This window comes from Phocoena sinus, chromosome 6, assembly GCF_008692025.1.
Source record: "Phocoena sinus isolate mPhoSin1 chromosome 6, mPhoSin1.pri, whole genome shotgun sequence".
NCBI classification, from domain to species: Eukaryota; Metazoa; Chordata; class Mammalia; order Artiodactyla; family Phocoenidae; genus Phocoena; species Phocoena sinus.
This window is the reverse complement of record NC_045768.1, coordinates 98,830,255-98,902,343: the sequence shown is the minus strand read 5'-3', so window position 1 is coordinate 98,902,343 and position 72,089 is coordinate 98,830,255.

Here is a 72,089-nt window from a genome sequence, read left to right as displayed (position 1 = left end):
ATCATGCTGTATGATCCTTTTAATGTGCTGTTGGATTCTGTTTGCTAGTATTTTGTTGAGGATTTTTGCATCTATGTTCATCAGTGATATTGGCCTGTAGTTTTCTTTTTTTCTGACATCTTTGTCTGGTTTTGGTATCAAGGTGATGGTGGCCTCATAGAATGAGTTTGGGAGTGTTCCTCCCTCTGCTATATTTTGGAAGAGTTTGAGAACGATAGGTGTTAGCTCTTCTCTAAATGTTTAATAAAATTCTCCTGTGAAGCCATCTGGTCCTGGACTTTTGTTTGTTGGAAGATTTTTAAACACAGTTTCAATTTCAGTTCTTGTAATTGGTCTGTTCATGTTTTCTTTTTCTTCCTGGTTCAGTTTTGGAAGGCTGTACTTTTCTAAGAATTTGTCCATTTCTTCCAGGTTGTCCATTTTATTGGCATAGAGTTGCTTGTAGTAGTCTCTCATGATCTTTTGTATTTCTGCAGTGTCAGTCATTACATCTCCTTTTTCACTTCTAATTCTGTGGATTTGAGTCTTCTCCATTGTCATCCTGATGAGTCTGGCTAATGGTTTATCAATTTTGTTTATCTTCTCAAAGAAGCAGGTTTTAGTTTTATTGATCTTTGCTATTGTTTTCTTTGTTTCTCTTTCATTTCTTTCTGCTCTGATCTTTATGATTTCTTTCCTTCTACTAATCTTGGGTTTTTTTTTTTTGTTGTTGTTCTCCTTTCTCTAGTTCCTTTAGGTGTAAGATTAGATTGTTTGAGATTTTTCTTGTTTCTTGAGGTAGGCTTGTATTGCTATAAACTTCCCTCTTAGAACTGCATTTTTGGCATCCCATAGGTTTTGGATTGTCGTGTTTTCATTGCCCTTTGTCTCTAGGTATTTTTTTATTACCTCTTTGATTTCTTCAGTGATCTCTTGGTTTTTTAGTAACGTATTGTTTAGCCTCCATGTGTTTGTGTTTTTTACATTTTTCCCCCTGTAATTCATTTCTAATCTCCTAGCATTGTGGTCAGAAACGATGCTTGATATGATTTCAATTTTTTTAAATTTACTGAGGCTTGATTTGTGACCCAAGATGTGATCTATCCTGGAGAATGTTCTGTGTGCACTTAGGAAGAAAGTGTAATCTGCTGTTTTTGGATGGAATATCCTATAAATATCAATTAAATCTATCTGGTCTATTGTGTCATTTAAAGCTATGTTTCCTTATTAATTTTCTGTTTGGATGATCTGTCCATTGGTGTAAGTGAGGTGGTAAAGGTCCTCCACCTATTATTGTGTTGCTGTCGATTTTCTCTTTTATAGCGGTTAGCAGTTGCCTTATATATTGAGGTGCTCCTATGTTGAGTGCATATATATTTATAATTGTTATATTTTCTTCTGGGATTGATTCCTTCATCATTATGTAGTGCCTTTCCTTGTCTCTTGTAATATTCTATATTTTAAAGTCTATTTTATCTGTTATGAGTATTGCTACTCCAGCTTTCTTTTGATTTCCATTTGCATGGAATATCTTTTTCCCTTCCTCACTTTCAGTCTGTATGTGTCCCTAGGTCTGAAGTGGGTCTCTTGTAAACAGCATATATATGGGTCTTGTTTTTGTATCCATTCATCAAGCCTGTGTGTTTTTTTTTTTTTTTTTTTTTTTTTTGCAACATTTAATCCATTCACGTTTAAGGTAATTATCAACATGTATGTTCCTGTTTCCATTTTCTTAATTGTTTGGAGTTTGTTTTTGTAGGTCCTTTTCTTCTCTTGTGTTTCCGTCTTAGAGAAGGTCCTTTAGCATTTGCTGTAGAGCTGGTTTGGTGGTGCTGAATTCTCTTAGCTTTTGCTTGTCTGTAAAACTTTTGATTTCTCCATCAGATCTGAATGAGATCCTTGCTGGGTAGAGTAATCTTGGATTAGGTTCTTCCCTTTCATGACTTTAAATATGTCATGACACTCCCTTCTGGCTTGTAGAGTTTCTGCTGAGAAATCAGCTGTTGACCTTATGGGAGTTTCCTTGTATGTTATTTGCCGTTTTGCCCTTGCTGCTTTCAATAATTTTTCTTTGTCTTTAATTTTTGCCATTTGATTACTATGTGCCTCAGTGTGTTTCTCCTTGGGTTTATCCTGCATGGGACTCTCTGCGCTTCCTGGATTTGGGGGGCTCTTTCCTTTCCCATGTTAGGGAAGTTTTTGACTATAATCTCTTCAAATATTTTCTCAGGTCCTTTCTTTCTCTTCTCCTTCTGGGACCCCTATAATGAAAATGTTTTTTGCATTTAATGTTGTCCCAGAGGTCTCTTAGGCTGTCTTCATTGCTTTTCATTCTTTTTTCTTTTCTGCAGCAGTGAATTCCACCATTCTGTCTTCCAGGTCACTTCTCCGTTCCTCTGCCTGTTATTCTGCTATTGATTCCTTCTAGTGTATTTTTCATTTCAGTTATTGTATAGTTCATCTCTTTGTTTGTTCTTTAATTCTTCTATGTCTTTGTTAAACATTTCTTGCAACTTCTTCATCTTTGCCTCCATTCTTTTTCCGAGGTCCTTGATCATCTTCACTATCATTATTCTGAATTCTTTTTCTGGAAGTTTGCCTATCTCCACTTCATTTAGTAGTTTTTTCTGAGAAGGTTGCCTATCTCCACTTCATTTAGTTGTTTTTCTGGTGTTTTATCTTGTTCCTTCATCTGGTACATTTCCCTCTGCCTTTTCATCTTGTCTGTCTTTCTGTGAATGTGGTTTTTGTTCCACAGGCTGCAGGATTGTAGTTCTTCCTGCTTCTGCTGTCTGCCCTCTGGTGAATGAGGCTATCTAAGAGTCTTGTGCAAGTTTCCTGATGGAGGAACTGGTGGTGTGTAGAGCTGGCTGTTGCTCTGGTGGGCAGGGCTCAGTAAAACTTTAATCCACTTGTCTGCTGATGGGTGTGGCTGGGTTCCCTCCCTGTTGGTTGTTTGGCCTGAAGTGACCCAACACTGGAGCCTACCTGGGCTCTTTGGTGGGGCTAGTGGCGGACTCTGGGAGGGCTCACGCCAATGAATACTTCCCAGAATTTCTGCTGCCAGTGTCCTTGTCCTTACAGTGAGAGACAGCCACACCCTGCCTCTGCAGGAGACCCTCCAACCCTAACAGGTTGGTCTGGTTCAGTCTCCTATGGGGTCACTGCTCCTTCTCCTGGGTCCCGATGCACACACTACTTTGTGTGTGCCCTCCAAGAGTGGAGCCTCTGTTTCCCCCAGTCCTGTCAAAGTCCTGCAATCAAATCCCACTAGCATTCAAAATTTGATTCTCTAGGAATTCCTCCTCCAATTGCTAGACCCCCAGGTTGGGAAGCTTGACATGGGGCTCAGAACCTTCACTCCAGTGGGTGGACTTCTGTGGTATAATTGTTCTCTAGTTTGTGAGTCACCCACCCAGCAGTTATGGGATTTGATTTTATAGTGATTGCTCCCCTCCTACCATCTCACTGTAGCTTCTCCTTTGTCTTTGGATGTGGGATATCATTTTTGGTGAGTTCCAGTGTCTTCCTGTTGATGATTGTTTAGCAGTTAGTTGTGATTCTGGTGCTTTTGCAAGAGGGAGTGAGAACATGTCCTTCTACTCTGCCACCTTGAACCAATCTTCCCAAGAGCCAAACTCTTAACAGCAAAGGAAATCCTGTGTCTGGTGGAAAGAAACACAGGTCTGGGAGCCAGGAGATGTGAAACCCAGCCCTGGGCTGACCTCCAGGACTCCATGGCCTCCAGCATGCTCCTCTGTGTCTCTGAGTCTGTTTTTTTCTTTCACTGAGGATGGAAACTACTGTTCCATCCAAATCACAGAGAGTCACCTAGATAAAGTGGGCTGACCCAGACAAATAAGCTGCCCCTGGGGAGATCTGATTACTGATTTCTCAGAGACTAGGTAGAAGCACGTAGGGCTGTGCCATTCAAAAGGAATAGATATATGTACATGTGTAACTGAATCATTTTGCTGTATAATTGAAACTAACACAACATAGTTAATTAACTACGCTCCAATATAAAGTAAAATTAAAAAAAAAAAGAAATGTCATCTACAAATGCAAGCCACCCTTGTCTTTTTAAATTTTCAAATAGCTACACTTTTAAAAGTCAAAAGAAACAGGTGGAATTAATTTTAATAATACATATTATTCAATACAAAATATCGAAACTATCAGTTCAATGTGTAATCAATACAAAAATGATTGAGATATTTCATATCCTTTTATTTTTCATAGGAAATCTTGGAAATCTGGGCTACCTTTCACAGATCACATCTCAATTCAGATGTTTCAGGAGCTCTAGGGTCACATATGGCTACTGTGTTGGATGGCACAGGCCCGCAGGGTTGGTTTAAGGTTGTTTGGGTAGCTACTCAGCTGGCCAACATTTATAGATCCTTTCCCACTTCTGCTGAAATGAGCTTTCTGGGAGAAGGAAGCTTTGATTGAATTTTCAGTTCAATAGGCATTGTTGGTAGAGAGAAACTTGGAGGATAACTCCAGGAGAAAGGATGAGAGGGACAGGGTGAGAGGGGAGCTAGAATGTGGTCTACCTCCTCCGGACCCTTTCCTACACACAGGGGACCCCTCACTGCTTTTATAGTCTCAGAGCCCTTTGCACCCCCATTCAGGGTTCACACAATTTTGCATGATGTTTCCATGATGTTTTTGTTTTTGGTTTTCTCTTCCTAACCAAATGCATACAGACCTACTGTGGATGGGCCCATTTAGGCTCTGCTTTCTGGTTAAGTCCTGGACTGTACAGTCCTGTATGGTTGGGTCACTGTGAGCCCTCTGTCTCTCCACTTTGTGCCTCCTTCTCTCCCTCTGTAGAATGGAGCGAATCCTGTTTGTTCTTGACCCGCCTTGGCTCCAAGGAAGAGTGCAGAAATGAATGGGAATTAACATGTGTGAAAAAAAGCTTGAAGCATCGAGAGGAGCTTCAATACCAAGTGTTTAATTATTCATGTGGTTTCTCACATCTGCACACTACCTGGAAAAGGTCTCTGACACAGGGCTTCTGCGGGCCCTGTTGAACTGACCTGACAAATAATTTGCCATGCTCTCATTTCATATGCATCTCCTCTGTCAAGGGAGACATCCGAGGTGTAAACAGGGCAGAGCTGTGTCTGGGTGAGGATGTGCTGATTCTAGCCCCAGCATCTCAGGGCCCTGGAGGGCCTGTAACATGTAAGTGCTTTCCTCCCCTGGAACCAGAACGACCTGATGACCTTTAAGATTTCAGCTTCCTGGAAGAACTGTGCCTGTGCCCCTTAAAAGCCTTTGTGAGCTGAGCCTTTGCACGAAAACCTGGAGCCATCACCTTTTTAAAAAATAGCCTTTCGTAGAGTTGACATACTTTGTTCACAACAATTTCGTTTCTCACCCAGCAGCTTAATTGGATTTTTGTTTAGTAACTTGTACAGTATTTTCACTTGAGGACATCACCTGCTTCTGAGAAAGGGCCAACAAACCTCAGATGATGAAAACAGAGGTATGCAGGGGATAGGGATCTCATTATGAATAAAAGGACTTGTTTGGATCCTTGGGAATGAGGAAACATCCCTCCTTTACCCCACACAAATGCCTTTCTCTTCCCCATTAGTTTCTCTGTTGGGAGAAATGGTCCGTTTGGGTACAAATGAGGGAGAAGGGCCTTCCTGGCCCAGTTTTAGGAAGAAGGATCCCTGGCCCCTGATAGGAGGTCACTAGCTTCAGATGTCAACTCTTTGGTCTAGAGACTCGTAGATACTAAGTGAGCTGAGGGTTGGTGCTCTGTCTTGGGTGCCTGACACTGTGATTGAAATTTGCCAGGCATGACTGAGGAATTGTTGGGCCTCTGGGGAAGATCTGTGTGAGCGCATATGCAGGCACCCAGGCTGCACTTTCCCTTGACTTATGGCTAAAAAAGGACATTCCTGTACATTTATTCATCACTACAGTCCTGCGTGGTAAATACTGTCAGCCCCATTTTACAGATCAGAACACAGAAGTTAGAAAAATTTAGGGAAATGGCCCAAGTGACATGGTTACCTTGTGGTTTCACTAGCATAACAGATACTTCCTGAAAACCTAAAGGAGATATTTGAGAAATTCATAAGGCAGCTAATTTTACAGGGTGGAAAGTGGACATAGGAAATCATTTGATTTGGAATCAAATGATTCCACAGATCTGGAATCCAGGACTTCCCATGCAGAGCTCAGTGTGTTTTCCATTCTTACACACATCTGTGTTCTTACACATGCACACGCATGCACACACACAGATACAGAGTTTATCCCTGAAAAGAAGTCTATTTGTGATATCTTGGTGCTATTATCATTCAGGATAACCTTATGCAAAGCTGTGAGTAGGAGGACCTAATCTATGAAATGGATCAGAGCAGTTCTTAAGCATCTTAGGTTGTATTTGGGCATCTTCCCTCAGGTGTCCCAGGAACTGTCCCAAGACCGAAAGCTTGAGAGGCCAAGGGATTATCTCTAGATATATAATTCAGTAAATGGGAATGTAGCCCTGGCCCCATCCAGGCACCAGCCGAGGAAGGAAGAGATACTCTTACTGCCACGGGACAAAGTTCTCCAGCCCCCTCTGCACTGCCAACTCCCTGGAAACCTGACCTCACTGCACAGCAGTGACCCTGGGATCCTCCTGCCCTAATGGCCTCCATAACTAGCAGGGCCTGTGCTGGGCGAGGGACCCATGAGGAAAGCTTGTGCAAGTGAGGTTCTTCTGGGGACACAGAAGCCATGGATTATGACGCTGTACACCCCACTCTTTCCCGACACCTCATTAACCAACGATTCACTGTCTTCAGAGCAAAGTTGTCTCTTCTTTTCAACCGAGGCAGAAATGGCAGCAAGATTCAAACCGGAGCCCCTATTGCATTTTCCCACAGGTGCTCTTAAGTGAGGAAAGGTGCATTTCAGGACTCGTTTAACAGACACCCAGTACGTGTGCCACATAAGCCTAAATGGTGGCAATAGCTGCTGACAAGTGTAGACGAGTTTGCGAAACATCTAGTTAGATGCAATTTCGCAGGCCTGTCATGTATTTCCTCTACTTCTCCTTCCCTCATTCTTGTTACTTGCATGAAGAAGGAGAGACAGAGAGAGAGAGTGAGGCTGTGTTACTTCTGCCCATCACCCTGAGTGTCTGTCCTGTGCTGACCCCCCCACGTGTCCAGGTTGTTGTCAACAGGAGGCACGGCTTTCAGTCTATCCACTTGCCCTTGGGAGCATCTCATATGGTCCTCTCTTGACTTTGATTTCCAGACTCTGAAGCCAGGTTGCTGGGTTTCCTTCCCAGCAGGACCGCTTACCTCCTATGTGTCCTTGGGCAAACTACTTGACTTCTCTGTGCTTTGGCTTCCTCACCTGTAAACTGGAGAGAGAAATAGAACACATGTGGCAGGATGGTGTGCTGATTGAGCTATATCTGTAACATCTTCAGTGCAGTGCCTGGTACCCAGAATGGGCTATTGAAGTGATACATAGATAAATAACTCTCTGACCCATTGTGTCTTGCCATGCAGGACCCTGGCCACTGCTTCCTTCTCTGGACACTTGCTCTCACTTCCTAGGTAGATAGTCCTTCTGGTCTTGGGTCTTTGAAAAGCCACATGCGGGGCTCCCCGGGGCTCCAGTAGGGAGAGTGTAATGAACTCCTTGGCTGGCACTGTGTTTACTCAGTCTCGAATCCCCTTGCTTTCCTCTTACCTCTCATCCTCCTTGCCTTCCTCTACTGATCAGAGTTCACCTCCCTGCTTCCCTCTGTACTTTAGACTCTGGGGCTCTTTTCTTTGTGCCTATGTGATTTTCAGTAAATTGCTCCTCTGGACCTCATACATCCACGTGCACAATGATTTCTCTCCATTTTCTTGCATTCTGATCCCTGGATGTGTTCTCTGCCTGGAGGTGAAGGTCCCTGACACCTGAAAACCCACCAGATTGCTGGTCCGACATCTCTCTGGTCACATCATCTCAGCCTTTGCCCTGCCAGCGTAGCCCTGCCCCCACCCCACTGCTTGCTAGCCAAGCACAAAATCATCAAAGATGCCTACAGACAAGGCAGGACGAAAGACACAGTAGAGCTCGATACAGGATTATTCAAGAGGCATCACCATCCCTCTAAGGATCCTCTGAGAAGGCTGGTCACCAGAGGTTTGACTGTTTTCTATCTGCTCTTAGTAAAATTTCCCATTAATTAAGGAGAGTGGTATGGGCTGCAGCCCTGGCCACATTATTTGTCTTTTTATCTTGTAGTTACATGGCAGTATTTTCAGTGCAGGAGCCCTGGAATTATACACTGGACCCTAATATTTCAAGACCCAATGGGAACAAATATACAGTTATATAGTTCAGTGGTCCAGGGCCACAGCAGTGTATGGGGGGCACATCACTCTGGCTCTTGGAAAGTTCCTTTGAAAGGAAACTTTAGGCCCTGGACTTGAGTGGTCTCTGAGCCAGAGACCCCTTCCCCTGAAGCCAGAGTGAGGCTCCACCCACCTCCGGCCTGAGCATGGGGAATACATCCATACCCTACAGGACAAAAAAGGGACAGGGAGGGGAGGAGAGACCCACATTCTGTATGCCAGGGCCTAGAGTCCTCACAGCAATCCGTAGGTAGAGAGCAGGTGGTACAGAGATGTGGCCTCTGGCAGTGAAACACTTAGGTTCATGTGTATCACTTTGGGGAAGTTTCTCATCCCTTCTGGACTAGGGCTTCCTCATCACCTAGCAAATGAGGATGGAAATGACATCTGCTTCAAGGCTTGTTCAGAATATCAAAGGAGATAATCCAAATTAAAAAAGGTGTTTTTCTATTTTTTGACATATGAGGCAATTATGGCTCAGAAAGGTTATGGAACCTGACCAAGGTTACACAGCTACTAAGGGGTGTTAGGATTCTAGTCCCTAGCATATCTGGTCCCTTGTTTCCATAACCCTAAGCTCTGTGACAGAAAGGTAGCAGAGGCAGTTGTACTACCTGTCCATAAGAGTATCTGGCTGTGTCGGGCTTCCCTGGTGGCGCAGTGGTTGAGAGTCCGCCTGCCGATGCAGGGGACACCGGTTCGTGCCCTGGTCCGGGAAGATCCAACATGCCGTGGAGCAGCTGGGCCCGTGAGCCATGGCCGCTGAGCCTGCGCATCTGGAGCCTGTGCTCCGCAACGGGAGAGGCCACAACAGTGAGAGGCCCACGTACCGCAAAAAAAAGAGAGTATCTGGCTGTGGTTTGGAAAGGGAGACATTCTGTGCCTGACTCTACTTGCAACTTGCTTGGTATCAAAGGGTTGTACCTTTGCAAAAGTCATGGGTTTCTTCCTGTCCTTGTGGCTACTCTGAGCATCACATGCAAAGTGAGAGCAGGAAAACAGCATTTCAGACCGTCCTTTTCCTGAGGGGGTTGACAGAACCGTGTGTGTGTGTGTGTGTGTGTGTGTGTGTGTGTGTGTGTGTGTGTGTGTGAGAGTATGTGAGTGTTTCTGTGTGAGTGACTGCATGTATGTGAACATGTGCATGTGTGTAAGAGCGTGCACCTGTGTAAGTGTATGTGAATGTGTGTGTGAGTGTGTCTGTGTGTGTTGTTGAAGGCGGGTGTCTAATGGGTCCAGGAAGGAATCACAGAGCCAGAGGTTTCCATGGTAGCTGAGATACCCGCTGGTCCTTAAATAATTAACCAGCCAGAGCTTTTAAATACATTTCAAAACAAATACTCATTTCCCTTTAACGTGGTGCTGATTTCCCCTTTTACGCACTGCCCGAGGCTACGTCAGTGGATGGTAATTCTTGCTCTGATGTGGTGGCAGCAACTTGGGTTGTCATGGAAAGCAGCTCCTGTTGTCAGGGAGCCAGCCTCTGACTTCACCTTGTCCAGAGGAAGGAAAAAAAGGGTGTGTGTGAGGGAGGAAGTTCTTCTTCCTCTTCCCTTCTGAAGGTGGCACTGGGGGTCACAGGCCGCTGCGCCCCTGCACTTGGCTTTTGTGCTAGCTGTCCAACAAGCAGGTTTCTTGGAGTGATTTTCTCCTCCCAACAGCCCCTAGAAGTGAAGTCTCTTGTGGCTCACAGCCTTTTGGATCACTTCATTTTCTAGCGACAGATTCCCCTGACCAGGGCGAGTGGACACAGACTGCCCCTCCCTCTCCTGCCTTCTCTGTTTATGTCTGTCCTCACGTCTGGGCATAGGCACTGCCTTGAAGTAGCCTCTGCCTAAAACCCATGCTCCCCTTTGCCTCCTTATGGAGTTACAGCCCTGCACAACTGCATGCATGTGTGTGTATGGGTGTGGAGTGAGGAGGAGACTTGCAAAATACTTTGAGTTTTGCCTGGTTTGGGTCTGATGTTGGACCTTTATTGGCCTTGTTGTAATTTGGGTCAGTGAGTGATATTTGGGGAATCTCAAAACCAGCGTCGGTGGTGAGACCAGTGCTCTCACCACTGGGAGGTTGACCAGGCTGTGATGCCTCCTGTGGGACATCTGGGTCACCAATAACCATCCCCAATAGGATGTCCAGTCAAGGGAGACAGTGATGATGGTTCTGGGCTATATGTCAATGATAACAATAAAATGATGCAATCAGTATCTGTTGAATGCTATGTCAAAAGGTCTAGGTCTAGGCGCTTTACCTGCATTAGGTCTGGTAATATTTACATCAACCCTGTGACCAGAGGCTGTGATTAGTTCCATGGAACAGGAAGAAGCGGGCCCAGAGACATTATTTAATTTGCCTGTGGCCACAAGCATGCCCAGTGATGGAGTCAGGATCTGAACCTAGAATTGCATGGCCAGTGCTTGTAACCAATGTGCTCACCTGTGTGAGCAGACCCCCAGCTTAGAGAAAAGGGATCTGACCCAGTTACTTAAGTTGAGAGGATGTGGGTGAGGCCCCGAAGTCCCCGCAGGGATCACATGCCCTCAGCTTGGAGAGAACCCAGCGCCGAGAGCCATAGGGCACAGCAGGAGGAGAGTCAGGGGGGCCAGGCTCAGGGTGAGCCCACACACGGCAGGACGGACAGGGAGAGCACTGGTCCCTGCGGGAGCCTGGTAACAGAGGGTGCCGGGGGGAACAGAGTGGGCGAGAAAGACCTGTAAGTGGCTGCTCTTTCAGACCCCGGGTGTGAGGATTTGGTAGTTGCCGCTGCGAGTTATGCTGTCAGTCTGTCCAGCTGGCTGGGGATCCATGGATCCAGTGGCTCTGGGGCTATAGATGAGTAACACCACTGAGCTGATCTGAAGAGAGGGCCACAGAAGAGACGGGAGGGCTTCAGAATCCAGCTGGCAGCTCTCCCCACCGCCTGTCCACTCTCCACAGTTGCCAAAGCTCTCTCTGCTCTTCTTCCATCTCTCCTTGTTTCTCATTTCTTCCCTGCGCTTTTCATTGTTTATTCATTCATTTACTCAGTAGATGTTTGCTGAATACCTACTATGTTCTAGACAAGAGAAATACAGATGTGAAAGCTACAGCCTCTGCCTTCAAGGCACATACAGAGCAAGGCACCAAAGGGCAAGAACCACAAAGTGTGCTCAGTCTTGTGGCCTGGCAGAGGGGAGAGACTGAGGAGGGGAAGCTGGGCTGAACCTGGGAGGAAGCACAGGAATTGGCTTCTCCTTGGTGGAGGGGGGGACCTAAGACACCTCTCCTGAGCCTCCTTCACCCTCACTCCCTCTGTCCAGGGGCACAGCCAGACCTTCCACTAAGGACCAGTTCCCTTAAGTATCTCTCCAAACTCATTGTTTCTCTCCTGAAAGCATCTCTTTCTTCCCAGCCTGCCCATTGTCTGAGCACCTTGTAACTGACATATTTGTTCCTTTGGGAAAGTCCGGAGGTCAAGGAGATCAGTAGCCACTTCTCACAAGCTGACCCACCCTGGACTCTATTCATGGCTTTGAGGAGGATGTGCTTTGCCACAAGTGCTCCAAAACAGAGGCCCTGGCTTTATCCCTCTGGTGCACCATTTCAGCTGGGGAAACAGGCATGCAATGACCAGCAAATAGTCCCAAGTTACATAAGTACAGTCCAGGCTATCTGTGCACGCTAAGGAAATCAAAGAGCTTTTTATAAAAGAGTCATGAGAAGTATCTAAACATAAATGACCACAATGCATTTTCACAGCACACTGCAGTTTGTGAGGTTCTTTAATATGACTCCTCACTGGTTTCTCAAGGCAACCCTGTAAGGTGGTTGTACAAGTAACCTTATTTGACAGTCAAGAAACAATGCCCTCAGAGGGCGAGTGACTTGCTTAATCTGGACTCAGCAGTGAGGTTCGGTCCACAGTCTACATCTCTACGGTCTAAATCTTAAGGTCCTTTCCTCTATATTTGCATGGCTTGGTGAAAAGAGAAGGAAAGCCAAGCAAGGAAAGAAGTAAGTATGAGGACAGCACCAAATGGGAATGATCATGGCTGTGAGAGGTCCCCAGGCAAGTCTCCCTCCAACCGAAGCCTACTTAGGTAGTGGGGCCTCTGCTTGGGCCAAGGACTCCTTGAGACTTAACATATGGTTGCATAGGATTTTGGAATGGAATGTTAGAAAGGCAGAGGTAGCAGGGGTAAATGCACAAAGTCCCAGGCTAATGTCTTCCTGTAGTATCTGCAGAACCAAACGAATGGGGAAAACATAAACAGGAACACGTAAAGGAGTAGAATTTATTCTAATTTCCCATCAATTTCTCAAAATGTTTTACTATAGAAAATTTCAAAGGTATATAAAAGCAGAAGAACAGTAATTAAGCATTAATTTTCTTAACTTTTTGTTTTGAGATGCATACGCAACCATAAGAAATAATACAGAGAGATCCAGTTTATCCTTCGTCCAGTTTCTCCCAGTGGTAACATCTTGCAAAACTATACAATGATATGATGATTAAGAAATTAATGCTGATACAGCCAATCAAACGTACTCAGATTTCACCAGTTTCAGGTACACTCATTTGTGTGTATGTTTGTGTGCATTTGGTTCTATGTCATTTATAGTGTGTATAAATTCTACATGAGTCAATTTATGTGACCACCAGAGTCAATACACAGGCCGGTTCTATCACAAGGATCCCTCTTCATCTTTTCATAGCCACAGCTACCTCCCTATCACATCCTCCTCCCTAACCCCTGGCAACCATAATCTATTATCTGTCTCTATAATTATATCATCTCGATAATTTTATATATGTTAATATGCTATACAAATATATGTTATGTAAATGTATTAGTATGTTGTCTAAATTAACATATTGATATCAGATAAGGTAGACTTCAGAAGAAAATTACTATACAAAAGGTACATTACATAATGATAAAAGGATCAATCCACCAGGAAGACATAAAAACTCTAAATGTATATGCACCAGGCAATAGAGCTTCATAATACATGAAGGAAAAATTTGATAGATAAGAAAGGAGAAATAGAAAATCTGCAATTATAGTTGGAGGCTTTACCACCCCACTCTCAGCAATTGATAGAACAGTTAGACAGAATATGAGCAAGGATAAAAAGAAATTATCAACATAGTCAATCTACAGTATCTAATTAGCATACATAGAACACCATCTGACAGCAGTAGAATACAGGGTTTTCTTCAAGCACCCATGAAACATTCAACAGGAAAATTATATCCTTAAAAAAACTCAACTTTTCAAAGAATTAAAATCATGAAAGATGCTTAACATCATTGGCCGTTAGCAAATTTAAACTACATGAGAGGGCTTCCCTGGTGGCGCAGTGGTTGAGAGTCCGCCTGCCGATGCAGGGAACGTGGGTTTGTGCCCCGGTCCGGGAGGATCCCACATGCCGTGAAGCGGCTGGGCCCATGAGCCATGGCCGCTGAGCCTGCGCGTCCGGAGCCTGTGCTCCGCAACGGGAGAGGCCACAACAGCGAGAGGCCCATGTACCGCAAAAAAAAAAACAACACATGAGATATTACATACCTAACAGAATGACTAAAATAGAAAATAGTGACAACACCAAGTACTGGTGATGATGCAGAGGAACTGAATTAAAATCAATCATACATCCACTCTAGAAAACAGGTTAGCAGTTTCTTACAAAGTTAAACATGCACTTATCATACAACCCAGAAATTATACTCCTGGACATTTATCCCCCAAAATGCAAAACTTATATTCACACGAACACCTATACACAAATGTTCATAGGAGTTCTGTTCGTAAGAGCCCCAAACTGGAACCATTCCAAATATTTTTCAATGGGTGAATGGTTAGATATATTGTGTATATCCCACTAGTATGCCATGGAAAGCTAGTCAGCAATAAAAAGGAACTAACTATTAATATAAGGAACAACTTGGATGGATCTCAAGGAAATTATGCTGAGTGAATAAATCCAATCCCCAAAGCTTACAGACTGTATGATTTCGTTTATAGAAAGTCCCATCCATTGTTAAGAAACAACACTGAAAAATACTGCTCTAAGTGTGCCAAGGATCCTGTCCAGCTTTTTATATGGACTACAGTCTTGAAACAGATGGCATCTACTGTTTCAGCACGAGGCTTCATGGCTCACCCTTCTGCCACCTTCTACTGTTATCTGGGGGATATTTTCCCTTAAGGTAGGAAGGGTTCTGGATCAAGGCTGATATATCGGGTTGGCCAAAAATTTCATTTGGATTTTTTGTAAGCTCTTATGGAAAAAACCTAAACGAGCTTTTTGGCCAACCCAATATCTCAAGCAATTATAAAACAAATTAGAGAGTCACAAAATGTTAGAGGGGAAATTTCAGCAGTTTACAACCCTGGATGAACAACAGAATCATCTGGCAGCTCTAAAGTAGATTGATGTCTGGGACTCACCCCCAGGGAGGATTCTACTTTATTTGGCTTGAGAAGGCACCCAGGTATCAGTACTTTTTTAAAGCTCCCTAAGTGACTCTAAAGTGCAGCCAGGTTTGAGAACCACTGACAAGTCTGAGATCCTTTTACAGATGAGGAAACTTTGAGCCCCCAGAAGTAAAATAAATAACCCAAGGTAGGTCACATAGTTGGATTCTTTTACAGTTGTCTCCCAAATCCTGGGACCTTTCCCCCTATTTTTATGGTTCTTTCACATTCTTATCATCTTCATCCTCCTCACAAACTTTTAAGGTATGAAGCACAATTTAATCGTTCCCATTGTAGGGATAACAAAACTGAAGCACGTGGAGACAAAATAATGTTCTTAGTTTAGACTTTGCAGATTGCGTCAGAGGAAAACCACAAAGGTGGCCTCTTAAGTTCTAACCCAAGAAGAACTCTTAAAAGGAAAGTTGGGCATTTGTTCACCAAGCCCACTTATTGAGAGACACATTATGTACCCAAGCACAGGAAGGGCTACCGAGCTCTCTGAGATCTCCCTCCCAGCCGATTTCTCTAGTGTCTGTTCCACATAGCTCATTAAAGTATCCCTTAATTTTCATAAATCTTAATCTGTTACTTCCAGCACCTATTGAATATCGATTTGCACCCAGTTTGTCTCTGCCTCTTACTAGGAATGAGAACAAACAGCCCCTGACCTTCTTGCTTCTGAAGTTGCTTATTTACCATGGCGTTTTAGTGCAAATTGGTCCATTTATTTCGTTTTAATGTGTTCCTTTCAAAGCCTAGTTACCACCAGAGATGTTAGCATCATTCACCATGGCATTCTGGGGTGTCTAAGTTTCATCAAATACGGTCTGTAATAGAGTGAGAGTAAAAGTGGGGATATGAAGGAAAGGAGTGGTCATGAGAAGAGCTGGAAACAGAAGCTAAACCAGCTCGAGACCTTGGTCTCTAGGGGCTATTGGCGTTAAGAAGGTTCCCGGGTAGAGCCTGGCAGAGGGCAGGTGAGTAAGTAGGCAGGCTGTCTCTAAGAGATTCTCAGAGAGGCAGCAGGAGAAGCCCAAATGTCCAAACAGGAGTGAAAAACAACTCTTCTTCACGCTTGTAGACTCTGCCATCTGTCTTGGTGTCATCACTGCTTGGAAAGTAAATGCCTTCATTTTTGTTTCTCAGCTACATCATTTGATAACAAGGATCTGTGAATTTTAACAGATCCATTTCAGAAAATATTTTTGTTTTATTTTCTGTGTTGTCATTGCTTTGCTTTTTTTTTTTTTTTCTTTTTCTTTTTAAGTTGAAACTGGTTCTTGTCTTTAAGCCGAGTGAAATGATGTTTAGAATCAAGAGAAGAAAACTTTAGGAAGACATGCCTCCCAAAAAGCAGCTTACAGTTATGGAAAGACTCAGATCTGAGCAAGAAGCCCTGGATTTAGATCTGGCACTTACTAGCCTGAGGGCCAATTCTCTTCACCTGAGTTGCTGGTATACACATAACTAGCCTAAATGGCTGTTTGTGACTTGTAAAGACGCATGCTTTAAATATCAACCTCAGAGTAAGATTTTGAAAAAGCAGCTCCAAGTCTGGTTAAGGTAAGAAGTGTGGGAACAATTCTAAACCAGCCTGGGCACAAAAGGTCGCCTTTTCCTCTAGATTTTCAGGGCAGTAAATCTCCTCTAACTCTGGACCTGACAACTGATTCATCTTTGAACCTTCATAAATATTTCTTTGTTCCTTCATTGGTTCATTCGTTCATTCATTCATTTGTTCTGCAGCCTCCATGCACATTCCATTTGCAGGTTGCCAGGTACGTTTTAGTGACTTTAATAACTCCTGCAGCTGGCCACTCTGCTAAATACAACATAGGTCAGAGCTCCAGCCTTGAGATGACAGTAGCTCAGGGCCACATTGACTTTCGTGGACCCTAGGCATCAGGCCTTCAGGGACTTCTCCCTCCGTTAAATATAATAATTATTTAAAATATAAATATATAAGTATAATTTATAATTATTGATATATTTCTATATATTCAAATACATATTAAATATATATTATACATATAATTATATTTTACAACTGTGTTGATATAAAAGACAAACACCATCCAGGCTTAATTATATTCATTTTTTCTTTCTATTTGAAAACAAATTAAAACATTTTTGTGGGCCCTTAAACATATAGTGAACCCCAGGCACTGTACCTACAACAATCACTAAAAGAACAGACCTAAAGTTGATCTCTGCTCCCAGATCCAAACAGTGCTCTCCCTGTGGCAGGCTTCTAGAACTGCTGCTTTGTTTGGCTAGAAACTCTGAACCTAGGGGTCATTTCAGCAGGAAAACCAGAGACCGATGTATTCTGGGTGAGTGGAGGAATGTCTAACCTAGGAAAATCACTTTGGGAGCAGGAAGCCCAGTAGAACACTCACAGAGTAAATGAATGAATCGGTGACTGCTTTAAATAGGAGGGTACATTTCACCCTTGCTTCAAGAAAGGGTAATCTGGAAATTAGAATCAAAGGCTGTGTTTACTTGAAAAAATGCCAATTGATAGCAGCCTAATCAAACAAGGGAAGAAAATACCAGGACATTTGCATCCAAAGAAAGGATGAATGAGCACCTAAGGCCAAATGTCAGACGCACAGCAATTGTGTCAGGTTAAAAACAATAATGAGCCAGTGCCACCATTTAATGGATCACCTGCAAAATGTAAGGCATTTAAATGTATTATCTCTGACTCTCACCAAGGTAGGTATTTAGCTCCTTTTTGAGGAACTGGAGGAAGAGCGATTAACGTGAACACTCAAGACCAGGGCCCCTGCGCTTTGGCTGCTACGTGGCTTTGGCTTACTTTCCAACCTTGCTGGGATGCGGTTTCCCAAATGTTAAGTGCAGCTGGTGCTATATATGAAGCACTAGGCAAATGCATAGGGTCTTAATGTTATTTTTAATTATATTTTAGGAAGAAAGTGTGGAGACTAATTTCGTTCTATTACTCAAAGCTTCATGGAACTTCCAGGCAAGTCATGGCAAGCAAGAGAATGGAATTTGGAACTGGGATCCTACCTTATCCGCTTACCAGTGGAGTGTCCCAAGGAAACACCTCTAGGGTGGCCAACTCCTTCCAGTTTGCCCAGGACTTTCCAGATTTTAACACTGAACATCCTGAGTCCCTGGAAACCCCTCAGTCTTGGGAAAACTGGGACAGGTGATCATCCTGTACACACTTTCCTAACCAGCTCCTGGTTCCCATTGAAACCAGAAGGCGACTTCTTAGGAGTCAGGTGATTAATCCTCATAACATCCTTCTAGGTGTGTGTAATTTTCTTCTCATTACAGTTGAGGAAAGTGAGCCCAGAGAGGATCAGACAACTGCCCAAGGTGGTCTAGCCATGAAGTGATATCTGAAGCCATATGTCAGTCTCAGGTGCGTGATCTTCCCTTTACATCGGACTTCAGGAAACACCTCCTGGCCTGAGGAGCCTCTGTAGTAAAATAGCATCTGTTGTGCCAGACCCCAGTTTGGGCCTGGAGCTGTGAATTTCCCCTCTGAGGACCCCAGCTGCCACTGTGGTAGCGACAGGATAAGGTTAATTTGGTGCAGACAGGACATGGTTAATGGGGAAGGGTTTCCAGTTGCAGGATGAGACCATCATGGTCTTTCATTTTGGGGGAGGAGGGTGGGAAGCTTGCCTGGAAGTGGGTGGAAGCAGAAGATTCTTTGGGAGCCTGCCTGCCCTGCTTTATTATTAGGTTAATTGAAACCCTAAAAGCAAGCTCAGGTTTGCATTAAAGCCCTGCCTAGCAGATGGCGACAAGTTCCGAGCATCATAAAAAAAGGATTGAAAGTTATAAAACGTCTTGAGCTCATCTGTGCCAGAGTGCTGAAGGAAAGACATAGTGGGAGGCAGCGGCCTGCACCCCTCTTCACCCTGCAAATCAGCTTCTGGGGCTGCATAACCCCAGTCCTGTACCCCTAGGTCCCCTCCCAGCACCATACAACTTCTCCAACCGGAGTGAGTTATTGTCACCAGGGTTTCAAGCCCTAGAACTGTTCATAGCATCATTCTCTTTGCTCTCTCTTAAAGCATATTTTCACATCAACTTTCTGTGGGAAAATGAGGTCTCCCTGTAGCCTGTCTCTGTTTTATTCATTCCACCCTTCTCTTTTCAACTGGTTCTATCCTCGCCCCCAGAACTGTGCACACCTTGTCTCTCTCCTCTGGCTACATTTCCGGGAGGTCTCAGGCTCCAAATGTACCTCTTCCTTCTTCCCAGTCCATGGAACCGGCCACTTCTCATTGTTCACAGTGTAGTTGACCCACAGGAATGGGACCTGATGAACTGATTCACACTCACTGTTCATGGTGAATACCTCTCCTCAATACCCTTATCACATCCAGCAGATAATCTTGCCTTCCACTTAACTGGGAAAACAGAATCCTTTATACACCAAACTCTGAGGACAACAGTGATCTCAGGGGAAAGGACACCCAACTTGTCACCTTCTGGACTTTGCCCCATCAGTTATTTCCTTTCTCCTGCATTTTGATTTTTCCGTTTCTCCTCTGGTTCTTTCCCTGCCTCCACACACACCCGAGGAATCCTCCCTTCCATCCTGCATCCCCCCCGCCCAACCCCTTTCTATCTTCAGTACAGTCTCAAGCCTCTCTGTGGAGTCATAGTTTCCTGCTGCCTCTGCTTGTTCCTTGTCATCACCACTTCATTGCAATGCCATCCACTTTACCCACTCTCAGGTCTCAGGGGCTGTTTGGACGTCTCCTCTTTGCTTGCTGCTGCAACACCTTCTCTGTAAGTCTGAATGTCACCTTTTCCCTTATGCAATTCCAAGTGTACCAATGGAGTATTTCAGACTGGCAACCTCCTGGGACTTGGTGTGTCTCCCTATAGCCCAGAAGTGCTGTAATGGTTACGAAAGTGTGTGTTGACCTTATAAGACTTTGTGTTGTTTGGAGGCAAGGGGCCGTATCCTGGTCATCCAGTATTCAGTTTTGGCAGGATAATCATTCTGAAAGTGTGTTGTTACTTCACGGATAGAAGAAGAGAATGACATTTCCATGAGGATGCATCCATTAAGAGTCTGAACAAAACCTTTGTGCCAGGTCTTTGCCCTCATATTATGGTAAGGTCACCTCCAGTAAGCTGTCATCTAGAATGTCTGAATGGGTCAGCCCTTTAGACTCTCACTGGAGGCCCACATGTACATTGTTTTATCTAAGATGTGAAAGGAAGAAAAGACAGAAATAGACATTCACTGGTCTCATACTATGTCCAAGTCACCATACTAGTCAGACTACCTGCATTAACTCAAGTCATAGCTGAAGGGTAAAGTTTTAAAACACAGCATTTTAGAGAAGAAGAAATTAAGGCCAAGAAAGCTTAAACAATTTGCCCATTGGGGATAGAGATAAAAGAAGATTGACTATGTGTGAAGAATTGTTGAAACAGGGCGAATGTGGCTTTCTTATACTATTCTCTATTTTTTAATATCTTTGAAGATTTTCCATAATAAAATGAGAGATAAAAATGTTGCCCAATGTCACTCAGCTAGTGTATTAGTTATCTACTGCTGCATAACAAATTACCCCAAACCTCAGCAGCTTAAAACAGCACTTGTTTATTACCTCAGTTTCTGGGGCTCAGGATCTGGGCACAGATGAGCTGAGTGTCCTTGGTTCAGGGTTTTCCATGAGGTTACAGTGCTGCCCAGAGCTGTAGTCATCTCAGGGCTCAGCTGAAGTGGTAGGGATCCATCTTGAAGCTCATGCACATCAGGGTCTCTTACTGTGGGTGGGAATATCAGGTCTCTGACACATGGGCTTCTCCAATGTGCTACTCACAGCACGGCAGCTGCTTCCTCTAAAGTGAAGGGAAGTGAGTGCCCAAGATGGAAGTCACAGCCTTTCCCTCACCTAATCTTCGAAGTGGTATCCCATCATTTCTACTGTATTCTATTCATTAAAATAAATCAGTTAAGTCTAGTCCACTCTCCAGGGCAAGCGGGGCAGTGGGGGGGGGGGTTACACAACGGCACGAATACGAGGGGGTGGGGATCAGGGGGCCCAATTCGAGGCTGCTCACCACAACTAATAAGGAGCCTCGCTAGGCTCTAAACCTCTTTCTGTTTGACACCAAATCTTGTGTTTTCCTGCTGCTTCCAGCAACCTCATAGAATCACCACTGACAGGTAACACCTTAGCTCCAGTAGCTAACCAAACTGACCAACTGAAAGGAAGGTCTACAAGGTGAGTGTGACTCAGAATGACTAACATTTGGTGCTGGCTGGGGACAGGGCCCCAGAACTGCGTGGTTCCAGAGGGGTGCTGGGGAAATAAAGACTACTAGATGAGAAGTAGGAAGATCTCTTCTGAGAAGTGGTGCAGTGGGAGCCCCGAGAGACACAGCAGGGGGAAGAGAAGCAGCATATGAACAATTGGAGCTTTCAGCAGGACCATAGGTTGAGGGCAGAAAACTGCGTTATCTTTTTACCATCAGCCCTTACCAGAGGGTCTAGTATATGGAAGATGGTCCTCAAATATTTGTGGAGGGAATGCATACAATGAGGATGGGCTGGAGAGGTGGATGAGGCACTGAAAGGAGGTTGAGTCCATTAAGAGGAACCCAGAGTCAGATCTGTACGGAGGGTGTGGCTTGTGAAATGGGGGGGCGACCCATGGGAGGTGGTAGGAGACGTCCCCAGGAAGAGTCTCTGTGGGTGTGGATGTTGGTGAGGGAGAGCAACCTTCCCAGGATCCCTGATCACTCACTCAGGGTTTCTGGTGGTGAGCAGACCTTCCAGGTGTCTCCATGGCTAGCTCTCAGCAGAACAGGGATTGACCCTGGGAAACAGCCAGAGACCTGCTGACATGACCAGCAGAGGGCTTTCTACAGAGATTACAAAGTATGTTTTTCTGAGGTCCAGGATCTGTAGAGGTGCCTCAGAGCCTATCCAGGAAAGTGATGGGGAGGTTGAAAGACATGTCTCTGGGCCCCCTATTTCTCCTTCCACAGGGGTGTAGTGCATTGCGTGAGAACATGGGTGCCTGGGTTCAAATCTCACCTCCACTGCTAATCAGCTGTGTTACTTTGGTCAAGTGATTTAATTGTTCTGTGCCTCAGTTCCTGGTGTATATAAGAGGGATGATAATGATATGTATCGCTTAGGCTTTTGTGTGTGTGAAATAATTGATTCATGTAAAACATTTAGAATTATTCCTGGCACATAGTAAGCGCTCAACAAATGTTAACTGTAACAATAATGACATTATTATTTTATTATCATTATTTTCCAGGTGATCCACTGTCTCAGGGTGTGTTTTACCTGGGTCCTGGTGTGGCAGGTACCCCATGCCTTCTCAGAGAAGCTTCCAGAAACCCTCTCCACAAAGCAGTCCCAGAGGAGTGGGACCTTCTGCTTTCATCTCAGAGAGAGGAGAGGCAGGCACAATTCCAATCCCAGGAGGCATTAGGGAGAGGGAGGAGGATGGATTTCTTCTTGCTTTTGTTGTTTTAATCTCTGAATGCATTTCTCCAAGGGCTGGGGGAGGCTGTGGAGCAGCGCAGGGAATGCTGAGCACCCAGGAGCCTGTGCGGCTCTGATTAGATGGCTTAGGCCCAGCAGCGGCAGCTGTTAATCCTGACTATTAATTAGAAGATATGGGAGAGAATACCAGCCTGTGAGCTCAGTTAAGCCTGGGCAGCAGAGCTCTGCCTTCTCTGGCAGCGGCAGTGTAATCCCCTTTGAGACAGGAGCCAGCGTTCGCCCCAGGAGAAGCACCAGGAGGCCTGGCACCAGCTGACACCTGACATCCTCGTCCCAGGTGTCTTTGCTCCCCAAAGTAGCCATCCCTTCCACTGGGACAGCGCTTTACAGTTTCCCAAGCACATTCAAACACACTGCTGAGGTCTGAGTTTTATTCTATTTGGGGACTAATATGGGAGCCTGGGAGAGCCTGGGGGATTGTAACAATGAGTGTAGGGCCAGGGTTCCTCCCAGGCTTTGACATCCAATTCAGGATGACCTCCTTGTGTGCCATGACGATCTGTACCACCATCTGATCTCACGGGTCATGGTATTGGACCTGATACCATGGACCCTACTGGCAGGAGCTGAGTTGGCCATGCCTAGAGGAAAACTTTGCCTCTCCCAGTTCCTAGAGGTTCCTGTCCAGACTCCACAGCTTGGTTGTCAAGATTCTCCAACCTCATCTCCTGCTGACAGCAATCCCTCCCTGGGATCCATCACTTACCAGTTTGTAAGGATAACTCCAATTCCTATCTCATTCTTGCTTCACCACTGCCCTGAGAGCAAGTCAGACAGAGAGCAAATCTCTCATTTTGAAAATGGAAAAACTCACAGAGGTGAGATCTGTTTAGGGATTAAAGTGAACAGGGGGGCTCCAGGACCATGTCCGCTCATTTTTCATCCAAATATACTCCTCTCCGCCTCCATTCTTTTCTTTAAGTTGCTCTTTGGTCTGTACTGTCTTCCCTGCTCACCTCCACCTAGAGGTGTCCTCAGTTCATTCAGGACCCAGTGTAAGTCTTTCCCCAAGTCTTCCCCAGCCGTGGTGGTGTCCATCTACCTCCTCTTCCCTGAACTGCCTTGCACATCATTGATACCAGTGGGTGCATCCTGCACCAGGAGAGAATCACCATGAGACCAGCTCCTGGTAGAGGCAGTTGACAAAGGACAGAAAGGAACTCTGAGGCTCTAGCCCTGGTTCTAGTCTCTAACCAGCTATGTAACTTTCAAAAGTCCTCTCCTTTTCTCTGGTCTTTTATTTTTTCATCTATGAAATGAGGGTATGCAACTGTGGTGGGGATGAGTGTCAGGGATGTAAGGGAGAAAGATATGGGAAGAGCTATGCAGAACTGCTGATTTCTAGGATCTCACCATTTGCAGGGTGAGTCGGAACAGCTGGTAGGAGCTGAGATGCATGGAGCTGAGGAACTGTTTTCTTCCTTCTCCCTTTCCCATTTACCAGGAAGGGCTTCAAGGAGTTGATGAGGGAGAATTTAGCTGTCAGGAATGAAGATCAGAATGTGAACATTACATCAGAACGTCCCAGGCTGGAACTCTGGCTCTGCCACTTGTTAGCTGAGATTGTGATGATGATCATCTTGACACATTTTGGAATGTTCATCATATATTAGATTTTACATTAAGGCTTCACATGCATAATCTCAACTAAACTTCATCAGAAACATAAACTATTTTTAACTCTGTTTTACAAATAAGGTAACAAAGGCTTATAGAAATTAGGTAATTTACCATTCAGCTGGCAAGTGGCACATAGGGTTTTTAATCCATACTTTGTAATTACCAACTCATACACTCACTGCAAAATTACACAGTCTAAGACCTAGTTTACTCACTGAAAAACAGAAGTAAAACTATTAACATGTTCATTATTGCTGCTTGACCTGAGTGATAACACTTATGTGGCAGTGGCCTGCCTACCACGTACTTGGTCCAGTGGGGCTCAGTCAGTGGGAATGTCCTTCCTTGCTCTCTAAAGTATGTATGGCTTCACTAGGGAGGTGGTGCAGTTGCCATAAGACACTTGGCACTTCTGGCCACTTTGGGCTCAACCTCTATCAACCCTCTGCTATCCCATAATATACATGGCTCTAATGAAATAGGAAAACATTTACAGATGATCTAACATATGTACCTCCTTTAACAGATGAGAAAACTGAGGTGTAGAAAAGTCTTAAATGAATTAGCTCTTTATAGACAAAGCAAGAATCTGTAGCCATGTCTCTTGCTCTCCAGTCCCAGGTTCTTCTGATAACATCACATTAGTTATATTATACAACAGATTTGACATATTTCTTCTATTGATTTAAGTTAAACTTTTAATTAATTGTAGAGTCACATGCAATAGCAAAAGAAATTTTTTTTAAATAAAAAGAGGCATCCCTTTATACTGTCTACCCAGTTTCCTCAAATAGTAATATCATACATAGCTATGGTATAATATCACAACCAGGATATTAACATGGATACAGTAAAGGTACAGAACATTTACATCACATAAGGATCCCTCATGTTGCCTTTTTATAACACAGTCACTTCCTTCCAGTGACCCTCTCTTAACCCCTGGCAACCACTGATCTATTCTCCATATCTATAATTTTTTTCAAGAACATTCTATAAATGGAATAATCCAATATGTAACCTTTGGAAGTTGACTTGTTTTTTCAATCCACATAATTCTTTGGAGATTGATCCAGGTTGTTGTGTGTATTGAGAGTTGGTTTCTTCTTACCGCTGAGTGGTATCCATGATAATGTTGAAAGAACCTGGGCTGTTCCCAGTTTTTCACTCTTATGAATAAAACTGCTATAAACATTCATGTACAGATTTTTGTGTCCACATAAGTTTTAACTTCTCTAGGATACATATCCAGGACTATGGTAGTTGCATGTTTGGTTTTATTTTAAGAAACTGCCAAACTGTTTTCCAGAGTGACTCTTCCACTCATTTTACTTTCTCATCAGCAATGTATGAGTGATCCAGTTTCTCTGCATAATCGTCGACATTTGGTTTGTCATTATTTTTCATTTTAACGATTCTGACATGTGTATAGTAATATCTCATCATTGTTTTTAAATTGCATTTCCTAATGACCAACAATGTTGAATATCTTTATATGTGCTTATTTGCCACCTGCAAATTGTCTTCAGTGAAATGTCTCTGCATGTGTTTTGCCCATTTTCTAATTAGGTTGTTTTTTTTACCACTGAGTTTTGATAATTCTTTATATAATCTAGGTACTAGTCCTCATTGTTGGATATGAAGTTTGCAAATATTTTTGACTACTTTATAGCTTATCTTTCCATTCTCCTAACAGGGTATGATGAAGAAGAAAAGTTTCTCAGCTTGATGAGGTATAATTTTTTAATTTTCCCTTTCATGTGTTGTGCATTTGGTGTCAAGCCTAAGAACTTTTGCCTAGCCTTAGATACCAAAATTTTTGTATTTTTTCTAAAAGTTTTATAATTTTAGTTTTACCTTTAAGTCTGTGATCTATTTTGAGTTAATTTTTCTCTAATTTTTTTGTGGTAAAATATACATAATATAAAATTTATTGGGGGGGACCTTGAAGATGGCGGAAGAGTAAGACGCGGAGATCGCCTTCCTCCCCACGGATACACCAGAAATACATCCACACGTGGAACAACTCCTATAGAACTCCTACTGAAGGCTGGCAGAAGACCTCAGACCTCCCAAAAGGCAAGAAACTCCCCACGTAACTGGGTAGGGCAAAAGAAAAAAACAGAGACAAAAGAATAAGGATGGCACCTGCACCAGTGGGAGGGAGCTGTGAAGGAGGAAAAGTTTCCACACACTAGGAAGCCCCTCCGCGGGCGGAGACTGCGGGAGGCAGAGGGGGGAGTTTCGGGACCGCGGAGTAGTGCACAGCGACGGGTGCGGAGGGCAAAGCGGGGAGATTCCTGCACAGAAGATCGGTGCCGACCAGCACTCACCAACCCGAGAGGCTTGCTGCTCACCCACCGGGGCGGGCGGGGCTGCGAGCTGAGGCTAGGGTTTTGGTTTTGGACGGAGCTCAGGGAGAGGACTGGGGTTGGCGGCTTGAACATAGCCTGAAGGGGTTAGTGCACCACGACTAGCCGGGAGGGAGTTCGGGGAAAAGCCTGCACCGGCCGAAGAGGCAAGAGACTTTTTCTTCCCTCTTTGTCTCCTGGTGCGCGAGGAGAGGGGTCTAAGAGCGCTGCTTAAAGGAACTCCAGAGACGGGCGCGAGCCGCGGCTAAAAGCGCGAACCCCAGAGACGGGCGCGAGCCGCGGCTGAGGGCGCGAGCCCCCGAGACGGGCGCGAGCCGCGGCTGAAAGCACAAACCCGAGACGGGCGCGAGCCGCGGCTGAGGGCGCAAGCCCCCGAGACGGGCGCAAGCCGCGGCTGAAAGCGCAAACCCCAGAGACGGGCGCGAGCCGCGGCTAAAACCGCGGACCCCAGAGACGGGCGGGAGACGCTAAGGCTGCTGCTGCCGCCACCAAGGGGCCTGTGTGCGAGCACAGGTCACTCTCCACACCCCTCTTCCGCGGAGCCTGTGCAGCCCGCCACTGCCAGGTTCCCGGGATCCAGGGACAACTTCCCCGGGACAGCGCACGGCGGGCCTCAGGCTGGTGCAACGTCACGCCGGCCTCTGCCGCAACGTCACGCTGCCTCTGCCGCCGCAGGCCGGCCCCGCACGCAGTGCCCCTCCTTCCCCCATCCCCCAACCCCCGGCCTGAGTGAGCCGGAGGCCCCGAATCAGCGGCTCCTTTAACCCCGTCCTGTCTGAGCGAAAAAACAGACGCCCTCCAGCGACCTACACGCAGAGGCAGGGCCAAATCCAAAGCTGAGCTCCTGTGAGCTGTGAAAACAAAGAAGAGAAAGGGAAATCTCTCCCAGCAGCCACAGAAGCAGCGGATTAAAGCTCCACAATCAACTTGATATACCCTGCATCTGTGGAATACCTGAATAGACAAGGAATGATCCCAAATTGAAGAGGTGGAATTTAGGAGCGAAATCTATGATTTTTTTCCCTTTTCCTCTTTTTGTGAAGGTGTACGTGTATGCTCCTGTGTGACATCTAGTCTGTATACTCTAGCTTCCACCATTTGTCCTAGGGCTCTATCCGTCCATGACTTTTTTTTAAAAATTCTTTTTCTTAATAATTAAGTTTAATTGTAATAACTTTATTATACTTTACCTTCGTTCTTTCTTTCTTTCCTTCCTTCCCTCCCTCCTTTAGACAACGAATCACCCCAAATTGAGGAGGTGGTCTCAGGGAGCAGGATTTATGATTTTTCCCCCTTTACCTCTTTTTGTGAAGGTGTATGTGTATGCTTCTGTGTAAGATTTTCTCTGTATAGCTTTGCTTCCAACATTTGTCCTAAGGTTCTATCCATCCCTTTTTTTTTTTTTTTCTAAATATTTTTTAATTCAATAACTATATTATACTTTATTTTATTTTTACTGTATCATCTTTCTTTCTGTCTTTTTTCCTTCTTTCCCTCCTTCCTTCCTTCCTCCCTCCCTCCCTCCCTCCCTCCTTTCTTTCCTTCTTTGCTTCTTTCTTCCTTCCTTCCTTTCCTCCTTTCCTTCTTTCTTTACTCATACTTCTACTAATTCTCCCTACTTTTTCTCCCTTTTATTCTGAGCTGTGTGGATGAAAGGCTCTTGGTGCTCCAGCCAGGAGTCAGGGCTCTGCCTCTGAGGTAGGAGAGCCAACTTCAGGACACTGGTCAACAAGAGACCTCCCAGCTCCACATAATATTAAACGGTGGAAATATCCCAGAGACCTCCATCTTAACACCAGCACCCAGCTTCACTCAACGACCAGCAAGCCACAGTGCTGGACAACCTATGCCAAACAACTAGCAAAACAGGAACACAACCCCACCCATTAGCAGAGAGGCTGCCTAAAATCATAATAAGGCCACAGACACCCCAAAACACACCACCAGACGTGAACCTGCCCACTAGAGAGACAAGATCCAGCCTCATCCAGCACAACACAGGCACTAGTCCCCTCCACCAGGAAGCCTACACAACCCACTGAAACAACCTTAGCCACTGGAGACAGACATCAAAAACAACGGGAACTACGAAAGTGCAGCCTGCAAAAAGGAGACCCCAAACACAGTAAGATAAGCAAAATGAGAAGACAGAAAAACACACAGCAGATGAAGGAGCAAGATAAAAACCCACCAGACCTAACAAATGAAGAGGAAATAGGCAATCTACCTGAAAAAGAATTCAGAATAATGATAGTAAGGATGATCCGAAATCTTGGAAGTAGAATGGACAAAATGCAAGAAACAGTTAACAAGGACCTACAAGAACTAAAGAAGAAACAAGCAACGATGAACAATGCAATAAATGAAATTAAAATCACTCTAGATAGGATCAATAGCAGAATAACTGAGGCAGAAGAACGGATAAGTGACCTGGAAGATAAAGTAGTGGAAATAACTACTGCAGAGCAGAATAAAGAAAAAAGAATGAAAAGAACTGAGGACAGTCTCAGAGACCTCTGGGACAACATGAAACGCACCAACATTCGAATTATAGGGGTTCCAGAAGAAGAAGAAAGAAAGAAAGGGACTGAGAAAATATTTGAAGAGATCATAGTTGAAAACTTCCCTAATATGGGAAAGGAAATAGTTAATCAAGTCCAGGAAGCACAGAGGGTCCCATACAGGATAAATACAAGGAGAAACACGCCAAGACACATATTAATCAAACTGTCAAAAATTAAATACAAAGAAAGCATATTAAAAGCAGCAAGGGAAAAACAACAAATAACACACAAGGGAATCCCCATAAGGTTAACAGCTGATCTCTCAGCAGAAACCCTACAAGCCAGAAGGGAGTGGCAGGACATACTGAAAGTGATGAAGGAGAATAGCCTGAAACCAAGACTACTCTACCCAGCAAGGATCTCATTCACATTTGATGGAGAAATTAAAACCTTTACAGACAAGCAAAAGCTGAGAGAGTTCAGCACCACCAAACCAGCTTTACAACAAATGCTAAAGGAACTTCTCTAGACACGAAACACAAGAGAAGGAAATGACCTATAGTAGCGAACCCAAAACAATATATAAAATGGAAATAGGAACATACATATCGATAATTACCTTAAATGTAAATGGACTAAATGCTCCCACCAAAAGACACAGATTGGCTGAATGGATACAAAAACAAGACCCTTATATATGCTGTCTACAAGAGACCCACTTCAGAACTAGAGACACATACAGACTGAAAGTAAGGGGATGGAAAAAGATATTCCATGCAAATGGAAACCAAAAGAAAGCTGGAGTAGCAATTCTCATATCAGACAAAATAGACTTTAAAATAAGGACTATTAAAAGGGACAAAGAAGGACACTACATAATGATCAAGGGATCGATCCAAGAAGAAGATATAACAATTGTAAATATTTATGCACCCAACATAGGAGCACCTCAATACATAAGGCAAATACTAACAACCATAAAAGGGGAGATCAACAGTAACACATTCATAGTAGGGGACTTTAACACCCCACTTTCACCCATGGACAGATCATCCAAAATGAAAATAAATAAGGAAACACAAGCTTTAAATGATACATTAAACAAGATGGACTTAATTGATATTTATAGGACACTCCATCCAAAAACAACAGAATACACATTTTTCTCAAGTGCTCATGGAACATTCTCCAGGATAGATCATATCTTGGGTCACAAATCAAGCCTTGGTAAATTTAAGAAAACTGAAATTGTATCAAGTATCTTTTCCGACCACAACGCCATGAGACTAGATATCAATTACAGGAAAAGATCTGTAAAAAATACAAACACATGGAGGCTAAACAATACACTACTTAATAACGAAGTGATCACTGAAGAAATCAAAGAGGAAATAAAAAAATACCTAGAAACAAATGACAATGGAGACACAACGACCCAAAACCTATGGGATGCAGCAAAAGCAGTTCTAAGGGGGAAGTTTATAGCAATACAAGCCCACCTTAAGAAGCAGGAAACATCTCGAATAAACAACCTAACCTTGCACCTCAAGCAATTAGAGAAAGAAGAACAAAAAAACCCCAAAGCTAGCAGAAGGAAAGAAATCATAAAAATCAGATCAGAAATAAATGAAAAAGAAATGAAGGAAACAATAGCAAAGATCAATAAAACTAAAAGCTGGTTCTTTGAGAAGATAAACAAAATAGATAAACCACTAGCCAGACTCATCAAGAAAAAAAGGGAGAAGACTCAAATCAATAGAATTAGAAATGAAAAAGGAGAAGTAACAACTGACACTGCAGAAATAAAAAAAATCATGAGAGATTACTACAAGCAACTCTATGCCAATAAAATGGACAATCTGGAAGAAATGGACAAATTCTTAGAAATGCACAACCTGCCAAGACTGAATCAGGAAGAAATAGAAAATATGAACAGACCAATCACAAGCACTGAAATTGAAACTGTGATTAAAAACCTTCCAACAAACAAAAGCCCAGGACCAGATGGCTTCACAGGTGAATTCTATCAAACGTTTAGAGAAGAGCTAACACCTATCCTTCTCAAACTCTTCCAAAATATAGCAGAGGGAGGAACACTCCCAAATTCCTTCTACGAAGCCACCATCACCTTGATACCAAAACCAGACAAGGATGTCACAAAGAAAGAAAACTACAGGCCAATATCACTGATGAACATAGATGCAAAAATCCTCAACAAAATACTAGCAAACAGAATCCAACAGCACATTAAAAGGATCATACACCATGATCAAGTGGGGTTTATTCCAGGAATGCAGGGATTCTTCAATATACGCAAATCTATCAATGTGATAAACCATATTAACAAATTGAAGGAGAAAAACCATATGATCATCTCAATAGATGCAGAGAAAGCTTTCGACAAAATTCAACACCCATTTATGATAAAAACCCTCCAGAAAGTAGGCATAGAGGGAACTTTCCTAAACATAATAAAAGCCATATATGACAAGCCCACAGCAAACATCATCCTCAATGGTGAAAAACTGAAAGCATTTCCACTAAGATCAGGAACAAGACAAGGTTGCCCACTCTCACCACTCTTATTCAACATAGTTTTGGAAGTTTTAGCCACAGCAATCAGAGAAGAAAAGGAAATAAAAGGAATCCAAATTGGACAAGAAGAAGTAAAGCTGTCACTGTTTGCAGATGACATGATACTATACATAGAGAATCCTAAAGATGCTACCAGAAAACTACTAGAGCTAATCAATGAATTTGGTAAAGTAGCAGGATACAAAATTAATGCACAGAAATCTCTGGCATTCCTATATACTAATGATGAAAAATCTGAAAGTGAAATCAAGAAAACACTCCCATTTACCATTGCAACAAAAAGAATAAAATATCTAGGAATAAACCTACCTAAGGAGACTAAAGACCTGTATGCAGAAAATTATAAGACACTGATGAAAGAAATTAAAGATGATACAAATAGATGGAGAGATATACCATGTTCTTGGATGGGAAGAATCAACATTGTGAAAATGACTCTACTACCCAAAGCAATCTACAGATTCAATGCAATCCCTATCAAACTACCACTGGCATTTTTCACAGAACTAGAACAAAAAAGTTCGCAATTTGTATGGAAACACAAAAGACCCCGAATAGCCAAAGCAATCTTTAGAACGAAAAAAGGAGCTGGAGGAATAAGGCTCCCTGACTTCAGACTATATTACAAAGCAACAGTAATCAAGACAGTATGGTACTGGCACAAAAACAGAAAGACAGATCAGTGGAACAGGATAGAAAGCCCAGAGATAAACCCACGCACATATGGACACCTTATCTTTGATAAAGGAGGCAGGAATGTACAGTGGAGAAAGGACAGCCTCTTCAATAAATGGTGCTGGGAAAACTGGACAGGTACATGTAAAAGTATGAGATTAGATCACTCCCTAACACCATACACAAAAATAAGCTCAAAATGGATTAAAGACCTAAATGTAAGGCCAGAAACTATCAAACTCTTAGAAGAAAACATAGGAAGAACACTGTATGACATAAATCACAGCAAGATCCTTTCTGACCCACCTCCTAGAGTAATGGAAATAAAAACAAAAATAAACAAATGGGACCTAATGAAACTTCAAAGCTTTTGCACAGCAAAGGAAACCATAACCAAGACCAAAAGACAACCCTCAGAATGGGAGAAAACATTTGCAAATGAAGCAACTGACAAAGGATTAATCTCCAAAATTTACAAGCAGCTCATGCAGCTCAATAACAAAAAAACAAACAACCCCATCCAAAAATGGGCAGAAGACCTAAATAGACATTTCTCCAAAGAAGATATACAGAATGCCAACAAACACATGAAAGAATGCTCAACATCATTAATCATTAGAGAAATGCAAATCAAAACTACAATGAGATATCATCTCACACCAGTCAGAATGGCCATCATCAAAAAATCAAGAAACAATAAATGCTGGAGAGGGTGTGGAGAAAAGGGGACACTCTTGCACTGCTGGTGGGAATGTGAATTGGTTCAGCCACTGTGGAGAACAGTATGGAGGTTCCTTAAAAAACTACAAATAGAATTACCATATGACCCAGCAATCCCACTACTTGGCATATACCCTGAGAAAACCAAAATTCAAAGAGAGTCATGTACCAAAATGTTCATTGCAGCTCTATTTACAATAGCCAGGACATGGAAACAACCTAAGCGCCCATCATCGGATGAATGGATAAAGAAGATGTGGCACATATACACAATGGAATATTACTCAGCCTTAAAAAGAAATGAAATTGAGCTATTTGTAATGAGATGGATAGACCTAGAATCTGTCATACAGAGTGAAGTAAGTCAGAAAGACAAAGACAAATACCGTATGCTAACACATATATATGGAATTTAAGGGAAAAAAATGTCATGAAGAACCTAGGGGTAAGATAGGAATAAAGACGCAGACCTACTGGAGAACGGACTTAAGGATATGGGGAGGGGGAAGGGTGAGTTTTGACAGGGCGAGAGAGAGTCATGGACATATACACACTAACAAACGTAGTAAGGTAGATAGCTGGGGGGAAGCAGCCGCAAGGCACAGGGATATTAGCTCGGTGCTTTGTGACAGCCTGGAAGGGTGGGATGGGGAGAGTGGGAGGGAGGGAGACGCAAGAGGGAAGACATATGGGAACATATGTATATATATAGCTGATTCACTTTGTTGTAAAGCAGAAACTAACACACCATTGTAAAGCAATTATACCCCAATAAAGATGTTTAAAAAAAAAAAAAAAAAAAAAAATTTATTATCTTAATCATTTTTAAGTGTATAGTTCAGTGGTATTGGGTACATTTAACATTGTTGTGCAACCATCACAACTATCTGTCTCCAGAACTCTTTTCACCTTGCAAAACTGAAACTCTATACCCATTAAATAATAACTCACTATTCCCCTCTCCCCAGCCCCTGGCAACCACTATTCTACTTTCTGCCTCTATGGTTTTGACTGTCTAAATGCCTCACATAAGTGGAATCATACAGTATTTGTGTTTTTTGTGACTTGCGCATTTCACTTAGCATAATGTCCTCAGGGTTTAACCATGTTGTAACCTATGTCAAAATTTCCTTCCTTCATAAGGCTGACTAATATTCCATTTTCTGTACTTACCATATTTTGTTTATCCATTTACCAGTGAATGGACACTTGGGTCACTTCCACATTTTAGCTATTGTGAATAATGCTGCTATGAACATGGGTGTACAAATGTCTCCTTGAGACCCTGCTTTCCATTATTTTGAGAATATTCCCAGCGTGGAATTGCTGACTCATATAGTAATTCTATTTTTAATTTTTTGAGGAAATGCCATACAGTGTTTTTTTTTTTCCAGAAGCTGTACCATTTTATATTCCCACCAGCAGTGCACAAGTGTTCCAATTTTTCCACATACTCTCCAACACTTATTATTTTCTTTCTTTTTTTAACTATAGTCATCCTGATAGGTGTGAGGTGGTATCTTATTGTAATTTTGATTTGCATTTCCCTAATGATTAGTAATGTTGAGCATCTCTTCATATGCTTATTGACCATCTGTATATTTCATTTGGAGAAATGTTTATTCAAGTTCTTTGCTCAGTTTTGAGTTGGTTATTTGTGGGGGTTTTGTTGTTGTTGAGTTTTAAGAGTTCTCTGTATATTCTAGATACTAATCTTTTATCGGATATATGATTTGCAAATATTTTCTCCCATTCTGTGGGTTGTATTTTTATCCTCTTAATAGTGTCTTTGGATGCACAAAATTTTTAAATTTTCATGAAGTCCAATTCGTCTATTCTTCTTTTTTCTTTCTATGTCTCTAGTGTCATATTCAAGAAATTATTAACAAATCCAATGTCATGAAGTTTTGAGTTTTCTTGCAAGAGTTTTATAGTTCTAAGTCTTATATTTAGGTCTGGATCCTATTGAGTTAATTTTGTATAAGGGTTGAGCTTCATTCTTTTGCGTGTGGATACCCAGTTTCCCCAGCACCATTTGTTAAAGGCTATGTTTTCCCCATTGAATGGGCTTGGCACCCTTATTGAACATCATTGACCATATATACAATGGTTTACTTCTGCACTCTCTATTCTATCCTGTAAGTAAGTATGTCTATCTTTATGCCAGTTCCACACTGTTTTGATTACCTTAGCTTTGTAGTAAGTTTTGAAATCAGAAAGTTTGAGATCTCCAGCTTTTTTCTTCTTTTTCAGGATTGTTTTGACTATTCAGGTCCTTTGAAATTCCATATGAATTTTAAGATGAGTTTTTCATATTTCTGTTAAAGAGTATCACTAGGATTTTTGATAGGAATTGGATTAAATCTGTAGATAACTTTGGGTAGTATTGACATATTTGACATAACTTATCTTTTCACTCTCTTAACAGGGTCTATTACAGATGAAAAGTTTTTCATTTTGATGAGATCCAGTTTACTAATTTTTCCTTTTATGTATTGTGCATTTGGTGTGAAGCCTAAGAATTTTGCCTAGACTTAGATCTCACAGATGTTAAAATTTTTATTTCTAAAAGTTTTATAGTTTTTATTTCATATTTTAGTCTATGATACATTTAAATTATTTTTTGTGTAAGATTTGAAACTTTGGTCAATGTTCTTTTTTTTTTTTTTTTTGCCTGTGTCCAACTGCTCCAGCAATGTTTGTTGTAAAGGTGATCATTCCTCTATTGAATTTCTTTTGTGCCTCTGTTAAAGGTCAGTTGGCTGTATTTATGTAGGTCTATTTCTGCATTCTCTTTTCTGTTTCATTTATTTATCTGTCTCTATCCACACAGTCTTGATATACTATAGCTATATAATTGTCTTCAAATTGAGTCGACCAATTCCTCTCACTGTATTATTCTCTTTACCAAATTGTTTTAGCTAATGTAGCTCTTTTGCCTTCCCATATACATTTTAGAATAACCCTACCTATAACTGTAAAAAGATCTTCCTAGGGTTTTAATAGGAATTGTATTAAACCTCTATATTAATTCAGGGAGAATTTTTTCAATGTGGAGTCTTCCAATCCATAAACACTGTGTCTCTCCATTTATTTAGGAATTTTAAAAATGTATTTCATTAGCATTTTGTAGTTTTCTGCATACAAGTACTACACATTTTTTTTCTGGATTTACACTCATTTCATGTTTTTTGAGTGACTTTAAATTATATTGTATTTTTAATTTTGGAATTCATGTTTTTATTGCTAGTATATAGAAATAAAATTAATTTTTGTATGTTCATCTTGCATCCTGAAACTTTTCTGAAGTCACTTATTAGTTCTGTGAGGTATTTTTTGTAGTTTTTTTGTTTACTTGTTTTATTTGTTAGCTTGGGGATTTACTGTGTAGACAATCATGTCATAGGCAAATATGGCCAGTTTTATTTCTTCTCTTCTGATCTATGTATCTTTTCTTCCCTTTTCTTGCCTTGTCACATGGCTAGAATATCCAGTGCTATGTTGAATAAGAATGATAACAGTAAGCATCCTTGCTTTGTTCATCATCTTAGTGAGACAACATTCCATCTTTCAACATTTAATATAACATCACCTGTAGGTTTTCATAGATATTGTCTATGAATGTTGAGAAAGTTCCCTTCAATTCCTATTTCCTGAGAGATTTTATTATAAATGGACATTTAATTTTGTCAAATGCCTGTCTTACATCTATTTATGTGATTTTTCTTCTTTAGATGATTAGTAAGGTTAATTTTTTAATACTGAACCAATCTTGCATCCCTGGAATAAACCCTACTTGGCCATGGCATATAATTCTTTTTTATGTATTCCTGAATTATGTATGCTAATATTTTGTTAAGGATTTGGCATCTAAGTTATTAAGGATATTAATCTGTAGTTTTCTTCATTCCCTCTCTCATTCTTTCCTTTCTTTCTTTCTTTCTTTCTTCTTCTTTCTTTCTTTCTTTCATATTTTCTTTGTCTGGTTTTGGTATCAATGTTATACTAGCTTAATAAAATGAACGAAGAAGCCTTCCCTCCTCTTCTTTATTTTTGAACTAAATTGATGTTAATTATTCCTTATACACTTGGTAGAAATCTCCAGTAAAACCATCTGGGTCTGGAGATTTCTTTTTCAGGAGTTTTTAAATTATGAATTTAATTCCCTTAATAGTTATAGACTATTTAAATATTCTATTTCATATTGTATGGTAGTCTGTGTTTCTTGAGGAAACAGTCCATTTCATCTAAATTATCATACTGATGTGTGCAGAGTTGTTCTTAGAATTCCCTTATTATTACTTTGAATGTGTGTGTCTACAGGGCCTGTAATGATATCCCATATTTAATTCCTGATATTAGTACTTTGAATATTCTCCTTTTTTTTTTTTTTTTACTAAGTCTTGCTAGAGATTTGTCAATTTACTAATTTCCGAGGATCAACTCTTTGTTTCATTGATTTTCTTTATTTTTTTCTGTTTTTAATTTCATTGATTTCTACTCTTTGTTATTTTCTTCCTTCTGCTTGCTTTGGGTTTATTTTGCTTTCCTTTTTCTATATTCTTAAGATGGGAGCTTAAATTATTGATTTGAGACTTTTCTTTTTTTTAATGTATGTATTTAGTGATATAAATTTTCCTCTCAGCACTGTTTTAGCTGTGTCACACAAATTTTGATATGTTGTATCTTGATTTTTATTCAGTTTATTGTATTTTTTAATTTCCTTTGATACTTCCTCTTTGACCCATCGTTATTAGGAAGTATATTATTTATTTTCCAAGTGTTTGAAAATTTTCTGGTCATCTTTTTGCTATTTATTTTTAGTTTGGGTACATTATGGTAGGAGAACACAGTCTCTATGATTCCAATTCTTTTAAATTTGAAGTTTGATTTATGGCCCAGGATTTGGTCCATATTGATATATGTATCACAAGAACTTGAAAAGAATGTGAGTTCCACAGTTGTTGGGTGAAGTGTTTTATATTACTATCAATTAGATCTTGTTGATTGATGGTATTGTTCAGTTCTTTTCCATCCTTGCTGATTTTCTACCTAGTTTTTCTATCAGTTGTTGAGAGAGAAGTACTGAAATGTCAAACTATAATTGTGGGTTTGTCTATTTCTCCTTCAGTTGTATCAGATTTTGCTTCACATATCTTGCAGCTCTGTTCTCGGTAAATGTATGTGTAGGACTGGTACATCTTTGCTATGGTCTGAATGTTTCTGTTCCCCCAAATTCTCATGTTGGAATCCTAATGACCAGTGTGATGGTGTTAAAAAGTGAGGCCTTAGGAAGTTGATCAGGTTGTGAGTGTGGATCCTTCATAAAAGGGATTAGTGCTCTTATAAAAGAGACTCCACAGAGCTACCTAGCCTCTTTCACTATGTCAGGATACAGTGAGAATTCTGCAACCCAGAAGAGGGGCTTCACCTGACCTGCTGGCATCCTGATCTCAGACTTTAGCCTCCAGAACTGTGAGAAATAAATTTCTGTTTTAGTCCATTCTGTTTGCAACCTGAATGGACTTAAAACAGTCTTTTGTAGTTATATTTGAGGTGAGTTTTTATAGACAATATATAGCTGGGCTGTATTTCTAATACACTTTGCCAATCTCTGTCTTTTAATTGGTATATTCAGACCATTTACATTCAGTATAGTTATTAGTATGCTGGAGATTAAGCCTGCAATTTTATTATCTGTTTTCTTTGTTTGCATTTCTATTTTGTTCTTTGTGACTTCTTCTTATTTGAACATTTTTAGAACTCCACTGTGATTTATCCATAGTGTTTCAAATATATCTCTTTGTGTAGGCTTTTCAGTGGTTGTCCCAGGTATTAGGTTATGTAGACATAACATCACAGTCTACTGGCATAGCCATTTTAGAAGTTCAAATAAAGAAACCTTACCTCTTTTTACATCCTTGTACCTCCTTTTTAAATAATATAATTAAGTATTTTATCTACATACATGTAGAACTACAGCAGACAGTGCTATAATTGTTTATTCAACTATCGGTTTAGAAAGAGTTTAGAAAACTCAAGAGGAGAAGGAAAGCCTATTGAATTTATCCATATTTTTGTTTACTATGTCCTTTTTCCCTGATATTCTGTTCCTTATTTCATTGTTTCCTTTCTGTTTAGATAATTTTCCATGGCTATTATTTTAAGATAGAACTGCTGGCACCAAGTTCTCTTAGTTTTACTTCATCTGAGAAGTAAAACTGTCTTGATTTCTCTTAATTCCTGAAGAATATTTTTGCTGGATGTGGGATTCTACGTTAACAATTTTGTTTTGTTTTTTCCCAGCACTTGAAAATGTGCCACTTTCTTTTGGCTTCTTCCTTATGAGAAATCTCATGTCATTTATACAGCTTTTCCTTTCTGGATAAGGGACTGCTACTCTCACACTGCTTTCAAGATTTGTCCTTAGTTTTAAGAAGTTCAACTATGATGTATTGTAGTACGGATTTTTAGAAGGGCTTCTTTTCTTTAAGGATTACCTGCAAAATCCAGCAACATTTCAGATGGCCTTTGTAGCATTACCTTTCCAGTGGGAAGAGCAAGAAATTCTCATTTTTCAATACCTCTTAACTCATGGTCTGTGGACAGTCTATTGGAGTGTGAGCTGCCTGTAAGCCCCTTGTGAAATTAAATGTAAAGTTTTGTAGTTCATGCATATATGCATTTATCTATACAGGGAACAAATTTTCAATGGATTCTCAAAGGGTACATGAGAAATGTGTGCACCCTCGCATTTAAGACTCTGTTCTAGGAAGTCTAAATATTCGCTTTTGCTCAGAACACCATCAAAATGCTTCATACCCAGACCATTTTGTGTTTCCTGTACTGTGCTTTAGCATTATGTCATTGAGAGGCTCAGATTAATAGTGCAGCAAATGTCATTTTGGGGATATTGCTGAGAATGTTTCCTTCTACAACACGATGTCTTCTTCACGAACACCCATGGGAGATGTTCCTCTCGGGCCTCATAACCAAGAAAACCCGTTCTGGGGCTTCCCTGGTGGCGTAGTGGTTGAGAGTCCACCTGCCGATGCAGGGGACACGGGTTCGTGCCCTGGTCCAGGAAGATCCCACATGCCGCGGAGTGGCTGGGCCCATGAGTCATGGCCGCTGAGCCTGCGCGTCCGGAGCCTGTGCTCCACAACGGGAGAAGCCACAACAGTGAGAGGCCCGCGTACCGCAAAAAAAAAAAAAAAAGAAAAGAAAAGAAAAGAAAGAAAGAAAGAAAAAAAAAAAAGAAAACCTGTTCTGCTTTTCTGCTAACAACTGGTATTATTTTATTTATTTATTTATTTATTTATTTATTTATTTATTTATTTATTTATTACCATTAAGGACAGTTTGCTTCTTATAACTGCGTTTTATCCTGTCTTTATTTTGGCTGTTGGGAAACCCAGCCAGGCTTTGGAGCTGTCTATTGCAACAGATCTTATGGTTTGCACCTGGCGATCTGCATGCTTACTTTTACTTTTCCTCCCATATTTTCCTTTCATAGTCTCCTTAATCCAATAACTCCCTTGACTAGTTATTTCATTCTTTTATATTGTGGGCATTTGATAAGCAGCCTCAAATACGTATGGTAAGAGGCAAGGATATATATATATATATATATATATACATATATATATATATATATATAGTATATATATATATATATATATATATACATATATATAGACAGATAGACAGACCGATAGATCGATAGACAGATAGAAAGACAAATAGACTTGTCCTCCAGCAGTACTAGGGTCCACCCTGCCTAAGTGCCATGGCTTTGGTGCAGTGATTTGTCTGCTCATGCTCAGCCATCACTCTCCAACTGCCTTTTCACTGCTGCATATAGATGTCAAGGAAGGATGCTCATCTATAGGCTGAAGTCTTTCCCTACCCAACAAATCCCAAGAGGGCTGCTGTGAGGTTAGTGGAGGAAGAGAGAGCTTCCTTAGTGGGATAGAATGAGTGATAACTCCTGGAGCTATCTTCCCATCTCTCCCCATCAGCACTACCTGCTTAATGACCTCTACTTCATCATAGTAGCCGAGACCCTCCTTTGAAAGTGGGTCCTAAATATACAAATGGAAGGGAGAAAACCTCCCTGGTCCTATGTTCCCTCTACCCTCTAAGGCTCTCTCAAGGCACCATTTTCTGATTCCTTCACTCTTCTCCTTCCTCCCCTGTCTGCTCATAGATGATGCAGGCAGAGAGCTGTGGTGCTCCAGGGGGACACAGCTTCCTGCACTGTGGTACTAGATGAGGTGGCTCTCACATCTGGGCTTCCTGGTTGCCCAAGAAAACCATGGAGATCTTGACAACTTGCACATGCTCTTTCTAATATCTAGACTTCGTGTCTTACCTTGTGGTAGGAGGATAAATTATTCACTTCCATTCAGGGTTACAGGTTACCTAACCTCCCCTGTAAAGTGAAGATTATACTAGATATTGAAAGTAAAATTGCTGTGTAAGCTACAAATTGTTATACAGATGTTGGTTGAGGTTCTTCTTATTATTATTATAACCCCCAAACACACCTATTACTTTCCCACCTTAGGGTCTTGACTCATACACTTCCCCTGGGGTACCTCACTCTCCTGGTCTCACTTCAGTCTACCCTGCCTGCCCTCAATACTCTCTCTCCCCAGCCTGTCAGTGGAGTGTTTACCTCTCTTCTATTTTATTTTTGTTCTGTAAGACCGTAAAGAACTTAACTACTGGTTCTCAAACCATAATGCACATAAGAATCACCAGAGGAATTTGTAAAAATACAGATTCCTAAATCTCACCCAAATTTTAACTGGCACTACAGGTGATGAAGATGCAAGGGGTCCAACTGCTAAGCCCCTTACTGAAAGACGACAAGATGTCAAGGAAAGGGAATATAGATTTGTGTGTTAGTTGGCTAGGGCTGCCATAACCAAGTACCACAGACTGGGTGACTTCAACAATAGAAATTTATTTCTCATAGCTCTGGAGGCTGGAAGTCTAAGATCAAAGTGTCAGCAGGTTTGGCTTCTTCTGAGGGCTGCGAGGGAGGAATCTGTGCCAAGCCTCTCTCCTTGGCTTGTAGATGTCCTTCTCCCTGTCACTTCACATCATCTTCCCTTTGCGTGTAGGTCTGCGTCAAGGTTTCCCCCTTTTCATAAGGACACCAGTCATAGTGGATTAGGGCCCACTCTAATGACTTCATTTTTACTTAATTACCTCTTTAAAAACCCTATGTCCAAATACAGTCACATTCTCAGTTATTGGGGGTTAGGACTTCAACATATGAGTTTGGACGGGTTGGGTTGGGGTGGGGGGACACCGTTCAGCCCATAGTATTAGACACCTGAGGTAAGGTTTCTGACAAAACTTGGGAACAAAGGTATAGGACTTCTGTATTCATTAGGATTGAATTTAGCTGAAAGTAACAGAAAGCCAATAGCAGTAGCTTAACAAAATAGAGACTATTTTTTTCACCTGACAAGAAGTCTAGGATGGCAATCTAGGTTGTGTTCAGTAGCTCCACAATGCCAAGTAGGAACCTGACTCCTTTTATCATTCTGCCCTGCCATCCTTCTCATGGGGCCTTCTTCAAATGCCACACATGAATGCTACATCCGTAGGTATATCTTGTCCATTCTGGTCAGGAAGAAGGTGTAAGAGTGAGGGTAAAGGTATTTGTCAGCTTGTTACCAAGTCCAAGCTTATAGTGCTCACTGCACAACAAGCCAATAAATTGAGAGAACAGTTGTTAGGGCAAGGAATAGCAACTTTATTTGGAAAGCCAGCAGACCAAGAAAATGGTGGACTAGTGTCCCAAGAAACCATCTTATCTGAGTTAGAATTCTACATTATATGAAAAGGGGAGGAGGTGTGGCTGGTTGTTGCAAACTTCTTGGATCAGGAATCCTTTGTTCTTGCAGCTGTCCAGGTAAGTCTGGTTACAATGTTCCAATAAACCTCAAATAAGATAATTATTACTTTCTGTTCTGCAACTTTTTAATCTCTATATGACTGGAAAAGTGCTATGCCTTTAAAGGTCAGAGCCTTGAGAATAGGCTATCCTGTATATTTCAGGCTACAGGCAACATTCTTTTACAAAAGTGCAGAGCCAGCATGGCTAAGTGCAGGCAACAGAGCACAAGGGTTATAGCTAAAGGAAGAGAGCCAATAATGAGCCAGGTTTGTTCTTTTCTGTTACAAGCTGAGGCAGCTATTGTATCTATGTGTGCATGTACATATTTGTGTTTATGTACATATACAATACAATAGCCTTCCTGGAAACACAGCTAATGGATATTAACTTTCACCTTGTTGGCTAAAACCAGCTCACGTCTGTGACAGGTAGGTGAAAAGAAACATAACACAGGGTACTCAGGTCAATATTCTGTGATAACCTAAATGGGGAAAGAATTTGAAAAAGAATAGATACATGTATATGTATAACTGAATCATTTTGCTGTACACCTGAACCTAACACAACATTGTTAATCAACTATGCTCCAATATAAAATTAAAAAAAAGAAACATGTCAGGGGAATCAATAAGGGAAAGAAATGAAGGAGATAACACAGACAAGGTCAAATGTTAGACATCAGTAAAACAAACAACAAGCCAAATTAGGAGATGAGAGTAAGAGGCCCCAGATAAGAAGTGTGGGCAGCCAGGAGCAAGAATAGAGTTGGCATTGTGGGACAGCCATTCTGTAGACTCTTAACCCAGGATCAGGACTCCCCTTAGTATGGGTCTAGATTCATGTTCTGGGGTAGAAGGAATTAGCCATCCTTGGCCAGAATGTAGCTGTCAATACCAACTCCACCTACTTAATGGATTGTCCTATGGCTTACCCTCACCTGGAACGCCAGATGGAGGCCACACCTGCTAGGTGGGAGACATACCTGCAACACTGAGACTTCCCCAGGATTAGTCTCTGGAATTGCTGCTCCTGATGAAATGGTGCCAGACAGGAAGAAGCAGGGACGCTCACTCACAGCACAGATTCCTTCCCACAGTGCTCCAAGTTGAGATGAGTGAAATATTATGCCTTGACAGGTTTCTTTCTCAGAATATCCTATGATGACTCTGTGTGGCACACAGCCTCCTCTTCAGGAGTCATGGCAGCTGCTGTTGGTGTCTGCTGTGATGTTTGGGTGGGAACAGAACAAGAGCACAGCAAGGAGGTGTGCATCCCCAGGAACTGAGAATACCTGTCCTTCTAGGAGATCACCTCTCTTTGGGCTTCAGGTTCGGACTCTCAGCCACCCAGAGGAAGGCTGTCATCTTGGGTCTAAACACACACCCTTTAGTTCATCTACAAACTCCTTGAAAGATGCAAAAAATAAATAAATAAATAAAAGTGGGAAGATGCTTGTCAGCACTTTTATCCCTCATAAACACTCCGAGTCTCGTGAAATGTGAAACTGTCCTGGACTCCATCCATCTCTCTAGCACAAGAGCCTTATTGACCAGGTGGGCCTTGTAACTTGAGGTTCAAAGGCAGCCTATGGTCTTTTTGGAAATGCTTATGCATGTTGTTTGTATGAACAAAAAGAGATGACAGGCAGTGGACAGAGCCAGAGCTCCTCGGCCCACCTGTGAAAGGCCCCACACCTGTTACCTCTCTTATCTGAGGTGACTCATTGTGACACTTTCTTCAAGCTCTAGGACACTGCCCTTCTTTTCCCAATGGATTTCATCCCCTCATGCTTTTTGGGGTAATGCCCAGCAGAAGTAGGGGGTGGAGGGTTGTACAGGCTTAGAGTTTGGACAGGCTATATAACTCAGGAATGATCCTGGTTATAGGCACACAGGTGTCTTCAATAGGGAGACTGTGATGGATACCAATCAAATGGTGTTACCGAGACACTTGGGGATGAGGCCCAGAAGTTGTTACCTCTGGAGGGTCCCTCTACAGACAGTAAGATCCCAGCTTTTAAGCTGCTGCCCAGCATTGAGCTTCAGGACTTAGGGAAGTGGGAGTTGTCAGAGCATCAGGGGAGGGAAGGCCCAGGGATGGGAGGGCCCAGCCCCTGGGTTTGAAAGGATGTCTGACACTGAGCACCCCCATATGGGGGAGCCACGTCAGGGTGAAAGGGCCTGCTTCATGTCGGGGTTTTCCTAAAAACCTCCAATGCTGAGATGTGAGTCAAGGGTCTCAAGCAAATGCCTCCAGGGTAAAGGCAAGTATCAAAATCGAGTAAGGCAGGCCAGGTTTAAAAAAAATCTGTAAGAGCACTCCCTTTAGAAAATAAGCAGAAACATAGTTTTACCTGCTGTAAGAAATATGTTCTTCCCTTTTATTGAAATATTAGGTCTCCAGGTCTATTTTTATTTTCCTACTTTTAATAGATTTTGTAGTAGAGAGATATATTTCTCTCCCACAAGAAAAACAAGAGCATATGTGTGATTTAAAAAATGGCAAATCATGTTGGGCCTCCATCCAGAAGTGGTGAGGACTGTGGAAAATTGCAGAATATCCCCCTGACCTGATTAAAGGGAGCTACTTCTCAACATCCCTAAATTGCTGTCAGGTTGAATGTCAACTCAGTGCTGTCAGACCTTCAGATATTTTGAAGGAAGTCAAAATCTGGATTTTGTTTTATGACATCTCCAAATAGTGAAATGTTGGAGATATATATATATATATATATATATATATATATATATATATATATATATATATCACCCAAACAAAACAGATCAGGAGGCTGTCAATCTGTGACTTCTGGTACTGGCGGAGGCAGCGGTACCAGCTTCGAGGAATTAAGGAATAGCCAGTGTGGGGGTTGACACTGATTCCTGATTTTTTCCTAAAATACCAGATTACATAAAATATCTAGTCCCTATGGTATCCACCTTAATGCATTCAAAAGGCATAGCTTTCTGCAGGTGCCCCTCGAACACTCCACTTCACTAGGCTGTCTAGACAGGTGCCTGCAGAGATCAGCTGCCTGGAGTCCACAAGAGTTTTCCAAGTATGTGTAAGGCTTGAGTGGGAGAAGATAAAACATTTTGACATTAGGCTGAGCTTCTGTATTTTCCAATATATTCTGCATGCTACTCCCCCTAGTAATCAATGCTCATGAATTCATTAAGTCTTAGATACTGTGATATTTGCCAGAATACAAAAAAACAATTGGCTCCAACCAGAACATAAATTACAATGTAGGAAAACTTTTGTAACTTAATTTCCAGTGAATATAAAGAGGATCTACGTGACTGTAGCTTCAATGCACTAATAATCAGATGCAAATGAGATAGAAACATATTCATCCTCAGGAGGTGGGTGGGAGGGAGAGAGCTCGCTGGCTGGAAGAAAGGACACTCCTTTCCAATCTGTATCTATGGCAAAGCCAATAAAAGCAAAATGAACTAAGTACCTTGGCTATTAATTACTTATGTAATGTTAAACTGCAGATTTCCCATAGCTGAGATCCAACTTGGTTAATTTAATAGTGAGAGACCGTGTGTGTGTGTGTGTGTGTGTGTGTGTGTGGGTGTGTGTGTGTGTGTGCACGTGTGCATGAACTCATGCTTGTGCACTGTGATTTGTGAAGGCATCTGGCCCCTTTTGCAGGCAGCTGAGCAAACTCTCCTCTGCTGGCTCAGCCTGTGTCTATATGGGCAACCAGCTTGCTCATTTCTATCGAAGACACATTAGATCAGTGAAACAACTCAGGATGTTTTTTTCCCCTGAGCAACTGTACTGACTTGGTAAATCAAATCTGTATTTTGACTCAATGTAAGATTAGCCATCCCTTCTCTTAAGGACTGTCTCTGAATTTGCCCCCAGGAGGATGTGATACTGGGGTCCTTTGAGGAACTACTTAGCGTCCCATGGGTGCGACAGGTTGTGCTGAGGAGCGGATGCCCGAGGACACTGCTTCCCACCCTGCCTTCCTTGGACAGCACCGCACCTCAGCCATAGGCTCCTGGTGGCGCTGGGGGCAGGAAGATCCATGTCATAGGAACACAAGCCAGGCAGAGGTCTCAATGGCCATACTCTCATTTCAGGAGGCAAAAACTGAGGTCTAGAGAGAAAGCTTGTCCGACATCATCTACTCAAACCCAGGGTTTCTGATTTCCAGCGGGCACTGTTTTCCATGCTGTCTCTCATTAAGGATTCTGTCCCCACCACACTCCACCTTTGCTCCCTAGTGGCAGGTCCTTTTCAGGTCTAAATATTTGGACTTTTGACCTTTTTTGGTCTCCCCTAGTCTTTGGAGAACCTAAACTTCTAAATTCTATTACCAACCGTTATCCATGAGACGTGCCTTTCCAGATGCTAGAGTCAGAATGCAGAGCCATCTGGAAAGTGTGAAAGGCAGGCTCCATCCCAACATGGGACCCAGTAAGGCAACAAAGGGAACACTCCCAGAATCTTTTAGAAGAGATGGAGCTGTCTGGGTATTGTCAGAGAAAGGGACCATATTCTACACCTCTGTCTAAAAACACGTTCTGTACCCCCTCACAGCTCAACCACCCACCCCTGGCCATCTGAGCTCCCCTTCCTTCTGGAAGAGCTGAGTGCTTTCTACTTTGCAGAGAAACCCACTCAATTAACACATCAGGAACTTAGCAAGATTTTATATATATATATATATATATATATATATATATATATATATACACATACACATATACATATATATGGCATACATATACATATAAAGAATATATGTGTATACACACACACACACACATACACACACACACATACACACACACATATATATATATATGGGAGGTTAATCTTCCTGACCATATCAGAATCCTGAAATACACACACATTGTGTACATATACATGGAGATATATATAACATATATATATGTATATATATATATATATATATATATATATATATATATATGGAGAGAGAGAGAGAAAAGATATAGTTTACTAGCATCAGACCTGGTTTGAATCCTAGTTCTAGTACTTACTAGCTGTTATGACCTCAAGCAAGTTACCTAGTACCTCTGTCTCTGTTTTCTTATACAGAGAATTGGGAATAATAATAATCTTGGTTGCTGTGAGGATTAAATGAGCTAATGAACATAAAATACTTAGAATAGTGCCAGGCACATTGTAAGCACTTTGTAAACATTCCTTACTAATACTACTAGTGTATTGTTCCTTCCAGAGGCATCCACATTTTAAAAGTGACCTTGCTGTGAGAGGGCAGCACTTAACCCAACAGGGTGCTTAAGCTGATCATGAACACTTGGAGATCAGGTACCATCAGGAGGTATTTATTTATTAGCATAGACTTATTGGAGCACCCCAAAGTCCTCCCACACTGGATCCTGGCCACTTCATCCATGCATAAAGCCGGCCAATGCCAAGGCAGCAGATGTCCAGAATGGGCCAGCTTTCACCATCTTTATGAACCACAAATAAAGGAGCCCAAGGGAGAGAAGCCACAGCAACAGAGAGTTTGGCTGGAGTTGGGACGAAGCTAGAAGCAGCCAAGGTCTTCATGCTCCTGGAGTTTCCCCCTCCTCCCTGGACTTTTTCCAGACCTAAGCATTTCTATTTTTCAGCTTTGTCTCTTGCCTGACATTTGAAGGATGAGCTATTAACGATACTAAATTAATGACGGTTATAGAGTATATTTGAGAAGATCATAAAAAAATCAGTAATGTCATCATGTCAAGCAAAGTTTCTGATAGTTTTTTTAAATTATGCATGTCTTTTATTTTTCCCCTTCCAACATTGATCCAGAGCTTTCAGAGGGACATTAATCTACCTGACCACATCAGAATCCTTAATTATTCACGTCCAGCAATATATCTAATTCTACAGAAATTCCCTGTAGTTCTGCCATTGTTGAAGTAGAATTTGGCAGCTGAGCTCTGCTCTCTCTGCTCAGCCCAGCCCAGCCCAGTCTTGCATACTCCTCAGCGATGCACAGCCATCTCCCTGACCTCCACTTCGTTTTAATGCACATGGATGCCCAGGCTTATCATTCAGAGAAGTGTAATTTCTCCCAGTGTGACAAGTGAGTGAAAACTCGTAGGTGATAAGTATAGAGGAGGTTCCTCCTTGGGGAAGGACAAGAGGGTCTTAAGAGAGTATAGTAACCTTGGTGGGTGTGTGACCTGATCTGCAGGAACCTGGAGCTGGGCAACCCTGAGCAAGTCATTCTGACTTGGCTTCTGCATGCGCCCTGGTAACATGACCTCTGCTATGGTTTCACTGAGCTATAGACTGAGGATGAGCAATTAAAGTCGTGAAAAAACCCATTATATACCAGCAGAGCCGGGAAAGTGACAGAGTGCAAAGTGACAATGAAAGTACGAATGCTGACTGTGTCAGTCATGATGAGACTGAGTCACTGGGTCCTGGCGGACCCTGTGGGGAGAAGTGAGTGGTGAACCCTTCCAACTGCTGAGAGGGGATGACTATGTTTTAGTGGAGAAAAGAGTTGCAGTGTTTGTGCTTTAAATAAAATCTTCACAGCAGTGGGCAGGGGACAACTTCTGGGTGTTCTCAATTGGACATGGAGGGAACTGGAGCAGAACAGTTCAGTTTTGCAGTGGCACTGCCTCTAACACCCTCGCCCTGACCACCCTGCCTTTCCATAGCCAGGGAACAAGATCTCAAGGTTTGCTGTATGCAGTGTCTCTTTGGCTCTCTTTGGGACTAACCCGGGTAGTCCTCACTTCAAATACACTTTTCCTCTATATAAAGACTGGCTAACTCCTCACTAACCCCGTTTCTCTTCTCCCAGGCCTACAAAGGGGTCACATTTCCCAGTAGCCCTTGCAGTTGGGTGTGGCCATGTGATTGATGTCCAGCCTATGGAATGTGGGTGGAAGAGGTGTCCATCAGTTGGGCCTGGCTGTGAAAACTCCCATGTGCAATCCTCCCTGGTTCATCCTCATCTGTCGCCTGAATGCTGACAGCTGGGGTACCATGGAAGCCATATGTAGAAGATGGCAGCCCTGCTGTGTCTGGGAAATAAACCTCGGCTTTATTAAGACAACGAAACTTTAAGTTTTGCTTGTTACAACCATTGGCAGGATCACATTATGACCTTCTCGGGTCATATAGGCACTTTTACCTTCATAGGCTCCTTTCTCCATAAAATAATATGAAGAACCATATTTTACAACTGTGCTGGTATATGAATATGATCCATGCTTTTCTTCTGATTTTAAAAGGAATGAAAACATTTGCATGGTCCCCTAAAAGTACCATTATACTAGGTCCTAAATACTGTGCCTATAGTGTCCAATGGCTAAGTTGACCCTGGATATTAGCTAGAGTTGACTGCTGACACTTCTGATCCATAATTACACACCAGTGTCAAACTACATATCCTCAGGTTGGGTTTCTAGACAGTGACCATGGGTCCCATACGACAGTGTTCACTCCTCTCCCCTGCCTTTGTTTATGCTGGCCCTTCAGCCTGGAGTGCCCCTGGCTCTTCTCTCCTGAAGCTGGCAGATACTTTTGGGGTCCCACCTATATCCCCTTGGCCCACATACCCACAGGTTTCCTCAACTTTCTGTGTGTCTGCCTGAGAATTTACTCTGGCCAAGGGAATATGCTTGGCTCAGAAGTGAAGTGTCCAGGAATGAATGCCTGGAAGCAATGCCTAATCTATGCAGATGGGAATCAATGGATTCCCACAGCTTCTTCACCACTCAGTTTCCTAGGGGGGCCCCATGATTGTGACCTGCACAGTAGTCCACCCTGTACTTGCCTTGCTCCCTTCTCTGTCTTCCAGTTCTACTCCCTCCCTTGTGCTTCCTGGGAGCATCTCCCAAACAAACTACATTTCCCGATCCTTGTCTGCCTTTGGACGCATTCGGGGCAGGACACCCTGTCTGCCCATCACAACATCGGCTCCACCAGGAAGCCCCCTGATGGCCTGTCCACGCTTCCCTTCCTGCATCTCACAACTTCTCCTCACCTCAACCTGTCACTGAGATAGTGTAGTCTAAAATGTTCCCCACATCCTGCTTGCCAGTTACCTCGGGGCTCTTCTCCTGTTGGGAAGGACCCACACCTTCCACTCCTTTGTAGCCCCCCCAGCATGGGCACTGGTGGGACAGGCTGGAGGCTAAGAGCACCTGGATTATAGGTATTCATGCTACGCAATGTCCCATTTAGGAGAGAGGCGATGACGGGTCTTTCCATTTGAATAGGACTTTATAGTTTAATAGCACGTTTACTTTTACTTGTTATCTCCTTTGATTCCAACAAGGCACATGTTTCTCACTTTTCTCATCTGAAAACTGAGGATGCTGAGGCTCTGGAGAAGTGGTGCCTTTCAGATGATTGCATAGCTGAGTGTTTAGAGGCTCGGGAACAGGGGTCCTCATCCCAAATCCTACCTTACTCTAAGGCTCAGGCTCCTCCCACATCACACAGGTGGTGGGTTTCCCTCTCACACAGACTCTGCAAGTCTGATATTATTACACTCATTTTGCAGACAAGAAAAGTGTTGCTAGAGAATAATTTTCCCAAAAACACACAATCAAGAAGTGGCAGGTTAAGCTCTGGGGCCATGCCCCTATATGGGAGAGCGGGTCAGAGGAGCTTTCCCTCTGATTCCATCAGAATACTGCTGACTGCTTTCCTAGTAATTTCCTCATCTCCATGCTCCTGGGAGGGGCAGTGGAGAAGGAGTGAATGTGACAACATAGTATGCATTAATCCCCAAAGTCTGGTTTCTCTGTCTGGCTTTGTGACATCACTGCATTCAAGATCTTTCACCTTCTCCTGCTTCCAACACATCATGGAGTATGTGTTTTTCATTACACCCCTCCCCTCAAATTTCTACCATGCCTAAGACTGGACAGGTGCTTTCCATTCCAGCTGACTTTGCAAAAACAGACCTCTCCTGTGGGCCCAGTAACAGATGGGATTTCAGCCCTACCCCTGCTTACCATTCTCATCCATGGGTAGCGTAGCATTTTAAGCTACTTTTGCCACATACATCTCTGTGTAAATAAGTATTAGAGCTTTTATTGGAAAGGGAGATAGGAGTAGACATTGAAGAAAAGACAAAGGACTTGAATTCATGTTTTTGTTTGGTTTGGTTTCTAATAGGCTCAACACAGAAGGAATGGAATTTGCCAATGCATTCTTTGATGTAACAGCTTAGCCATTATTTGCTTTGCATGTCCAAGATTTATTCTGTCTTTATATGTACTCCCAAATGGAATAACCCAAAGATCACTGAATTCTGGTGTTTTCCAAACTGGTTTAAAGTCAGGTCGGCTGACTTGAGCCCTACCATTTACTCATTTACTCTATCATTTTCTCAGTATGTTACCCAAGGTAGGTCACTTAACCTTTGTGAGGCTCAATTTCTTCATTCATAAAATGACAGTAGCACAATAAATCTTACACCTGGTATACAGTTGGTTCTTGATACATGTTTTCTGGATGAATAAATGAATGACTTCCAAGTTTGTTGAGAGGATTGAATGAGACAAATCTAGGTGAAAAGCTGTGGACAGGTGATTTGCCAATGTTTCTCATTTAGAACTGGAAAGATAAGTGAGGGAGTTGTTTACGTGGAGAGAGGATGGGTGTGGATTGATAAGAGAGACTGCTGCAAGGGCTAAATAGTGGAGGAAGCAGCCAGGTGGGAAAGCACCTCTCACGGCCCTTCATGACCTCTCCAGCCAATGTCCCCAGCTCTGGTTGTCACTTCCTGTCAGTCCAAGCAATCCCAGGGGAAAGGTTGTTCCCATGGCAACAATCTACCTCAAGTAAGAGATCCAGAAGTCACCTTCTCTCTTGTTCTCCCCCATGAAACATAGAGTGGGGAGACAATAGCTTTTTATTCTCTTTCTCTCCGGAGGCAGTGGGGTGATATGGGAAGGAGAGAGCAAGGACTCAGAGACCCTGAGTGAAGGTGCTGCTTTGTGCTACTGATATCCTGATTCTGCCTAGCAGGAGGCATAGAGAGGATGTCCATGCCTCCTGCTCAGTGCCAATGGGCCTGGGTCTGAAAACCGCCATGGAGACTCTGTCTTCTCCATCTTCCACTCAAATGTCAGCTGCTGTGGGGGATAAAATTGCCACCTTCATCTCATCTATTTGGTCTCATACCAAATGTCACTTCCTTGGAGTTTTCCTGACAGCCCCTCCCTGAAGACTGGGTGAGGGCTCTGGCTATGAGTTTCTTAGCTCCTGGAGACATACCTTCAATGGTGTGTAAGGGTCTGTCACACTCTTTGGCTGTGTATTTAGACCCTAAGGCAGAAACCTTGGATACCTAGTTCACAATTGTAATCCTGCTGTCCAGCACAGCATCTGGTATGAAATAGGTTCTCACTGTGTATTTGTGGAATGATGAGATGCATAAGTGAAATCTATATTTCTTCCCTGGGCCCATCCCACTGTACAGATGTGGATGGAGGAAGGGATCTGTATTAGGAATTGACAGTTTCCAAATGACTCTGCCACTCACTCACTTGCACAACTTCCTTTACTTCTTAACTCCCTCACAAGAACATGATTGGATTAAAATGGTGAAATGCTGTAAAATACGAAAGTGGAAGGTATTACCAGCACAGAATGAAAGTTTTCTCATTGTGCCTCTTTCTGTCCACTCCTCAGGATCAATCCACAGTTAAAATCAATGAACATGTATTGAGCATTTATAATGGCCCAGGCACTGTGCTAAATGCTTTATGTGCGTCATCCTCATTGCAAACTCCACAGTGACCATGAGAGGTAGGTGCTAAGCCTTCCAGGTTAAAGATGAACGCAAACTGGGGCTTAGAGAAGTTAAGCAGCTTGCCCAAGTTCAAATGCTTGGAAAGTAGTGAAACTGGGATTTGAATTACACATCTATGCTCTCAGTGACTCAGAGACCCTGCAGGAGTCAGGACAGGCCAACTCTCCAGCCCTCTTCTACCAGCTCTTGTTTTCATGGAGAGTTTCACTGTCCAGAGTAACAATGACCCAGCCTGCCTTTTGAGCATCTTCACTGACACTGCTTCTGTTCAAAGCAAGATTTATTGGTGGAGCTAGTCAATTAAGCAATTGTTGTTTATTGAGTTCCTCTTCAATTATTCAATATTTATTGAGCACTTTCCATGTAGCCAGTGCCGGTGCAATGAGCCGTGGAGAATACAAGGGAGGTATACAATTCAGCCTTCATCTTCAGGCAGCTTGAAATCTAGCGATGGATTGGAGACAGGGTGGTTGGCAATATTAAATCACATAAGGAAATAAGTACTCAAATCTTAAATTGGTCAGCAAAAGCAGCATGTTGAAAGGCAGAGGAAAAACAGAGCTTCTCTATTATTCAATATTGAGTAAGATTCATGAAGATGGTGAGGTTTAATACCCTTTAAAAGCAGGTAGGAATAGGCTAGGAAAGGGGTAGAGAAGAAGGCATTCCAGGTAGAGAAAAACAGCATAGGCAAAAACACAGAGTGAGCATGGGATGTTTCAGCACCCAGTAAAGATTGATCTAACTAGAATGGAGGCACTGGTTGGAGAGAAAACCTTATTTAAACAAGAAAATCAGGAACCCCAGGCTTGATCCCTAGCACCCAGCACAGTGCTGAGTCATTGTGTGTTTGTTAACCTGAACTCATGCAAGGATAAATATGACAGTCACTGGCTTGCAAGGAACTTAGCATTCAGTAGAATGGAAAATATCTCTATCTATCTATCTATCATCTACCTATCTAATCTGTTTATGGCACAAAATCAAGTATATTAAATGCTGTTAATACTATGATAGAGAATTTTGTTTCTTTCAATATGGCAAACTAGATTTTATAACTCCCTTTTTGTAAAATAAGAAGCCCTGATAGAATTATGAAAATAAACCATATTTTTAAATACATGCACTGGGTTTTCGAAAAAAGTAAATGGAATCCTCAGAAGGAAAAAAAAAAAGTGAAAACACAAATTTGGAAATGTGAGCTTGCTGCAGCCAGTGACTATCTTTGGCTTCTGCCAATCCTCAGTGATTTGGAGCCTATATGTCCACAGTTGTATAGGGGCAAGGGACACAATTTGGACACATACAAGGGACCATGGGGATTTGAATTAGAGATTTCCACATAAGCCAAGCCCCTAGGATCTCACCCTCAATTAAAGATGGTTCAGACTCGCTGTGTTGGGTCTCACGGTAGGCTCTCGTAAGGCCTTGCTCTTATTGGTGGGCGATAGTGATGTTCAGGCTTTCTAGGGATGTATCTACTCTTAGAGGATATCTGGTAATCCCCCCAAAGTCTGGAGTCTAGGTCCCTTTCCTTTGTACACAGGCATCTTGATAAATGGCTATAAGTCTCTAGGTGAAGTTTTGGTAAAAGATTTGCAGTGCATACTTGTAACAGGGATGTAGAGTCTTTCCTTAGGGACACCTGTTCTTGCCTTTAATCAAGAGGCTCTGAGTCTGTGAACTATCTCAGATCTTGGAACTGGGTGAAAATCATGATTTTGGGTTCTCAGATTTGGTTTACCAGGCTTGAAATTGTTTCAGCTATCCATATCCAGTAAGGCCTCTCTTTCAACCCTAGAGATATTAAAATGAATTTGTTTCCACCAAAGACCCCTGTGGGGCTAGGATATGACTATCATTTTGACGATGTTGCATTATTTGAGTAAATCGGCCCTTTTGTCTTCATTAGCTGAGTGCTGCCACTTGACCCCTACCACTCCAGGATATCATTATCACCATTGAAATTAGGGAGGCATCTACACCATCAAACCTTTCTACAGAGGACTGTGGAGCTTTTTAATGAGTCTGGTGTCCCCTTCACTAATCTGTTTCTCAGGTTTTTTGATGAAGGAAGTGTCCTTTGAGCTCTCCAGGGAAATAGTAGAGGGAGGATGAGGTAGTGTCACATGCGATAAATACATTGCAATTTCCCTACGTCTCTTAAGACACTGGATTTCTTCCTCTACCTTATACCAAAGAAGTCCTGGCTTCTACATTTACTGTAGTTCCACTGATTTCAGGTTGCAGTCAACCTACCAAGCACAGTATTAGAACAATTCCCAGCTGTTCTAGCTAACACACTAAATCTAGAATATTCACTAAATGCACTAATGTCAATACATTTGACTCAATCTTATTTTGTGTTACTCTTGTCCTGATCTAGCACCCCTAGAATTTATTCCCACACATATTCATCTGGTTTCCTGTGATGTAAATTAGCCTAATCCTGCAATTCCTTTAGCATGTAAAAGAACAATATGTACTCATTCCTTGAGTCCTGTAGGTGATGAGGAGTGATGAAGGTGGGTCTTGAGGAAAATCAATATTCTCATGCAAGGTAACGACTTCCGGTGAGATCTTTACTTGGTTTTTAAGCAAGGACAAGCTTGTGTTTTTGAACAGAGGGAGATGGGTTTGTTCTGAGGACAAGTAGAATTTTTAGGAAGGAATCATCATTGTGATTACATATATCCAAACTGACCAAAATAACCCTCTTCCAATTCTCAGATCCAATTTTTTTCTCAATCGGTGCCGTCACATTTACATAAGAGCTCTTAGAAAGCCATGAATTCAATTTATGTTGTAATTGTGAAACCTGTAACATCAAGTTTTGCAGCTGATTTTTAGGTACATAGGTTATACAACTGTGGTAGATATTATTTTAGTGCAATTGTAGAAAATCAAGTTTCCTGACATTAACTTGAGTGAGAATTAAAAGAACAAAGCTTGTCATTTTCTTTCTCTACACTTTCCAGGGCAGTCATATGTATTCAGCCCACCCCGCTGTTCTTGATATTCTTATTCATGTAGCCAGATACTTGGTAGTTCATATCCTTGCCTTAAATAATAATTCATTTTATGAATTTCAGATGATACATTTCATAACCCCTTTGCCACTTCAGGCTGTCTACCATTTTCTACCAATAGAGAAACTATCCCTGCCTTTGTGTATAACCAGATCACAAAATGAATCCAATTTCCATCATTCTAGATCTGTTTCCTGGAAACACTTTGATGCAAAATCATATCATCAATCAGAGTTTTGACCAATAAGAACCACTTTTGGTATTTCAAGTAGGAAGTCACTTAAGTACTTAAAAATATAGGAAGGGCTAGAGAAATAAAGGTTAAGGAAGGCTGTCACTAGATCTCAGTCATAGGGAGATAGCTGTCAGGAAGTTGCAGGAAATCCAAGAAGTTGTTTACTAGTCACACTCCTCTAGCCATGAGGTGTTTGATTTGTAGGAAGCCCATATGAAGTCTCATGCTACCAAAGCTCATAAATGGGCCTGCTGCTATTGGAAGAATTTTTTTTTCTTTTTTTTTTTTTTTTTCGGTACGCGGGCCTCTCACTGCTGTGGCCTCTCCCCTTGCGGAGCACAGGCTCCGGATGCGCAGGCTCAGCGGCCATGGCTCATGGGCCCAGCCACTCCGCGGCATGTGGGATCCTCCCGGACTGGGGCACGAACCCGTGTCCCCTGCATCAGCAGGCAGACTCTCAACCACTGCATCACCAGGGAAGCCCTGGAAGAATATTGATTTAGCTCTGGCCTCTCTCACAGCTTCTCAGCCTTATGTAAGTGTCTCTCAATGGTGGAACCCAGTTGAAAACTCTGATGGTAGAGATTCTGATAAATATACTTTCTAGGCTTCTAACTCCAGTGATAGAGGGGAGAGTGCAGAAAAGGGGAAATGATCTGCATTGCTGAAAGACAGTCCAAAACATGAAAGAGAGAAGTCATCATTGTTCAAAGACAACATTATCTTCATAGAAGATCTAAAAGAATCCATAAATCAATTGTTATAAGAAGAAAATTTATCAAGGTGGCTGGATGAAAGATTAATATACAAATTAAAATTTCTATATACTAGCAAAAAACTTACAAAAAAATTACTCTGCCATATTATTATTATTACTATTATTTATCTAGCCATGAATCTTCCAAAAATGTTCCAATTCTTTATGGAGAAAATTTTAAAACATTATTAAAAGGCATTCAATTAGACCTAAATAAATAGATATACTATGTTCATAAATGGGAAGATTCAACTGCAAAATGATTCCAGTTGTCTTCAGGTTGATCTATGCATTTGATGAAATTTCAATAAAGATACCAATAGATTTCTAACTGGAACATGACAATAAATAAGGAAGAGCAAAGGGCCAAGATAGATAAGATAATTCTTTAAAAAAAGGACAAAGGTTTTCTCTAATAGATACTAACAATTACTGTTAAATCTATAGTAATTAATACAGTATGATGTAATAGTGGTACAGATTAATATAGTGGAGCAGAGTAGAGAGCAGAAAAACAGATCTGTGCACTTGGAAAGTTAACATTTTACAGAGATAACTTTGCAGATCAATGAGGAAAAGATTAAATTTTTGAATAATTTGTGCTGAGATATTTGTTCACCAATATAAAAAGGTTAAATTGGAATCTTACCTTAAACCACAAAAACAAAAATCAAGTCCAGATGGGTAAAGTTTCTAAATGTAAAAGGTAAAACTATACATTTTCAAGAAAATGTCAGAGGGGAATCGGGAAGATGGCGGAAGAGTAAGACGTGGAGATCACCTTCCTCCCCACAGGTACACCAGAAATACATCTACATGTGGAACAACTCCTACAGAACACCTAATGAACACTGGCAGAAAACCTCAGACCTCCCAAAAGGCAAGAATCTCCCCCACATACCTGCGTAGGGCAAAAGAAAAAAGAAAAAACAGAGACAAAAGAATAGGGACGGGCCCTGCACCAGTGGGAGGGAGCAGTGAAGGAGGAAAGGTTTCCACACACTAGGAGGCCCCTTCGTGGGTGGAGACTGTGGGTGGCAGAGGGGGGAAGCTTCGAAGCCACGGAGGAGAGGACAGCAACAGGGCTGCGGAAGGCAAAGCAGGGAGATTCCCGCACAGAGGATTGGTGCTGACCAGCACTCACCAGCACGAGAGGCTTGTCTGCTCACCAGCCGGGGCAGGCGTGGCTGGGAGCTGAGGCTCGGGCCTCGGTCGGAGGGCAGGGAGAGGACTGGGGTTGGCAGCGTGAACACAGCCTGCAGGGGGTTAGTGCGCCACGGTAGTCGGGAGGGAGTCCGGGGAAAAGTCTGGACCTGCTGAAGAGGCAAGAGACTTTTTCTTCCCTCTTTGTTTCCTGGTGCGCGAGGAGAGGGGATTAAGAGTGCTGCTTAGAGGAGCTCCAGAGACCTCCGCGAGCCGTGGCTAACAGCTCGGACCCCAGAGACGGGCGTGAGACGCTAAGGCTGCTTCTGTCGCCACCAAGAAGCCTGTGTGCGAGCACAGGTCACTATCCACACACCCCTTCCGGGGAGCCTGTGCAGCCCACCACTGCCAGGGTCCCAGGATCCAGGGACAACTTCCCCGGGAGAATGCACGGCACACCTCAGGCTGGTGCAACGTCGCGCCAGCCTCTGCAGCTGCAGGCTCGCCCCACATCCTTACCCATCCCTCCCCCTAGCCTGAGTGAGCCAGGGTCCCCGAAGCAGCTGCTCCTTTAACCCCGCCCTGTCTGAGTGAAGAACAGACACCCTCCGGTGACTTACACGCAGAGGCAGGGCCAAATCCAAAGCTGAGCCCCAGGAGCTGTGCGAACAAACAAGAGAAAGGGAAATCTCTCCCAGCAGCCTCAGAAGCAGCGGATTAAAGCTCCACAATCAACTTGATGTACCCTGCATCTGTGGAATACCTGAATAGACAACTAATCATACCAAATTGAGGAGGCAGACTTTGAGAGCAAGGTTTATTATTTTTTCCCCTTTTCCTCTTTTTGTGAATGTGTATGTGTATGCTTCTGTGTGAGTTTTTGTCTGTATAGCTTTGCTTTCACCATTTGTCCTAGGGTTCTAGCCATCCGTTATTTTGTGTGTCTTTGTTTCTTTAAAAAAATTTTTTTTCTTAATAATTATTTTTCATTATAATAACTGTATTTTATTTTATCTTACTTTATCCTCTTTCTCTTCTTTCTTTCTTCATTCCTTCCTTCATTTTCTCCTTTCTTTCTTTCTTTCTTTTTCCTTCCTTCCTTCCTTCCTTCCTTCCTTCCTTTCTTTCTTTCTTTCTTTCTTTCTTTCTTTCTTTCTTTCTTTCTTTCTTTCTTCTTTCAACTTTTTCTCCCTTTTACTCTGAGCCATATGGATGAAAGGCTCTTGGTGCTGCACCCAGGAATCAAGGCTGTGCCTCTGAGATGGGAGAGCCAAATTCAGGACACTGGTCCACAAGAGACCTCACAGCTCTACATAATATCAAAAGGCAAAAATCTCCCAGAGATCTCCATCTCAACACCAGCACCCAGGTTCACTCAACGACCAGCAAGCTACAGTGCTGGACACCCTATGCCAAACAACTAGCAAGACAGAAACACAACCCCATCCATTAGCAGAGAGGCTGCCTAAAATCATAATAAGTCCACAGAGACCCCAAAACACACAACCAGACATGGACCTGCCCACCAGAAAGACAAGATCCAGCCTCAACCACCAGAACACAGGCACTAGTCCCCTCCACCAGGAAGCCTACACAACCCACTGAACCAACTTTAGACACTGGGGAAAGATACCAAAAACAACGGGAACTATGAACCTGCAGCCTGCAAAAAGGAGACCCCAAACACAGTAAGATAAGCAAAATGAGAAGACAGAAAATCACACAGCAGATGAAGGAGCAGGATAAAAACTCACCAGACCTAACAAATGAGGAGGAAATAGGCAGTCTACCTGAAAAAGAATTCAGAATAATGATAATAAAGATGATCCAAAATCTTGGAAATAGAATAGACAAAATGCAAGAAACATTTAACAAGGACCTAGAAGAACTAAAGATGAAACAAGCAACGATGAACAACACAATAAATGAAATGAAAACTACTCTAGATGGGATCAATAGCAGAATAACAGGCAGAAGAACGGATAAGTGACCTGGAAGATAAAATAGTGGAAATAACTACTGCAGAGCAGAATAAAGAAAAAAGAATGAAAAGAACTGAGGACAGTCTCAGAGACCTCTGGGAAAACATTAAATGCACCAACATTCGAATTATAGGGGTTCCAGAAGAAGAAGAGAAAAAGAAAGGGAGTGAGAAAATATTTGAAGAGATTATAGATGAAAACTTCCCTAATATGGGAAAGGAAATAGTTAATCAAGTCCAGGAAGCACAGAGAGTCCCATACAGGAGAAATCCAAGAAGGAAAACGCCAAGACACATATTAATCAAACTGTCAAAACTTAAATACAAAGAAAACATATTAAAACCAGCAAGGGAAACACAACAAATAACACACAAAGGAATCCCAATAAGGTTAACAGCTGATCTTTCAGCACAAACTCTGCAAGCCAGAAATAACCGGCAGGACATATTTAAAGTGATGAAGGAGAAAAACCTACATCCATGATTACTCTACCCAGCAAGGATCTAATTCAGACTTCATGGAGAAGTTAAAAGCTTTACAGACAAGCAAAAGCTGAGAGAGTTCAACACCACCAAACCAGCTTCACAACAAATGCTAAAGGAACTTCTCTAAGCAAGAAACACAAGAGAAGGAAAAAACCTACAATAATAAACCCAAAACAATTAAGAAAATGGGAATAGGAACATACATATTGATAATTACCTTAAATGTAAATGGACTAAATGCTCCCACCAAAAGACACAGACTGGCTGGATGGATACAAAAACAAGGCCCATATATATGCTGTCTACAAGAAACCCACTTCAGACCTAGAGACACATACAGACTGAAAGTAAGGGGATGGAAAAAGATATTCCATGCAAATGGAAATCAAAAGAAAGCTGCAGTAGCAATTCTCATATCAGACAAAATAGACTTTAAAATGAAGACTCTTAGAAGAGACAAAGAAGGACACTACATAATGATCAAGGGATTGATCCAAGAAGAAGCTATAACAACTGTAAATATTTATGCACGCAACATAGGAGCACCTCAATACATAAGGCAAATACTAACAGCCATAAAAGGGCAAATCAACAGTAACACATTCATAGTAGGGGACTTTAACACCCCACTTTCACCAATGGACAGATCATCCAAAATGAAAATAAATAAGGAAACACAAGTTTTAAATGATACATTAAACAAGATGGACTTAAATGATATTTATAGGACATTCCGTCCAAAAACAACAGAATACACATTTACCTCAAGTGCCAATGGAACGTTCTCCAGGATAGATCACATCTTGGGTCACAAATGAAGCCTTTGGTAAATTTAAGAAAATTCAAATTATATCAAGTATCTTTTCCGACCACAACACTATGAGACTAGATATTAATTACAGGAAAAGATCTGTAAAAAATACAAACACATGGAGGCTAAACAATACACTACTTAATAACGCAGTAATCACTGAAGAAATCAAAGAGGAAATCAAAACATACCTAGAAACAAATAACAATGGAGACACGACGACCCAAAACCTATGGGATGCAGCAAAAGCAGTTCTAAGAGGGAAGTTTATAGCTATACAATCCTACCTTAAGAAACAGGAAACATCTCGAATAAACAGCCTAACCTTGCACCTAAAGCAATTAGAGACAGAAGAGCAAAAATACCCCAAAGTTAGCCGAAGGAAAGAAATCATAAAGATCAGATCAGAAATAAATGAAAAAGAAATGAAGGAAATGATAGCAAAGATCAGTAAAACTAAAAGCTGGTTCTTTGAGAATATAAAAAAAAAATGATAAACCATTAGCCAGACTCATCAAGAAAAAAAGGGAGAAGACTCAAATCAATAGAATTAGAAATGAAAAAGAAGTAACAACTGACACTGCAGAAATACAAAAGATCATGAGAGATTACTACAAGCAACTCTATGCCAATAAACTGGACAACCTGGAAGAAATGGACAAATTCTTAGAAATGCACAACTTGCCAAGACTGAATCAGGAAGTAATAGAAAATATGAACAGACCAATCACAAGCACTGAAATTGAAACTGTGATTAAAAATCTTCCAACAAACAAAAGCCCAGGACCAGATGGCTTCACAGGCGAATTCTATCAAACATGTAGGGAAGAGCTAATGCCTATCCTTCTCAAAATCTTCCAAAATATAGCAGAGGGAGGAACACTCCCCAAACTCATTCTAGGAGGCCACCATCACCCTGATACCAAAACCAGACAAGGATGTCACAAAGAAAGAAAATTACAGGTCAATATCACTGATGAACATAGATGCAAAAATCCTCAACAAAATACTAGCAAACAGAATCCAACAGCACATTAAAAGGATCATCCACCATGATCAAGTGGTTTTTTTTCCAGGAATGCAAGGATTCTTCAATATACTCAAATTAATCAACGTGATACACCATATTAACAAATTGAAGGAGAAAAAAATATGATCATCTCAATAGATGCAGAGGAAGCTTTCAACAAAATTCAATACCCATTTATGATAAAAGCCCTGCAGAAAGTAGGCATAGAGGGAACTTTCCTCAACATAATAAAGGCCATATATGACAAACCCACAGCCAACATCATCCTCAATGGTGAAAAACTGAAAGCATTTCCACTAAGATCAGGAACAAGACAAGGTTGCCCACTCTCACCACTAATATTCAACATAGTTTTGGAAGTTTTAGCCACAGCAATTAGAGAAAAAAGGAAATAAAAGGAATCCAAATGGGAAAAGAAGAAGTAAAGCTGTCACTGTTTGCAGATACTATACATAAAGAATCCTAAAGATGCTACCAGAAAACTACCAGTAAAGCTGTCACTGTTTGCAGATACTATACATACAGAATTCTAAAGATGCTACCAGAAAACTACTAGAGCTAATCAATCAATTTGGTGTAGTAGCAGGATACAAAATTAATGCACAGAAATCTCTGGCAGTCTATACACTAATGATGAAAAATCTGAAAGTGAAATCAAGAAAACACTCCCATTTACCATTGCAACAAAAAGAATAAAATATCTAGGAATAAACCTACCTAAGGAGACAAAAGACCTGTATGCAGAAAATTATAAGACACTGATGAAAGAAATTAAAGATGATACAAATAGATGGAGAGATATACCATGTTCTTGGATTGGAAGAATCAACATTGTGAAAATGACTATACTACCCAAAGCAATCTACAGATTCAATGCAATCCCTATCAAACTACCATTGGCATTTTTTACAGAACTAGAACAAAAAGTTTCACAATTTGTATAGAAACACAAAAGACCCCGAATAGCCAAAGCAATCTTGAGAATGAAAAATGGAGCTGGAGGAATCCGGCTCCCTGACTTCAGACTATACTACAAAGCTACAGTAATCAAAACAGTATGGCAATGGCACAAAAACAGAAAGATAGATCAATGGAACAGGATAGAAAGCCCAGAGATAAACGCACGCACATATGGTCACCTTATCTTTGATAAAGGAGGCAGGAATATACAGTGGAGAAAGGACAGCCTCTTCAATAAGTGGTGCTGGGAAAACTGGACCAGTACATGTAAAAGTATGAGATTAGATTACTCCCTAACACCATACACAAAAATAAGCTCAAAATGGATTAAAGACCTAAATGTAAGGCCAGAAACTATCAAACTCTTAGAGGAAAACATAGGCAGAACACTCTATGACATAAATCACAGCAAGATCCTTTTTGACCCACCTCCCAGAGCAATGGAAATTAAAAACAATAATAAACAAATGGGACCTATTGAAACTTCAAAGCTTTTGCACAACAAAGGAAACCATAAACAAGACCAGAAGACAACCCTCAAAATGGGGGAAAATGTTTGCAAATGAAGCAACTGACAAAGGATTAATCTCCAAAATTCACAAGCAGCTCATGCAGCTCAATAACAAAAAAACAAACAACCCAATCCAAAAATGGGCAGAAGACCTAAATAGACATTTCCCCAAAGAAGATATACAGATTGCCAACAAACACATGAAAGAATGCTCAACATCATTAATCATTAGAGAAATGCAAATCAAAACTACAATGAGATATCATCTCACACCAGTCAGAATGGCCATCATCAAAAAATCTAGAAACAATAAATGCTGGAGAGGGTGTGGAGAAAAGGGAACCCTCTTGCACTGCTGGTGGGAATGTGAATTGGTACAGCCACTATAGAGAACAGTATGGAGATTCCTTAACAAACTACAAATAGAACTATCATATGACCCAGCAATCCGACTACTGGACATATACCCTGAGAAAACTATAATTCAAAAAGAGTCATGTACCAAAATGTTCATTGCATCTCTATTTACAATAGCCAGGAGATGTAAACAACCTAAGTGTCCATCATCAGATGAGTGGATAAAGAAGATACGGCACATATATACAATGGAATATTACTCAGCCATATAAAGAAACGAAATTGAGCTATTTGTAATGAGGTGGATGGACCTAGAGTCTGTCATACAAAGTGAAATAAGTCAGAAAGAGAAAGACAAATACCGTATGTTAACACATATATATGGAATTTCAGAAGAAAAATATTGTCATGAAGAACCTAGGGGTAAAACAGGAATAAAGACACAGACCTACTAGAGAATGGACTTTAGGATATGGGGAGGGGCTAAGTTTTGGCAAAGCGAGAGAGTGGCATGGACATATATACACTATCAAGTGTAAACTAGATAGCTAGTGGGAAGCAGCTGCATAGCGCAGGGAGATCAGCTAGGTGCTTTGTGACCACCTAGAGGGGTGGGATAGGGCGGGTGAGAGGGAGGGAGTCGCAAGTGGGAAGTGATATGGGCACATATGTATACGTATAACTGGTTCACTTTGTTATAAAGCAGAAACTAACACACCATTGTAAAGCAAGTATACTCCAATAAAGATGTAAAAAAAAAGAAAATTTCAGAGAATGTCTCAACCTCAGGGTGGGGAGGATTTTCTTAAACATGTTCTACAAAGCATATATTACTAAAAATTGACACATTTATCAGCCTTATAATTAAGATATTCTGTTTATCATAAAAAGCATGAAGAAATTAGAAAAACAAACCAAAAACTTTGAGAAGATATTTGCCACACTTGCTGACAAAGAATTAGTATTCACAATATAAAAAGAACTTTTATGAGTCAATAAGAAAAAGATATAAAAATGTAGACATAGAAAGTTGGACAAAGACATAACAAGGCATATCAATAAAAAAGAATCTGCTAAAGCCATGAAAATTTATTTAATCATACTAATCATTAGAGAAATGCAAATCAAGCACACCCACCATTTTGTGCCATCAAATGGCACAAAGAAGTTTTTGAATCTGACAAGATCAAGTATTAGCAAGGCAATGGGAATTTTCATATATTTTTGATGAGAATGTAAATTGTTACAAATATTTGATAAACAATTTGGCTTTCTACCCTAGAAGCCAGCAATTACTCTTCTGGAGAAACTCTTTCATAGCTACAAGTATGTATATTAACATAAATATTTATAGTGGCAAAGATTTGGGAAAAAAACACAAAAGGTCTACTAGCAGAAGACAGTACATATAAAGTGTGGTAAAGTCATTTAAATAAAAATGGATTAACCAGAGCCCCATCTATCAAAATAAATGACCATTACACATATTCTTTTGAGTGATAAAGAATACACAAAGTCTGATTCAATTTATAAAATGTTTGTAGACATGCAAAACCAAACAATACATAATTTTTAAGTAAATACCTATGTAGCTCAGATCCTGGTGATTATGGATGACTCTCAGGACATCAGCCCTGAGCTAGGCACTTCCATCCACATCAGTTTACATAATCCCCCACTGTAATGATGACAACACATACCAAGGTAGTGTTACTGTCCCTAACTTTACAAATGAGAGTCGTTAATAACTCACCCGAGACTGTGCAGTAAGTGGTAATTAGGACTGAGACCCAGATCATCTGTCTCCACAGGCATGGTTCTTTGTACCTCACCAACACACACAGCTGCCTGATAACTCAACACCTCATTCAACTCTCCTCTTCTGACAGCAACTTGTCTGCATCTTACCAACTGACTATTATGCTGGCTTTTACCCTTGGCCCTTTATTGTATGTCTTGTCCCTAAGTCCAGATCTTAAGGTGTATGAGGGTAAGACTATGTCTTATGTATATTCTGTAATGGTGTCTAGTGTTTAGATACCAAAGAGATTCTCTATCAATTAATTAATCAATCTATTAATTGATTCATTGGGGATGAGCTAGAAGAGTGGCTCATGGAGAACCCTCCAGGACTGGAAAGGATGGGGTGGGACATTAAATCTCGAAATTCAGGAAGCCAGGGAAGGGGGCCAAGGCACACAGTGAAGGCAGTTCAGTTGCTTAGGTGGGAGACCAAAAAGTTCCCTTTAAGAATCTGATAAAATCTATGAATTGTGTTCCCTAAAGAACACACATCTGAAAACACACAGAAACAAAGTTTTGTATATACATGAAGCTCAGGATAAATATCAAGAGTGGCCCAGATTTAGAGTCAAAATATCTAGTGTCATCGTGTTGCTGTAAGGACCAGCTGCCTCCCAAGAAAAGAGCAACCTTAAACTCCCCACTAGCCTCTGACAGTCCTGGATCTCTTTAGCCTCTGTCTGTCTCATTTTCTTTTTGCTTTACCTTTTCAAACTTACCTTCTCTTCCAATCATGTCTTCTTGTGTGCTGTTCCAACTTTGGTTTGTCCTGCTGACTCTGCTTTCCGGTCACAGCTTTTTAGACTTAGCTCCCTGTAAGCGGGCACTTGAACAGGTCCAGCTGGCATTTCAGGTTCTGGGCTTCCCTCCCTGACCTCAGCCTGGCTCTTCTGTGGATCTCAGAGAGTGTCCCAGAATCAGCACTTTCGCATTCTCTGATCAGTTGTCTTATGTGAGACTGGGGAAAATAATAGCATTGTTGAGAAGATTAAATGTAGGAACTGTACTTTGTAAACTTCCACTTCAGGCAAATGTGAGCTGTTACCATGAAGCAAGAGCACTGTCTGTGTGTGTGTGTGTATGTGTGTGTGTGTCTGTGTGTTGGGGGCGGGGATCCACAGGGTGTGTGATGTATGTATAGGGGGTGGAGGGGTGAGGCTCTGAGTGAAGAAAACAGAGGGCAGGACACATTTGCTGATTGAATATACTATTTTTGTTTGCAACTTACACTGGATGAAAGTGCTATAAAATTATTTATTATTATTATTACCATCATCATCATCAATAAAAATGTCTTTGAGTGCCAGGATTTTCCTCAGCACATGGCAATGGATAAGCTTTTTTACTGCAACTGATGCTGAGGAGATACAAAGATTCTGAGGAGTATAGACCCAGAGCCTCCTTTCACCCCAGCTGGCTCAGCCAAGAGGGAACAGCCAGCCCTAAGCACATCCTACCTTGGAGGGGGTCAAAGAGAAACCCTGAGTCTAAAGAGGATTGGCTATAGGTGACCTATACACTGCTCAGCATCCCATGAGACAAGTGTCACAATTCCAAAGTCTAGAATGACCAAGGTGCTGACAGCACCCAAGTCCTGCCTTTGATCTGTCTCACTCTATCAGATTTTAACAAAAGCAAGTACTGTGCACTGGTTCTGGATGGCCTATTTTAGGGATAATAGCAATGCTGCTTTTCTTGGAGTTCTTGGATCAAAGATATAGGAATGAAGATGAAAAAAAAAATGGTAGGGATGTCTCACAACTCAGTAGCCAGAACTAATCATGTATCCTATTCAACAGAGGGACCCCAAAGTTCCATGCTGCCATGTATCCAGGAAGAAGGAAGAACTGGATATCTGTGAGTATCCCTAATGACCACCGCAAAATCAAAATGATTTTGCGTATCAAATACATAGAAAAATCAAAACAATTCAAATTTAAAAACTTAATTCAATGTTACAGTAGATATTGCTTGCTCAAACTGAGTCACCCCCCACGGATATGAGTACATCCAAGAGGTCCTTTGAGTTTGGCCTGATTCTGCTTCCATGTGCCATGTGATGATTCAGTTCTCCCACTAATACACCAACGTCTATGCAGTCATTTGGCTTTCACTTGGCAGGAGCGCACCATTTACATTGTAATTTCCCCTCTGTTCTTTTCTCACTGGACCACGTCAAGTATTGCAGTGCTAATTTTTACTGACACAATCACAGCAGTTGGTTATAAGGTAGTTATCTATATGATCCAGAAAATGCTTATATTAATTTTTTGTATTATAACTGAATTAAAAACAAAGTTAAACCCTTGTCACAGAGAAGTCAAAAATCCCTTAGAAATGCAGCTTTTACTTGTCCTTTTCATTTCCACCTTCTCACTCCTGGACAGGGGACAGGACAGGTAGAGGAGGTAATGCCGTCCTCCACCTGGAAGGTGTGGCTCTTTTTCCTCCAGTTCTTGCTCTTCTGCTTTCTCATCTTCTCCTCTTTCCAGTGCTGTCATGTGCCTTCCTCCATTCAAGACCCCTGGCTGTTCTGTATTTCCCTCAAGCTGTTTCCAGGTTTAGGCTAATCCAGAAAGTCTGTCTCTATCCTTGCCCATCAGTCTTGTAGCCTTGGGATGCTCTCTCTACTCTTTCCTGCCTCAACTCTTCTAGGTGAGCCCTGAGTCACACTCTGAAAAAATTTCTGCCATACAAAGCTGAGGTTTCCAGAACATTTTCTGACTCTGTACAACTGTCATCTGCTATTACTCTCTCATATCTACGTGACCCCAAAGGCAGGTCAGTCAACCCCATATATGTTGCCAACCTGGGGGCCTCTGGATAGGCCTCAAGTGATCTCTTAATCTTCTAAAATTGTAGGCAAAATTTTATATGTAGATATTCAAGTACATCTTTTTCTGAGAAGAGGGTGTCCAGAATCTCATCAGATTCTCAAAGAGCCCCTGGACCTTACAAACACTAATGCCTTGGTAGTTTTACATGACCCAGTTAAAACTTCATAATTCTCATTTCCATTTAATAGACAACTTATCTCTACTTCTGTTAAAATATGAAATGCTATATATAAGAGCCTACGCTGATGTGTTTGTTCCAGAGAGTAATGCAGCATGGGCTTTGCCACCTGTTTTTGTAGAATGTAGTCTATAGCAGACACTGTACATGGTGTAGCGATAGCCAAGCATCCCACAGTCCCTCCTGGAAGAGCCTGATTTTGATTGGGTCTTCATTCTCAACTTGGTCAGATAAGTTGTCATCCTTCTAATTCGACTGGTTAGCCACAATGGATCTAAGCTGTATTAGTATTCTACTGCTGCACAACAAATTAACACAAACGTCTTGGCTTCAAATAACACATATTTATTATGTCACAGTTTCTGTGGGTCAGGAGTCCAGGCATGCACAGCTTAGATGGGTCTTCTGCTCTGGGTCTCACAAAGCTCCAATCAAGATGTCAACCAGGCTGCATTCTTTTTTATTTTATTTTATTATTATTTTTACCGTCTTTATTGGAGTATAATTGCTTTACAATGATGTGTTAGTTTCTGCTGTATAACAAAGTGAATCAGCTATAAATATACATATATCTCCATATCTCCTCCCTCTTGCATCTCCCTCCCACCCTCCCTATCCCACACCTCTAGGTGGTCACAAAGCACCAAGCTGATCTCCCTGTGCTATATGGCTGCTTCCCAGTAGCTAGCTATTTTACATTTGGTAGTGTATATAGGTCAGTGCCACGCTCTCACTTCATCCCAGCTTACCCTTCCTGCTCCCCTTGCTTCAAGTCCATTCTCTAAATCTGTGTCTATATTCCTATCTTGCCCCTAGGTTCATCAGAACATTCTTTTTTATATTCCATATATATGTGTTGGCATATGGTATTTGTTTTCTCTTTATGACTTACTCCACTCTGTATGACAGACTCTAGGTCCATCCACCTCACTACAAATAACTCAGTTTCGTTTCTTTTTTGGCTGAGTAATATTCCATTGTATATATGTGCCACATCTTCTTTATCCATTGATCAGTTGATGGACACTTAGATTGCTTCCATGTCCTGGTTATTGTAAATAGAGCTGCATGAATATTGTAGTACATGACTCTTTGAATTATAGTTTTCTCAGGGTATATGCCCAGTAGTGGGATTGCTGAGTCGTATGGTAGTTCTATTTTTAGTTTTTTAAGGAATCTCCATAATGTTCTCCATAATGGCTGTATCAATTTACATTCCCACCAAACGTGCAAGACGGTTCCCATTTCTCCACACCCTCTCCAGCATTTATTGTTTGTAGAATTTTTGATGATGGCCATTCTGACTGATGTGAAGTGATGCTTCCTTGAAGTTTTGACTTGCATTTCTCTAATGATTATTGATGCTGAGCATCCTTTCATGTGTTTGTTGGCAATCTGTATATCTTCTTTGGAGAAATGTCTATTTAGATCTTCTGCCCATTTTTGGATTGGGCTGTTTGTTTTTTGATACTGAGCTACATGAGCTGCTGGTAAATTTTGGAGATTAATCCTTTGTCTGTTGCTTCATTTGCAAATATTTTCTCCCATTCTGAGGGCTGCCTTTTCCTCTAGTTTATGGTTTTCTTTGCTGTGAAAAAGCTTTTAAGTTTAATTAGGTCCCATTTGTTTTTTTCCATTTCTCTAGGAGTGTGTCAAAAAGGATCTTGCTGTGATTTATGTCATAGAGTGTTCTGCCTATGTTTTCCTCTAAGTGTGTTAGAGTGTCTGGCCTTACATTTAGGTCTTTAATGCATTTTGAGTTTATTTTTGAGTATGGTGTTAGGGAGTGTTCTAATTTCATTCTTTTACATGTAGCTGTTCAGTTTTCCCAGCACCACTTATTGAAGAGGCAGTCTTGTCTCCATTGTATATTCTTGCCTCCTTTATCAAAGATAAGTTGACCCTATTGGTGTGGATTTATCTCTGGGCTTTCTATCCTGTTCCATTGATCTATATTTCTGTTTCTGTGCAAGTACCATGCTGTCTTGATTACTGTAGCTTTGAAGTATAGTCTGAAGTCAGGGAGCCTGATTCCTCCAGCTCCATTTTTTGTTCTCAAGATTGCTTTGGCTATTCAGGGTCTTTTGTGTTTCCATACAAATTGAAATTGAAAACTTTTGTTCTACTTTGTGAAAAATGTGATTGATAGTTTGATAGGGATTACATTGAAGCTGTAGATTGCTTTGGGTAGTAGAGTCATTTTCACAAGATTGATTCTTCCAATCCAAGAACATGGTGTATCTCTCCATCTATTTGTATCATCTTTAATTTTTTTCATCAGTGTCTTATAGTTTTCTGCATACAGGTCTTTTGTTTCCTTAGGCAGGTTTATTCCTAGGTATTTTATTCTTTTTGTTGCAATGGTAAATGGGAGTGTTTCCTTAATTTCCTTAATTTCTCTTTCAGATTTTTTGTCATATAGGCAGTCACT